The following is a 72,089-nucleotide window of genomic DNA, read 5'->3' on the forward strand; positions in this document are numbered from 1 at the left end:
AAAAATAAAAACGTAATCAGCTCAGTCCACACACCACAAAAACAAAAATACTGCGAAAAAACCCGAAAAAACCCGAAAAACACACACCAAATTCGCAATTTTTGACCGTTAATCATCAAATCTTTTACTTAAATCATGTTGAGAAGGATGCTATCAAGGAATTACTCAAGAAAAACGGTAAATTTCTACACCTAAACACCATTTAATCCGAAAATTAGTGTTCTTGAGCAATTTTATACCCAATTTGATTTTGATGCTTTTTAGTGTAATTATGTTTAAATTGCTTATGGATTATGCTTGTATAACCTAGATTGATGCTATTTAACATGATTAGATGCCTTAAACTTCAAATTTTGAGTAATCTAGGGTTTGTGTTCTTGAGCAAATTTGGGACTTTTTGATATAAACAGGTTATGGCCGATTTTTATCATGAATTGTTGCTAAATTAAGTAGTGTAACATGTTTAGGTAGTTAAATGATCCAAACTTTGAGCCTAAGCATGATTTTGAGAATTAAAGTGGACTTTTTCAAGTCTAAAATTCATGAACTTGATTTTTAAGAGATAATGCCATTTGAAACTTGTTTAATTGCTAGTATTGATTATTTTGACATGTTATTTGAGTTGAATGCTTATGAACTTGGTGAACATTTTCGTATATGCTTATTTGAAAAAGTGTAGATTTGATAAAAATGCGAAAATGAGCTTATGTTTGATATAAATTGAACATGTCATGGTAATTATTTTGATTGATGATTTTGCTGACACTAATGCATATTTGGATGCACAAAAATTGTGTTTGATGTGTTTTGCAGACTGAAAGGGGTGAATCTTCATCCCAAGCTCGCAATGCTCCTACTGAGAATACGGAACAACAGGAGGTGGATAACTACTACAAACAAGATATACCTCATCCAGTCATGATATTTTCTGATATGCACTTGGAAGATTTGCACCCGAACCTGAGATTTGACAGACTTTGGATAGATTATCCAAAATACCAAAGGGGTTTGCATACTCTTCATTCTAAAGCTGTTGAAGTACCTAGGGTCATAGAATGGGGACCATTAGAAGCTGTAGAATTGGCCGGGTCAATTAGGGAATTACTTACACAAAGGTATGGTAATTCTATTTTTAACGATTGGGTACGGTTATTCAACATGCGTAGACCTGTATATAAAGTATGGTGTGAAGAATTGTTGTGTAGTATAGAATTAAATGATCGGGTAGCTAGTTTAACCGATCGATCTTTTATTAGATTTTTGTTAGGAGGTTCGATGCGCCACATGTCTTTACTAGACATGGCTCAGGCTTTACGTATATATACGCCTGAGGAGCTCGCATCTGCCGATTGTAGAGGGTTGATACTAAATGGTAGAAAGATAGACGAAAATTTTGATACGCATGGTGTATGGAGTCAAATGACTAGCCATCACCGATTTAAAGGGGAAAATTACTCTTATTTGGATATAGATAGAGCTGAATTAAGAGTAATTCATAAGTTTTTAGCCAATTCAATTACACAACGAGGTAAGAACAAGGAAAAGGTAAATGAACAGGATTTGTTTTACCACATGTGTATTCGAGACCCACAAAGCGCTGTAAGTATACCTTATTGTGTGGGTTATTATTTATCAGCTATGGTTAGGGGGATGAGACCGCATAGCATAATAGTAGGTGGTATATTTATTACTTTGATTGCTGAATATCTCGGTGTGGATATAAGTCGGGGGGGATTACTAATCAAAGAACCAGAACCCCGAGATACAATAGGTTTAAATGTATACCATGGTGTGAAAGTTTTGAAGAGGCGAAATAACGCCGCAGTACGATATAATGGTAGACATCCACAGGTTGAGAGAAACCAACAGCAAGGTAATGTAGGAGGGGGAAATGAAATGGCAGAAATGCAAAGGTTTATAGCTTCACAAGAGTATGAAAATGCTAGACATAGAGCATTTGAAGATTGGCAAGTTCATCAAAACCAAATCATAGCTTATTGCCAACATATAGGTAGAAACTATATTCCTACTCCATCGCCCATATTCCCTCCCTGGTCTATAGAGATCCAACCACCGTATCCTAAGTATAACCCAGCCGAAGCATTTTATAGCACCTATGGTTATGCATGGAACCCCTACTGGTATCAATATCATCCCTAGTCTACTTAGTTTTATTTATTTTGTAATTTGTAATGTTGATACGTTTAATACTTATGTTAATATTGTAATAGTTTTTATAATTTTCTAACTTTTATTCTTAGATTTCAATAATTTTTGAATGTGGGGTAATATACCAAACTTCAAAAATATGTATATATGTTTGCAGTTTATCTTATGTACACAACAGGGTAAAACAACGCATTTTCAAAGACTGGCATTAAGTTCAGCAAAAGCAACTAATTTTGACGACAAGATGCAAAATAAATGTGATGTAACAACAGATGAAATGAACAAATGATATGCACCATTTATCATTCAGCAACCAAACGCCAATATGTTTGGAAACTTTGGTAAAATTTAATCATTTTTACGCTAATCACCCTCAATAATTTAAATTGTTACTGATTTCTTGCAAATGAGGGCATTGCAAGATCTTAAGTGTGGGAAGGGGTTAAATTCTTTCGGATTTTTAAAGTTTTTATCTTAAACACTTGGTTACCATTAAAAATACTAGTAACGTAGTAGTTGTATTAGAATCTAGTGCTCTCTGATAATAAAGAACAGCCCTAGTCTTATATACTGACTACCCAATTCTAGTAAAAATTTTCAAAATTTTCAATTAAATGAACTCAAAATCATGTTTATACATATTTATGAACGATAAAACTAGGTGTTAACACCGAAATTATTGTTACCTCAGAAAGGACATAAATTGAGAAACAAACCAAAATGTTAAAATTCATTTAAAATGGAATAGAGGACAATAAAAAGGAAAATAAAAGCTAAGTGTGGGAAAAATTACCAAGTTATCTTAAACATATGTCACATATTTCTGTAACAAATAACTGAAAATACTTTTGCTTTGGACTAAACTAAACTATTTTACCCAATGAAAGAAAAGAAGAGATGGATCTACACGATGAATCAATTCCATCATTAAAAAGAAGTAAAGTCTTCTGAAAAAGAAACGCGCTTCTTGATTTAGGTCATGAAGTTGTCGTCCAGACCAGCTGTAGGTTGATGAAAAACCTAGAAAAGTCATCACTAAAATCAGCAGAAAATCCACGGACCTCAGCATTAAACAGGGTTGCCAAGTGGTCAGATTTATCCTAACCATGAGAAGGATTTATCTCGTAAAATGGGGGGCACCGTGCAAATTAAGTGGATAAGACTAATGAATCAGATCCCCAGAAAAAATAATCTCCTTAAAGATTAAAAATCGGTTTTTAAGCCTGATATTACTCAATCCTAGAGATTGACCTTAAAGATTGAGAATTCAAACTCATGGAATTCAATGATATCTAAATTCGAGCTTGAACGAGAAAATATTTTGATCAAATTATAAACCGATTTGTTTTCTGAAAACCCATTTTCAATGCGTTCATTACCATTGAACGTAAAATCCTAGGAATTCACCTGGAATTCATTAGGTCATCTGAACCAAATCGGGTGTTAACCGTAAGAACGGTGGTTGCATAGCATGGTTAAAGACAGGACCTTGTGCCAGGCTGACAAATTAAAAGGGTGAGCTTTACTATTGCTCCTACAAAGGATAGTAATTGCGTCCGACACGTTATAGACCATAATTAAAAGCATGTCAGGGGACATTGCCTTAACAGTTGCTTGTTCAACGCTTTCCTTTACAACCGAACGGTAGTTTACCAAAAGGTAATATACGGGACAAGTAAACTGGACGTGTTGCTTTCCTAATACAAGGTTAGCAAGTGGGTGACACAAAACCATAAGTTTTGAGCTAAAATTTTCAAATATGAAACCCACCAAACCCACAAAAATAATTTGCAAACACCGGTGAAGGGTTATTCCGGAAAACTTATCTAGGGTAAAAACTAGATTTAATTTTCAAAAGATCAAATGTTTTCATAAAGATCCAATTTCCTTAATGGATCTAAATTTTTATAGTCATGTGGGACTGTAAACCATATCGTTACTACCATTGTTTATACCGCCGTAAAGAAATCACTGATGTACAAATATTACTTGTCTTGAAATCACCTCCATAGTCATAACTCATAATTTCCTTAGCCCTTTCCTACTCCTAAAACTTGTCTTGAAATGACCCGTTCATAACCTCGTCGTAATATTTTATGTATAATACTAATATTACTCCTAACCCTAATAATATTAATTTTATTAATAATAATAATAATAATAATAATAATAATAATAATAATAATAATAATAATATAATTAATAATATATAATAAGGAGCAATTGAAATGAAGAGATATGTGTGTATAATCAGTGTACCAAACTGACTCGATTTATAATGTGGCCAGCCATCAACCCCCATATGCGTTCACATGAGCAAAGAAACCAGCTCATATTCCACTAGTTTGAGACTGCCGACACCTTTTTTCATTCATAATATACATGATACGTAAATATGGTTTTATTTATATATTAATTAATATATAATATATTTAATCTTTAGAATTAATTAAATATTATATTATATTTACGCTCATGGTAAAAATATAATTTTTACAAAAATGACACGGTCGTGGTCTCACGACTCATGTACCACTTTCGGTTTTTCGAGCGCACTCTCGTACGTTTGGAAAACTAGCCTTTTATGTTACGTGACGTGTACCTTTTACAAAAATTAAACTTACATAACAATAAATTACCTTTATAAAAAATATAACTTATTAAGTTGAGCGTTGTGGTCATTTCCTTCTATAAATCAAAGTCTCGTTGTTTGTCAAAATATTTTATTTTTAAATCAAACGTTTTGTGACATATACCTTTATTAATAACTAGACCTAAATTAATTAAAACTAACCCACTCAAAGTGTAACTTAATCTTTTAAGTATTTTGATCATTTCCTTTTTATAAATCATAAACTCGTTATTTATCAAAGTCTAACTATTAATATTAGTTTAAAATCAAAACGTTCTATGATTAATTATAATCCATCACTTTATAAAATATATATGTATTTTCATTTAAAAATATAAACTCATACGCATCGTACTTAATGGAAATATAACTAATATAATATTTAGTTTTTCAAAGCTAATAATAGTTCAAAAATTTATTTTAAATCCGTTAGGAAATCTTCTAACATGTTATGTTTATACTTCAAACTTAATTTGATATAATTTCATATATGCGCCAACGTCTAGTTTAATTTCCTTAAACATTCTAAATAATATATCTTAATATCTAACGAATCAAATACAAATGTTACTATCATTTATATAACTAATTTGCAAACCTATATATATATATATATATATATATATATATATATATATATATATATATATATATATATATATATATATACCTAAACATGTTTTAAATACACGTTGCACATTATATATATATCTAGTAACCAATATTCCAACTTACGTTATTCAAACAAAGACATTTTAAATATCAATTTCTATTATCTCGGAAAATGTTTTCGCACGTTTGAAAATAGATCAATCAAGTTTTATGAAATTCAAATCTCCACTAACTTCTGTCTAATCCTCAATAATAACACTTTTATTCTTTCATGTAAATCACTTTATTAAATTTCCGAATATCGTTAAAGAATAAGGTTTTCCTAATTCAAAGTGGACCTCATAACGGAGACGCGTAATCATAATTCAATGTATCTGATAATTCAATCATTTGATATTATCTTTTAATCTCGTTGATAAACTTACATCGAACAAATACGTTCATGTAAAGTATTAGTCATTCAATACCTTGATAGCATTTCTAAGTTCATAAAATATATCTCATAGCTTATATTCATATTAAATATTCCGTTCAATGTTTTATTGATATATCTCAATTTAATAAGCACACATGTATATGCATATATATTTATTTACACATAATTGTTCGTGAATCGTTAGGCATGGTCAAAGGGTATTTGATTAAATGAATATAGTTTCAAAACTTTGGAGACTCAACATTACAGATTTTGCTTATCGTGTCGGATATATATAAAGATTAAAGTTTAAATTTGTTCGGAAATTTCCGGGTCATCACAGAATGAGCTGTAAAAACGAACTCCGCGACTTGCGAAGTTCGAAGGTTAAAAGTACCGCGACTCGCGGAGACCCCCTGAACTCAATTCCCTATAAAAGCAAACGAATTCTGATCATTTTATATCCAATATATCAATCTCTCTATATCTATACGTTATATTTATATTTATAATTTATATTTTAATTTTAATTTTAATCCTAATAATAAGGGTATGTTAGCGAATGTTGTAAGGGTGTAAGTCGAAATTCTGTCCGTGTAACGCTACGCTATTTTTAATCATTGTAAGTTATGTTCAACCTTTTTAATTTAATGTCTCGTAGCTAAGTTATTATTATGCTTATTTAATCCGAAGTAATCATGATGTTGGGCTAATTACTAAAATTGGGTAATTGGGCTTTGTACCATAATTGGGGTTTGGACAAAAGAACGACACTTGTGGAAATTAGACTATGGGCTATTAATGGGCTTTATATTTGTTTAAATAAATGATAGTTTGTTAATGTTAATATAAAGATTTACAATTGGGCGTCCCTATAAATAATCATTTACACTCGATCGGACACGATGGGCGGGGTATTTATATGTACGAATAATCGTTCATTTAACCGGACACGGGAATGGATTAATAGCCACTAGAATTATTAAAACAGGGGTGAAATTATGTACAAGGACACTTGGCATAATTGATAACAGAGCATTAAAACCTTGGGTTACACGCAGTCGATAACCTGGTGTAATTATTAAACAAAGTATTAAAATCTTGTTACAGTTTAAGTCCCCAATTAGTTGGAATATTTGACTTCGGGTATAAGGATAATTTGACGAGGACACTCGCACTTTATATTTATGACTGATGGACTGTTATGGACAAAAATCAGACGGACATATTAAATAATCCAGGACAAAGGACAATTAACCCATGGGCATAAAACTAAAATCAACACGTCAAACATCATGATTACGGAAGTTTAAATAAGCATAATTCTTTTATTTCATATTTAATTTCCTTTATTTCATATTTAATTGCACTTCTAATTATAGCACTTTTATTTATTGTTATTGTATTTAATTGCACTTTTAATTATCGTACTTTTTAATTATCGCAAGTTTATTTTATCGCACTTTTATTATTCGTAATTTCATTATCGTTATTTACTTTACGCTTTAAATTAAGTCTTTTATTTAATATTTTACATTTGGTTTTAACTGCGACTGAAGAATTAAAATCGACAAACCGGTCATTAAACGGTAAAAACCCCCCTTTATAATAATAATATTACTTATATATATATTTGTATTTTTATAAAAGTAAACTAATACAGCGTTAAGCTTTGTTTAAAGATTTTCCCTGTGGAACGAACCGGACTTACTAAAAACTACACTACTGTACGATTAGGTACACTGCCTATAAGTGTTGTAGCAAGGTTTAAGTATATCCATTCTCTAAATAAATAAATATCTTGTGTAAAATTGTATCGTATTTAATAGTATTTTCTGCTAAAATTTAATAGTATTTTATACCCCTTAGCTTTAACATCAATCCCCTATCATTCCGGGAAATCCATCGGACATGATAAAACAACATCGAAGTACTAAAGCATCCGTAACCATGGATGGGGTTCGTTAGGCCCAATAGATCTATCTTTAGGATTCACGTCAATTAGTAGATCGGTTTACTAATTCTTAGGTTACCAAGCAAAAAGGGGCATATTAGGCTTCGATCATTCACCCATATTATGTAGTTTCATTTACTTGTGTCTATTTCGTAAAACATTTATAAAACTGCATGTATTCTCATCCCAAAATATTAGATTTTAAAAGTGGGACTATAACTCACTTTCACAGATTTTTACTTCGTCGGGAAGTAAGACTTGGCCACTGGTCGATTCACGAACCTATCACAAATATGTACATATATATCAAAGTATGTTCAAAATATATTTACAACATTTTTAATACATTTTACTATTTTAAGTTTATTAAGTCAGCTGTCCTCGTTAGTAATCTACAACTAGTTGTCCACAGTTAGATGTACAGAAATAAATCGATATATATATTATCTTGAATCAATCCACGACCCAGTGTATACACGTCTCAGGCTAGATCACAACTCAAAGTATATATATTTTTGGAATCAACCTCAACCCTGTATAGCTAACTCCAACATTACTGCATATAGAGTGTCTATGGTTGTTCCAAATAATATATATATATATATACATGGGTCGATATGATATGTCAAAACATTTGCATACGTGTCTATGGTATCCCAAGATTACATAATATATTAGAATACATGTATAATACAATATGAGTTAGCTAGGATATGATTAATATAGATTTGTTACCAATTTTCACGTAGTTACAACAAGCAAAAATATCCAATTTTGTTTTACCCATAACTTCTTCGTTTTAAATCCGTTTTGAGTGATTCAAGTTGCTATGGTTTCATATTGAACTTAAGTTTATGAATCTAAACAGAAAAAGTATAAGTTTACAGTCAGAAATACAGGTTACAAGTCATTTTTGTAAATGTAGTCATTTCAGTCGAAAGAACGACGTCTAGATGACCATTTTGGAAAACATACTTCCACTTTGAGTTTAACCATGATTTTTGGATATAGTTTCATGTTCATAAGAAAAATTATTTTCCCAGAAGAAAAACTTTTAAATCAAAGTTTATCATAGTTTTTAATTAACTAACCCAAAACAGCCCGCAGTGTTACTACGACGGCGTATATCCGGTTTTACGGTGTTTTTCGTGTTTTCAGGTTTTAAATCATTAAGTTAGCATATCATATAGATATAGAACATGTGTTTAGTTGATTTTAAAAGTCAAGTTAGAAGGATTAACTTTTGTTTGTGAACAAGTTTAGAATTAACTAAACTATGTTCTAGTGATTACAAGTTTAAACCATCGAATAAGGTAGTTTTATATATATGAATCGAATGATGTTATGAACATAATTACTACCTCAAGTTTAGTAGGTAAACCTACTGGAAATGATGAAAAAATAACTTGAGCTTCAAAGGATCTTTGATGGCTTGGAAGTTCTTGAAATAGAATCGTGACACAAAAACAAGTTCAAGTAAGATTATTACTCGAATTAAGATAGTTATAGTTATAGAAATTGAATCAAAGCTTGAATATGAATATTACATTAATTTAGAAAGATAACCTACTGTAAATAACAAAGGTTTCTTGATCTTAGATGATTGCTTGGAATGAATTAGGAAACTTGGAAGTAAACTTGTAAACTTGGAAGTGTTCTTGATGTGTTCTTGAGTAATTATTTTTATGATGATTATAGGTAATAACCAAAGCTTGTATTTGATGATTTTTGCTGGAAAAATAGTAACTTAGACGTTCATGGAAGAGTGTGTGTGTTTTGAGAGAGAATTGGGAAGAAAATTGGAAGTGAAATGGAGTAGGTGGTGAGTGGTGAAGGTGAGTGGGGTTAAAAGGAGTTCTTGTTTTTGTTTCCTTGCTCATAAGTCATGCTAGTTGTCTAATTGTTGGTTCCACATGTTTGTTGACTATCTAGGGCTGCTAAGAGCTGAATTATTATGTGTATATACCAATAGTATATACGTCTAGGAGCTGGGTATTGTACGAGTACGAATACGGTTGCATACGAGTAGAATTGTTGATGAAAATGAATGAGAATGCAATTGTAAGCATTTTTGTTAAGTAGAAGTACTTTGATATGTGTCTTGAAGTCTTTCAAAAGTGTACTAATACATCTAAATACACTACATGTATATACATTTTAACTGAGTCGTTAAGTCATCGTTAGTCGTTACATGTAAGTGTTGTTTTGAAACCTTTAAGTTAACGATCTCATTTAATGTTGTTAACCCATTGTTTATTATATCTAATGAGATGTTAAATTATTACATTATCAAGATATTATGATGTATGAATATATCTTAATATGATATATATACATTAAAATGTCGTTACAACGATAATCGTTACATATATGCCTCGTTTCAAAATTCTTAAGTTAGTAGTCTTGTTTTACATATGTAGTTCATTTTTAACATACTTAATGATATATATAATTATCATTTTATCATGTTAAATATAGTGTAACAATATCTTAATATGATACATATGTATTTAGTAAGACGTTGTAATAACGATAATCGTTATATATATCGTTTCGAGTTTCTTAACTTGGTAGTCTCATTTTTATGTATATAACTCATTGTTAATATACTTATGGAGATACTTACTTATCATAATCTCATGTTAACTATATGTATATCCATATATATATCGTCATGTCGTTTTTACAAGTTTTAACGTTCGTGAATCGCCGGTCAACTTGGGTGGTCAATTGTCTACATGAAACTCATTTCAAATAATCAAGTCTTAACAAGTTTGATTGCTTAACATGTTGGAAACATTTAATCATGCAAATATAGTTTTCAATTAATATATAATCATGGAAAATTTCGGGTCACTACAGAAGACACTCGTAGGAGAAGTTCGGGGGAATTGTTATCCGGTTCTTTGTTAAGTACCGACAACCGTGGTAGGTAAATTGATCGCGGTGTGAAGAAGAGTAAAGGGAAGTTCAAGAAGAGGTATCCATCGAAAGACCGAAGTGATATTATTTGTTGGGGTTGCAATCAAAAGGGGCATTATCAAAGAAATTGTAAGAATGCTCCGGTTAAAGATGTTAACTTAACCGCGGAAGATACGGAGGATGCATTATTATGTAGTGTTGAAAGTTTAGTGGAGTCTTGGGTCTTGGATTCGGAAGCTTCGTTTCACGCTACACCCACTAAGAGCGTGATGAAGAATTTTCGGTCGTATCAAGGTAAAGTTAGATTGGCAAACAACAAAAGTCTCGAGATTAAAGGTATAGGAGATGTTGTATTGAAGACTACTCTTGGTTCTAATTGGACTTTGAAAAACGTGAGGTTTATTCCTAAGCTAAAAAGGAAGCTAATCTCGGTTGGTCAATTAGATGAAGAAGGTAATGAGGTTACTTTCAAGAATCTCCAATGAGAGGTGATTAAGGGTAGTAGTGTCGTGGCTCGTGGACATAAAAGGGGAACTCTCTATATGGTTGAGGTGTTTGAAGAAGACATGGTGATTGCAACGGTTGACGTTGGGGCTAGTTCTACTTTATGGCACCGAAGACTCGGGCATATGGGTGAGAAGGGTATTAAGGTTCTTAGTTCGAGTGGGAGGATTCCGGATTTGAAAAAGATAGAGCTATGTTTTGCGAACCATGCACTTATGGGAAGCAAAAGAAGGTGACTTTTGTTAAATCGGGGAATACACCAAAGTTAAAGAAATTGGAGCTAGTTCATACGGATGTTTTTGGGCCAACGAATGTAAAATCACATGGAGGTTCTCATTATTATATCACCTTCATTGATGACTCCACTCGAAAGGTATGGGTTTACTTTCTCAAAGCTAAATCCGAAGTATTTGGTACTTTTGTGAAGTGGAAAGCTATGGTTGAGAATGAGACAAATTTAAAGGTCAAGTTCTTAAGGTCGGACAATGGAGGAGAATATGGTAGTCTTGAGTTTAAAGACCATTGTGCAAAGCTCTGTATTAGAATGTTGAAAACGGTACTGGAGACACCGCAACACAACGGGGTCGCCGAACGTATGAATCATACGTTGAATGAAAGGGCTAGAAGTATGAGACTACATGCCGGTTTGCCTAAGATGTTTTGGGCGGATGCGGTTAATACGGCGGCTTATTTTATTAATAGGGGACCCTCAACACCATTGGGTTTTCAAATTCCCGAGTAAGAATGGCTAGGTAAAAGTTTTAGTTATGATCATCTTAGAATCTTTGGGTGTAATGTTTATGTGAAGACCAAAGATATTGATAAAGATAAACTGGAAGCTAAGTCAAAGAAGTGTACGTTCATTGGTTATGGTTCGAATGATATGGGCTATCATTGTTGGGATAATGAAGCTAGAAAATTTATTCGATCGCGTGATGTTACCTTTGATGAAGATTCAGTCTATGGCAAACCGGAAACGGGGAGTCAAAAACCGGATCAAGTTATTCTTGACGATATTTCTCTTGATAATCTTGCGGGTTCTAGTGGGAGTTCAGGGAACAATGAATTGCCGATTAATGATGATGGGTTGGATCTTGACAATGATGGGGATGGTTCGGATAGCGGTGATAATTCCGAACATAGTGCGAGTTCTAGTGATGAGGAGGCTACTAATGAAACCGGTCCAATCATACCGGTTGCTCCTATACTTAGACGCTCGACTAGAGTGCCTAAACCTAATCCTATATATTCTCCAACAACAAACTACTTGCTCTATACCGAGAATGGTGAACCCGAAAGTTACTTTGAAGCAAGAAAGTCCAAAGAATCCATACAATGGGAGCTTGCTATGAAAGAAGAGATGGGGTCACTTGAGAAGAACAAGACTTGGTCACTAGTGAAATTACCTCATGATAAAAAGGCGTTGCAAAACAAATGGGTGTATAGAATAAATAATGAGGTGGATGACAGGAAGAGGTACAAAGCACGGTTAGTGGTTAAAGGGTTTCAACAAAGGAAAGGGGTTGACTGCCAAGAGATATTTTCACCGGTGGTGAAGATGACTATTATTCGTTTGGTACTTTCGTTGGTCGCATCTGAGAACTTACATCTACAACAACTAGATGTGAAGACCCCATTCTTACACGGGGATCTTGATGAAGAGATCTATATGAGGCAACCCGGGGGCTTTGAGGTAAAAGGTAAAGAGAAGTGGGTTGTATGTTAAAGAAAAGTTTGTATGGATTGAAGCAAGCACCTCGGTAATGGTACTTGAGATTTGATGAGTTTATGAAGAAGGTTAGTTTTGTAAAATGTGAAGCGGACCATTGTTGTTACTTGAAGAAATTCAAGTCTTCTTACATAATCTTATTGTTTTACGTTAATGACATGTTGCTTGCGGGTTCTAACATGTTCGAGATCAATAAGTTGAAATATATGCTTTCAAAAGAGTTCGAGATGAAGGATCTTGGTAGTGCTAAGCAAATACTTGAAATGAGTATTGCGCATGATCATGCTAAAGGTGTTCTATACTTGTCTCAATTCAAATATATTGAGAAATTAGTATAAAAGTTTAATGTTGATAAAGCAAAAGCTCGTTCTATGCCTTTGGGTAGCGCGATGAAGTTATCGAAGAATCAATCACATAAAACGGAAGAAGGCAAAGCGGAGATGGAAAAGGTTCCGTATAGATCGGTCGTGGGAAGTATGATGTATGCCATGGTTTGTACGAGATCGGATATAGCTCATGCATTGGGAGTTGTAAGCCGTTATATGTCTAATCTGGGGAAAGAGCATTGAGAAGCGGTCAAATGGTTGCTTCGTTATTTGAAAGGTACTTCTAGTATGAGATTGTGTTTTACTAAAGGCAATGTTGTACTTAGAGGTTATGCGAATGCAAATTTGAGTGGATTTGGTGATTCGAGTAAGAGTACTACTGGATATGTGTTCATGGTTGGTAAGACGGCGGTTAGTTGGATGTATAGACTACAAAGGAGTGTTGTCTTGTCGACCACCGAGGCCGAATATATGGCTATTGCAGAAGCTTCTAAAGAGCTTGTTTGGTTGACGAACTTCTTGTGTGAGTTGGGTAAAAGACAAGAGAATTGCATCTTATATTGTGATAACCAAAGTGCAATCAATCTCGCGAAGAATCCGGTGTTTCATAATCGTACAAAACACATTGATTTGAGGTATCATTTTATTCAGAAACGTATTGAGAATGGTACTTTAATATTGGAGAAAGTCCTTAGTATGAAGAATCTCGCGGATATGTTTACTAAGGTGGTGTCAATGGATAAGTTGAGGTTTTGCATAGCCTCAACGGGTCTTCTCATGAACTAAGAGAAGAAATGACCGACTAGGGAGATAGAGAGATGATGATTCGATTCTAACAAGAAGTGTTGAAGACCTTATATCGAAAGTCCGCTTATCCGGTGTATGTGATAGGAGTGTGTGTGTCCCAAATGGAGTTTGGCGGTAAAGGGTGCTTTGGCGATCTTGGTTAGTTTGTTGATATGATGGGTTGACAAAGTAAGTCATGGTTTTGACTATCTTCAAGTGGGAGATTGTTGGATGTGAAGGATATCAAAACAAAAGGATAAAAAACGAGTTTTAGCATCAAGAGGTGCACCGCGGTCATGGATTGACGCGTCGCGATCAACAACACAAACAAGAGGATCTATTCGAGAAGCTTCTGTCCAGCATTTACACTAAATGGCGCAGCGGGCCCAATATAGGCGCGGTGCGGCTCGGCCTAACAGGGAGTTTCCATATTGACGTTTTTTCTTGTTCTCCAAGGTGTTTCCTTGTTGTTTTTTGCCTATATAAGCATCATATTGTAACCCTTATGTATACACACGAATTATATCAATAAAATCTCCTTAGTTGGTCTGTGGATTAAAGTAATCGACATTCGATTACATATAACCACGTTAAATCTCGCGTTCTTTATTTTTCATTATTGTTCTTTCGTTTGTCGATTGTGGAAGGGTAATTCTCTGGAATTACTCTATTGTTTGGGTCCTATAATCCTTACATTTGGGGGGCATGGCTTGTTGGTTGTTAGCGTTTTTAGTTTGGGTTCGAATCGTTTGTCAATTTTTTTCTTTTTGTTCTCTAGGTACGAGGCTTGCCGGTTTCCCTTTGTTTGCTGTTGTACCCAAGTTCTACAATACTTAAAATCACCATATGTTGTCCCCTTTGACCATGGAGGTTCACCATGTAAGACTCCGAATTGCCCGCAAAACGAGTTGTCGTTTCAAGATTAGTCGGCTCGCAGAGAAAGATAAAGCACTCGGATTCTGAAAGAACTTTTTAACTATCTTTGCAAAATCGAGAACAAGCTACTTGCCTTGAGCACAAGTTGCCCCTTCCTTTCTTATACACGTTAGTTTACTGTTCCACCCTCACTCCAAGTCTCCAACACAACTAAATCGCAGCTTAAATATTTAAAAACCCTACAAATGGCAATATTGTAATTAAACTCAAATCCAAGCCTATTCTCTGACACATATTCTAAGTTGTTAATCTCATTGGTTATCTCCTCATATAAATAAATAATTTCTTTCCTGCCCTACAACAACATTCACACACACTATCACTACAAATTGTTTCTAAACATGTGTATCGGCAGGGACATGTTAGCCCTGTGTTGATTTTGTCAACCCATCCAGCGGTCCCCGGTAGCCCACTGGAGCCTGGCGAAACATCATCACCCATTTCTCCACAGCATGCCAGGCCCGATAAACGAACCTGCATTGTCATTGTTTCAATCTTCGCATGCGTGGGACCAATGGATCATTTGGGCCCGGTAAGAATGGTTTTTGATCCAATTATTTGGAAAATCCCCACCTAGTGGGAATCGAACCCTTACCTCCCCTACGGGAGAGTGAGTTATTCGCCACTGGACTATTTGCACATTCTTCGGTATCACTACAAATGAAGCTTACTTGAAATGCAGATCTATTGCTTTATATATTTATAGCTATAAATACCACTACATACATGTCTATACATATATTCTATATCTACACACATGAAATGAACAAATTAGATTTGTTACACCCGTTTTCAAATTCGCTTGGTTCTGGTCGGGACCGCTTTGCCAGATTCATATATGTGAGTTGTGGTCCCGCCTTGTATCAACTGAATCTGAATCTAGTGTAAGTTATTGTTAGCAGCAGGTATTGTTGGAGGTCTTTGATTTGGATTCGAGAAAAGTTTGTGATGTTTAAAGTATTTGGATCTCAAGTTCTTGTATATGATAACTTGAGTTCAATGATATTTAATACACTTTGTTATTGAATATTGATTTGATTTTGATTGATAATTAAAGTATAATGTAGATATTGACTGATGATGATTGTTACAGGCTTGGTACCTTCTTGAGTTATATCTATTAGTTTGTGTATTGGTTCTTATTTTGAATGTAATAAGCACCATTTCATTTGATACTGTACTAATTATTAGGTTTTCCCAGACACACTCTTTTAAGTACTTGCAATTAGAATACCATTGGCATCTAATTTTGTAGCAAAGTTTTAGTAATGATTTTGCATTTGGTTTGATTTCCAAATATGTAAGTTAAACAAATGTTTTGGAAAGAAACAATTGTAAGTCACTGATATTGTTCTGTTTTGTCACTGCCTTATTGGCTATCATAAGACAAACAAGAATTGTAAGTCTGTTCTGTTGGCCGTGAAACTTCACCGGGGAAGATGATGCCATGGCTGCCACCTCATCGGGTTTGAGGATGTAGCGTCTAGGCTGACACATGGCAAATATTACCTTGATTGCAGATTTGCAAGCATTTCGAAAAAGGTATCATTTTCAAGCACTAAACTGAAATCAGAATTCTTTATGGTCAACGCCTCAACGTGAAAAATAACATTTCTTTTATTAAGAATCTTGTTTTTTTATATAACCTTTTTAAGCTATTTGTCTTTTCAATTATTGTAACAGAACTTAGTATGGGAAATGGTTCAAAATACACTTTTTTTTAAGGCTTCAAACAAAATACACTTTTTTAAAAAAAAATTGTCTTTTTACACCATTCGGTAGACGGGCTACCACCTTTGTCTGTCGTCTACTACCATTTTTAAAAAGTAGTCGACGGTGAGATAAAGGTGGTAGACAGAATTTACAAAGTAGTCGACCGTCTACTGCCTTGTTGTTGCTGTCTACTGCCTTGTTGTTGCTGTCTACTGTTTTGTAGACACTAACAAGGTAGTAGACAGCAACAACAAGGCAGTAGACAGTCGACTACTTTGTAATTGTCTGTCTACTGCTTTGTTCTCGCTGTCTACTAACCCTGCCAGTAGACGGGAATTCGTCTACCACCTTTATCTCACCGTCGACTACTTTGTAAAAATGGTAGTAGACGACAGATAAAGGTGGTAGACGGAAATCTCGTCTACCGAATGATGTAAAAAGACAATTTTTTTTTAAAAAAGTGTATTTTGTTTGAAACTTTAAAAAAAGTGTATTTTGATCAATTTCCCACTTAGTATTTGATTTGGTTGATTTTTAGGCTTTATATAAATGCTCTTATAATTATAATAAATTTAGCCCATTTGCACTAAATTTAGATTCATAGATCTATTGTTGATATTGAATAAACCTGTGGATCTGACAAACTTATGCACAACTTGTATTATTCTGTATAAGGAATCTTGTTATTGCTCTGGTGCTATTTTGTTTTCTACTATTTCTACTGTCTGGAAAAGAAATTGTTTTCTAGCGAATTGTAACTTATTTGGATTGTCAAATCTATAAAATGAGCTTTACTTTTACCCTTTTGGAGTTGTGAATAGTTGTGCACTTTTTAACCTTGATATGACATTTAGTTGAAACTAGTAGCAGGGGCGTTCGTTGCCGCGCGTTTTTTAGCAATTGGTTATGTACAAAAAGGTTCATACAATTTTATTATACGTTTTTTTTTACATATAAACCGCAGATAACTGCATCCAAGCCTTCGTTCCTACCGTTAGCAGCACCAGCCATTACGGCAGTAGCAACATAATCAACAATGAGTCCCAACTTTGTTTGCAGTAGCGTACGTTGACAAAATGTTATAGTATGCGTTTGATCTAAAGAGCAATTTATGTTTGGAAACACATAATTACATCTTATAAATTTGTATATGCGTTAAAGTTAGTAACCCAACTATATGTATTAGTATACGAAACGTTGTTGGCGAAAGTTTAGGAAAAATTGTAGGCAAAAAGAAGGATAAAAATAACGAAATAAGAATTAAACATAAAGTTTTTTTTGAGAAAAATTAGTTTTAAAAAAAAATTGGGGCAACGTTTGCTTTAGTAAAATTTGTAGGGAAGAATGAGTAGAGAATTTAAAAATTAAAAAATTAAAAGATTTACTGTAGCTACCCTTGTGGGTACAACGTTTTCTGCGCAACGTACAAGTTGATAAAGCTTAGAGAGGGGTACTATCCCCCAATAGTACCTCAACTATGGGAATTATTATATATAGTGAATGAATTAGGTGCATTAAAGAGTTCAAGAGTTACTCTTCAAACTACTCCGTATTTTTGAACTCACCCTTGTGTGGACTATGAACGATATGTATATATTCGTAAAAATAACTCTTTAAAATAGAAAAGAAATGATTCATTAGACTTATGTTTATTGGAATTTATTTGTGTTGCAAGGTGACATAACTTGCACGCAATTGCAAGTTGCACCAGCTGCAGTTGATGATCATGTGAGGTCCAATGCGCAGCTGCGTGTAAGATTCGTTGAACCAGCATTGCCTCACAGGTCATTAAACCTAAATTTATGTCATTTATAACTTGAAAGTTGACATGGTATGATAATCTAATTGTTTTAACTGTGCAAAGAATTGAATGCCTTTTATAAAATTGGTTACATTTATCGTATTGGCATATCAACTGCACTATTCACATTTATATAATCCATTGTTATTGGTTTTGGTCTTGAATACTATTGTATTATACTTAAATGTTATAATCACCTGCTGTTTAATTTATACCGTAAAGCTTGAATAGATGGTATAAGATGCATTCTTTAATCAGTTAATTTGTTGTATTTTCATTGTACTAATGGAATAACTGAATGTACGAATCAGTACTTGTATTCTTGTACACACTATTTCTATGTGGCTATTATTGTTGCATATACATTTTGATGCACAGTATAACAGGATACTGAAAATGTGCACTTAATCAGGATTGGTATCGGACCGGATCTACCGTGGAGAGCCTGATCTATGACACTATTTGAGTTCAAGTTTGTTTATGTCAATAATTCTATGTAGAGGTGGTAATTCCACTTCAATAACCTGTTAAAAGTCAATCTGAGTTTATAATTAAAAGTCAAAATAAAACAATCTTATGTCATTCTAGGTCACAACTTTTTCAAATGTCTACCTGAAGAAGGGCGTGCAGAATCACGTGTTTCTGATTTTACCAAGTGAAATGTTGATCTATTCACTTAGAGTCTTCAATCATGTTCAGTTATTGAAAATCAAGTCAAACAAACTTAAGTCCAAGCTATTTCAAGATACTTAATGAAGCAATTATGAGTTCAGCTTAGCAGATATTACTAACCCATAAGGCAGATAAGAACGTCCTCCAGTGCCCCTAATGTTCAGTTCGTCTTGGACCACACTAACCAGTCAAGACCACACTCATAATAATTACAAATATATCTACAACTTTGTCCAATTTTCCAAAAATGTATCATTGAATGTATCTACAACTATTGTATTATACATAAATGTTCTTATTGATCTTTAACTTAAATTTTGCTTTCTATTCTAATCAATGTTGTTATAAAGGGCACACTGATTCTCAAAAAATCAAAAGCAAGAACATCCTAACATCACATCCAGAAGTGAAAGAAACCCACAATACAGATTATAGAAGTTTTTTTCACAGTAAATTACAATTTTTTATACAGTAGTAATTACCATTTATTCTGTTCAACTGATTTAGGAAGTTTAATCCATATGACACATGTTTCCGTATTGAGTTAAAGATCTTATCTTAAACTCAATAGATATATATATAACCATGAACAAAATAAAGAGGTATTTAATTGCGAGTATGCCTTCTCTAATTATCTAACAGCAGAAAATTGCATCAGATATGGGATATGAGATCAGGATCAGCATGAATTCATTCTAATAACTCTGCAATAGAATCCGGATACGTACTCAAACCACTCAAAATATCAGCAAAAAAATCCAAGAAGAAATAACATTTATGGTGTTTTTATTGAACAAAAACAGAACAAGCACAGGGCACCCAAAATTTGATGCAGATTATCATAAATTAAACACCCTAATCATGGGTAACATGTTAGTCTCAAATAGCAAGTTTACAATAAAAGAAACTAACACCTTCATTCGGCTTTTGCATCTCCAGAGCAACAAGTGCCACCATGATGGTGATGATGGTGTTGGTGCTGATGTGGATTCTGCTTACCCTTTAATTGTTTCCTCATATCATATGCATCTTCTCCATCTGCATAATACTTTGCCTCTATATCATGGATCTTGTATCCCAGTGTCTCGGTGTACAGATGAAATGCTGCACGGTTACTCTTTCGCACGTGCAGTGATACATACTCAGCACTAAAAACCTGTTTTCATTTTCCAAATTATAATCTGCTTATTACTTTTAAATCGTAATCAAGGATTAGTACTTATAAGAACCATGTACATGTACATTAAAGTAAAAAACATGCATGTTTGTTTACATCTTTGTTCTACAACTGCAAAAACCCTAGTAACATTTGATAACATGCTATTGTGTAGATATCTGTATTCTTGTTACAAGAACAATAGTTTATACTAGTATCAGCAAGAAGACTTACAACGACTCTTTTGAACTAAATCCATCTTCCATGAAACCTTGAGTTTGAACTACCAATTTCAATATTGTATGATAATTTGGAAAAAGAATACCTATATAGTTGTATAACTTAAAATGGATGCTTGAATAACTATTTTATAATCGAACTGAATGCCTATGCAACAGAGCCTTACATACACTTCCTCGTACACACAAAATTCAAAATAGAAGGTCTATTGCATCTAGTTAAGCACCTACAATCACAATTCACAAATGATGAAGCGTGATCAAATCCATTTTTGCTTGTGAAACTATTGTGTAAATCTCTAAATATGGTTTGTCCTAATATAACACCACATTGTTAAACTTTGGTGACATTCAAAAGGGACCACTCTCATCTAGCTAAGTACAAAGGATTATGTGCTTTTTCATTTACCAAACTTTAACCAAAAATATGCATATAAGTTCTACAAAACCTGCTAATGTAAGTAACGAAATTTTAACTATTGCTATTGTATGTATGAGGTGACTCAAGTATTTAGCAGACAGTCAATAAGTCATGCAAGTATAAAACATCATCAAAATGTGTGTTACATTAACAAATTAAGACGTCATTAAGTCAGATGCACACAACAACAATAGCAACTTTTAGAGTATATACAACAGATTTTCAGGTAAAATTAGATAAACTAAAAACAGTTAGACCTAACTAAAATGACATTACCTTTACATTCCTAGAAAGGTATTGTATGTTATAAACTTTCCGTGAAATACTATTGTGTGTATCATACTTTAGAGCTTTTTATTCCATAAAGCCAGTTACATTCCAACCAAACCATACTTCTCAAAAGATAAAACTATCAAACTAAAAGTTGCATTCATCTCAGTCCTAATTCGGCTATTTCCCTCTTAAAGATTAACATTAAATTTTCCAAAAAGTATCGAACTTTACTTAATATGACATTGTATGTGCGCAACTACAACCGTATCCACACTATGCATCAAACTTTCAACTTCTGCTATTAATATTACATGTATCTTACTCCTTACAACTAGCAAACCAGTTATGTGTGACGCAGCTGATAACCCAGCCAAGATAGAGGGTCAAGGCCCGCCACCACAGCAAAATATACCGGTTAACTGACGAAAAAGTTAACATACACATACAATAACAATACTTGGATGTTTAATACGCAAGATAAAAAGTTATTTGACAAAAAAAGGAAACAAATACATATAACACAAGTAATTTAAATCTGATATACACATTATTACAACGGTGGTTGCTTGACAAATACTCCGTAAGACCATATGTATCGGTCATAAGCCATGGCGTTGGCAGCCTACGTGGCGAGCAACCGACGCCCCTTTGGGCTGTATCGGTGCGTGGGTTGGTCAAAAAATGGCCGCGTGCGTTGCCAAGCAACGGAACAAGCAACACACGTTGCTTTGTTTTATTATTTTAAATACTATTTTTATCCCTTTTTAATACTTAACCCAATTATATTCTAACACGTCATCACAATACTCCTAACCCACATCACCAACACTCCACACAAAAAACCCATACATCCTAGTCATCAAAAGAGTGCAAAAAGCAACCCACGCCCCTTACCACTAGAGTTGGTCTAATATAGTAATTAGTAATATGGAGTACAACTTAGATAACGGAAGGTTCGGTACATACAAAAACGGTTATAGTTGGATACTTTTATAACATTTGACCATAAAAACTACTCTACTGCTTTTATAGCAAGCAAGCAAACAAACTAAACTACAATCCCAAAAGAACATAAAATAAGAATTAAAATTATTTATATCTAAACAGGACAATTTTTTAAGAAATTCAGACATGAACAAATTGTTTATAGATTGATATAACCACCAATTCCTACAGATACTACTCTCAGGTCTCAACCAACTTTAAGTACAACATGTTTATGCATCAATTTAACTCAACCATAGCACTTGAAGCTACAAATAGAAGGAAAAAAATAAAAAAAATAAAAAGGGGACCTGTTCCATGGCGTTTTGAGCAGCGGTCATAAGTTTAGTAGCAAGCCCTAATTTGCGATGTGTACGGAGAACAGCGAGTGACGTAATATGACCGTGGCATTCAGTGGTTTCTTCTTCCATTTTAGCAAGCACATAACCGACGATTTTGCCGCCGTAATCATCGGCAACGTAAAGAAGGTGGGGCCATGAAAGAATGTGATAGAAATAGTATTTCATTTGGTAGTTTTCAGGGAGACAGAATAAATTACAAGCTTGCATTGCAAGCAAATCATCCATTGTTGCTTGACGTATGCACACCATGTTTCTGATTTTGACACTGGGGATTTGATCTGATTAGGGTTTTTGAGAAAGATGAGACTGAAAGAGGGGTTAGGGCTTTTATTTTGTAACAAGCGATTATTTTCTAGGATGACACCGTCAGTACTCGGTATCCATGGTTTAAAAATGGGATTAACACACACTTTTTTTATCCACACCCACCTATTTTAACCCACCTATTTTAACCTTTTACTTTTCTAATAATACTCAATTGGTGTGTGAGGATCGAAAAAGTGTGTGTGAGAATCATCCCCTTTAAAAAAGGATTTTTATTAAACAAGATAAATTGTTTAAAAAAGACTTTTTTCTCCGTTTGTCCCTCAATTATACACGAAATTGCAATCCGAGTCCCGCAAGTTTTCTTTGGATTTTCGAGTCCTTAAAATTGCAAAATTTTGCAATCCGAGTCCCTCCGTCAATTTGCAGTCTAAATTAGTCGTTAACCCTTGACATGTGCCATGCACGTGAGGGTAAAATCGTCTTTTTACTCTTTTCTTCGACTTTTTTGCTCCATTGGTCCTTCGTTTATAGATAAAATTGCAATCCGAGTACCTCAAGTTTTTTTTTTTTTTTTAAGGCCAAGCATAATCCATCACCACCAAATTGCAACTCGCTATTCCTGCTCGTTCGAACCAGCGAAACCACTTCCTTCATTAAACTAATCACCACCACCTGCTGTACTGCTCGTTCCTGCTGCTACTTGTCTTTCCCGTTTCATGTTCCTGTTCGAAAAATCCATCAACACACCAACAGAACTTGCTATCTTTTTTTCTGTTTTTATTCCAACCACCACGAACCCTTTTTACTACTCGTTCACTGCTATTAAACGTCACTTACTTCTGTTTTCTGTTCAATTTGTCGAACCCACTACCGCTGCTAGATTACTGCTGATATATCTGCTGTTTCTTTTTCTGTTTCTGGTGTAGTACAACTCGAATATCCATCTAAAACCACAACCACTTGTTGCTATTATTCTATCGAAGATTACTGCTGCGATGTAAGACCCCAAACCTGTTTGTACATATTATTCTATGAAAATGATGATGAATGATGTTAAGAAGATGATGATACTATTATGATAATGATGATGGATACCGTTTCAATGATGATGATGATGATAACGATCGATGATGATGATGATGTTATGAATATATTATGCTTGGCCTTAAAAAAAAATAAAAAATGAGGGACTCGGATTGCAATTTTGTCTAATAACGAAGGACCAATGGAGCAAAAAAGTCGAAGAAAAGAGTAAAAAGACGATTTTACCCTCACGTGCATGGCACATGTCAAGGGTTAACGGCTAATTTAGACGGCAAACTGACGGAGGGACTCGGATTGCAAAATTTTGCAATTTTAAGGACTCGAAAATCCAAAAAAAAAAACTTGAGGAACTCGGATTGCAATTTTGTGTATAATTGAAGGACCAACGGAGCAAAAAAGTCTCTTAAAAAATGCAATTTTACCACTAAATTTCTATTGTATAAAATCAAATTTAGATCTCCTATTGTATGTATGCATTCAGCTGTTAAATATGCATTTTTGTATGCAAACTGAGTTATATATCACGTATTCGGTTATTAACGTTAATTTTTTGATGCAGTTGATCCCTCGACATAACGACTATTAATTATCATCCCAACTTTTCTAAATTCAGTCATCTTCATCATCTTCTTTAAAAAACATAACTTTTTTTAGAATCAAAACAATACATCTTCATCTTCATCTTCATTTTCATCACTAAGAACCCTAACTAAAAAAAAAAAAAAAAAACTCTAGGCTTTGAATTGCAAACGACCGGGTTTTTAGTTGCAAATGTTTAAAGACCATTGAAATTAGAGAGTGTACGATTGAGGATTTAATTACACATAAAAACTCCCAGTCATAAAGAAAATTTTGAGATGTCTATTGTTTGTCTATACATCAACTGAGACATCGATAATTCTCAGTTCTCAATTAACATTAACAACTTAATCTAAAACGTGAAGAACTATGTCGGTTTCCTTTTGCGAACTTATTGAGATCTGGAATAAATTTCAAAATGAAATGATGAAAAGTAAGAATACATATTTTCAAGCATTAATTAGAATGTTAAATCCTCAAATCGAAAATCATACGATTACATATTCGCACACGTTCATCATTGTTTGAGTCGATTAAAAGTTGTTTTCAACAAATTAATGGTGCATAAACTTTGTACTCGTCATCAGGATTCGTTCAGTATTAACTTTGAACCCTAAGCTTCGTTTCGACTCCTTCCAAGTTACAAAGAACCGGATCTGGTCGATTTCGACAACAACCAGTCAAATCTGGTCATATTCGGCAACAACCGCTTAGATCTGGTCACCACCGAAATGATTTCTAACATGAACAAATGAATTAACTCATTATTGGGAAAGATGAAGCAAATCGATTCTTTAAAGATTTCATATATTTTTTAATCCTTTTTGTTGAATGGATATCATGGATGGTAGTAGCAGCATTAATGATGAAGGATGATGATGAATGAATGTTGATGAAGATGATGTCTAACAAGAGGGAATCATTTTCTCTGCACAATTTTGTTTTCCAAGCATTTCGTTTGTGATTTTTTGAAAAGACCTAAACCAGATAAATGTTTATTGTTGTTAATTTTTGTTATTTTCTCTCTCTCTCACAAAACTAATACTATTAATTTGCCTAAATATTGCACCGCATGCTCTTTCATGGAAGCTACTTTTAACAAAATCTACGAAGATGAAAGAAAAAAGATATATGTGAGGGACCAATAACGTAACATTGTCTAGAACGAACTAATGATGTAATTTCTGACAAATATGAGAGACCAACGATGTAATTTTGAAATTGAGGTGACTTGAAGTTTACCTGTTATAACAGGTTAAATACATACAACATAACAATTTAGATAATTGAATGCATATGATAGGAGATCTTAAAGTTGAATGCATACAATAGAAATTTAGTGAAAGTCAATGTATTTTTAAACAATTTTCCCTAAATTTATTTTGGGTAACCATTGTATGTTTGATTTAAATATATTGTATATTGTATATATCATCAATACGTGAAAATAGGTTTGGCACCCGAGCCTTAGCTCATGTGGCACATGTCAGCCTCCGATTGGCTGCTTAGGCTCGGGTTCACCATTACAAACGTCGCATCTATAAAATGAAAATGTACAATTTAGTCCCTCCACTTTCTTTTATCCGATTTTAGTCCTCGCCCATCTTTCATTTACACCCCTCCATTATGTACGATCTACCCCCTCCTTTCTTTTGACCGCTTTAATCCTCGCTTAATTTTTACTTTAAACCCTCATTTATCTTTCTAACGTATTTAATGGGTCGTCTCAAAATTTTTTAGGAACTTTTCAGGTGTTGGTTGATTCGGTTGAGTTCTGGACCATACACAGGTCGTCTCAGATTTTTTTTAGGAACTTTTCAGTATTTTAAGAACTGCTATTGCTTATGTACGAAAAAGCTTCACAACGAAACTGCTTTTTAACGAAACTTTTCCTACAATGATCTGTAACATGAAAATATGATTAAAATCACGCGAAAAATAAGACGAAGTAACAATGCGGCAAATTTGAAGGTCATTGAACTCCATAACCAAACAACCCCCTCCATTAAACATGACCACCCATAAAGGCAAATACAAAAGGGATAAGCTGAAGTACACCCAACGCCTTTCCTAAATTCGATGCACTAGCTAAATAATAAAATTGCACTTGTGACTTATACCGAGTTACTTATTTATTTTTTGAACATCATGTTAGGAGTCACTGACGGGGGCCAGAAGCCACTTCCCGATCATATTCGGACCGCGTGTCAGGAGGAAGCCCCAGGTAAACTGCCCAAAAGGCACAATTTAAAGAAAACCCCCTCAGTTCGAATTCGCACCCATTATGTTCTCATCCCATGAACCCGGATACCCCGAGGTACCACTGCTCTATTAATGCAAGTGGTTATAAGATATTCACATGCATAAGTGAACGGGTCGAACAGTCATCTCCAACGTTTTAGTATAAAGGCTTAAAAAACTTCACCGTTTACAACAAATCAAGTTTGCATTCTTTATATTTTTCCAATGACGATTTTTAGATTGCTTCCCTATCACTATTATATGAAGAAAGAATTACTTAAGGGTCAAAGACCCGTTAACATCATATTTGAATATCAAGAATTCAAAGAACATCACCATTTACAGCTTTGTATTGAACAAATTGACACTCATCTGGTCATTCCAGCAGCTTCTTGGTTCTTATCTTCAAAGTTGTTTGAATTTCCACTTCCATTTGCTGCCAAAATTAACCAAATGAGCAAGAAGATAAGAACAATTGCTGTTATTTAAGAACGTTGTTATGACAGCGAATAAAGAAAGTTGTTATGTAACAACTCGCAAAGAACAAATGCTGCTGATTTTCATAAGATTATTATGCACCTTCCAATTGATGATGTGGAACAGATAGAAATAAAATTACTCACTGATTAATTAGTTTTGTTTTAGCAATGAATCTGGATTGGAAACTAACCACAATGAAGTATATTTAACTTGTACTTCGACTTATATTGGATCCGATCCCAATTTGGGAACAATAGCAGAAGATAGCTCTATATGGGAGACGCGAACAGCACCTATTAGCCGCTCCGGCAACTCATCTGCAGTGTTTGCCTGATGAACACAAAACGAAATGAATGGGTTAATTGGGTCATATCTTAAACGACTCAAATGGAACTAGCTATAAACCTAAATATTGAATTGGTCGAAAATCATCGAGAGTCTTTTTAATGCCTAGAATCTCCCAAAATTGCTTTGTTCAGAAACGTATATTAACACCGTAGGAAAACATATTCTTAGTCCTATTTACACATAGATAAAGCACAAAATATGAAAGGGTCTGTTTGTCAATCTCTATACACAAGTACATAATCATTCAAATTCACCTTCATGTTTAGCTATTAAAATAAGTTAGATGTGTTTGGATTATTTGAATCTATGATTAATGAAGGAAATCAACACATAAAAACTATATCATATAATATATATGTCTCTTGCGGTCAGAATTAAGTCATACATCAAGTTAAAGCTTATTATTAACAATTAAATATATTTGAAGTCCTCGATACTGTTGAATTTAGGTAACATACCTGTACAAGGAAAGCCATGTCAACAACGAGACTAGTGATAGCACCAACTACAAGACCCAATACACCATTAGCTACAGTAGAAGAACCGATGTCAACATCAACCTGTCATTTAAATAAAATATATAGCAGGGAAAAGAAACAATGTTAAGACAAAGAAGCATAATGCTCAGATATGTAGGTGGCAGTTTCCACCAGTTCACTTATGAACGGGCCGATTTAGGTTATGTTTAATCTCCAACAGATAGATGGATTTTTTTTCTAGTATCTGATAAATAAGTAGCTTAAAAATGTCAAATAGAACAAAAGTTGCCAAAAGTTTTTACATTTACAGAAAAAAATCCTAAATCTTTTTATTTATAAAATAGTTTAACAGTTTAATACTGATAAATATCGTTATCATGATCTATATGATACACAGATCATTTAGATATAAAGAAACAGAACGTTTGACATGCCGTGTTTTGCGAAAATCCTGTGTTTTGAGTTTTGACCCCTAAAAATAGCCCGTATTGACCCGAATAAAATGGCCAGTTGGACCGAAAATAAAATGGCCCGCTTCGACCTGTTACCCAACCCCACATCTAGTCTAAACAAATGCAATCAATGAGCTATTTAAGAGAAAAGGGTGGCATTACTTCCAAATAATTGGCAGCTCGAATATAGTTGCAGTCAACTGCTTTTCCCAGTAAGCAAGGGGTGCTTCCAACGCTCTGGCGTACTATCCAGGACCCCTGCATGACCGATAGCATAATAATGTTGATAATAAATTACTAACATCATTGTCATATATGACATCAACAATTTAATAATTGCAACTTTGGACAAAATATGGTTTTATACAATCCAACTGACACGGTATGGCACATGCCAAAAAACTATCCACTTCGATCCGTGTTATCCCATTAGACCACCCCCAACCGGGCCCCCCTTCGCCTTTTGGCCACCTGAACCACTTCTACTGACATCCAACTTTAAAATGTCCCGTGACAAAATATAAACGAATTCATAAGCTACATGAGAATACTACCTTGGGAACTGATGGTATGAGCTTCATCCTACTATTACGGAACTCGTCATCACCATCAACAAAACGTTGCAGAAGAGACCCGGGTACTAATTCCGTTGTCACAAAATAAAAAACCATGCTGTAGTTTGTGGAACCAGGTACCTTCAAGAGTAGAATGTTATTTCTCCTCAAAAAAGTATGCCCGATATTTTAGAACATGATACTGGAAAAAACTTACTTGTAGATTGAACACCAAAGAAAAATGTCCTTTCTCAGAAGCAACCTAAATAAATACATCCATAAATAGCAAGCATTAAAGCACCAGTATAATAAAAACATTGCTAATGATAAGAACAGTTATAACTGTTTCTTTAACTGGAGAATCAGTAGATGAAAAGCGGACTAAAACCTAAACTAAAAGGGCAGGTAACAGCAGTTGCATTTTAGAGCATTCTTTGTCTATGTATGATTGGCTTTAACTTATATAATTAACTATTGGGTGGTCTTTTTTGACCAAGGTCAAAACTACAAAATATTGTACAAAACTCCAATGGCCCCTTTGGCTAATATTAGTATTAGTACTAATAATTATGACTTCTAGCACTACTACAAAATCATCAGAAAAACCAATGTTCTCGTTAGCAAATCTAATTTCGAATTATGTGGAATACAGAGATCTGCCACGAATGGACAGTGTGACACTCAATTTGTTTAAACTCTTGGCATATAATTTTTATCATTTCTAATCTACACAAAGCATTTTCCGGGAAATCATGATATTTTAATTGTATTTATCTAGAAACTTCAGAATCAACCATATGAAATAATTTCAGAGAATAACAACAATTGCAAGTTCAATGCAAAAACACTTACTTGTGCTGCACACCCTGGGCGTCTAGCGACATGATCCATTCGCTTGGTGTCTTTAAACCAGTCAACAGCAACAAGATCCATAAGATGTTTGCCTCCAGGCATCTTCATGCATAATTAGGAAGAGAGAAGTTAGAGGAAACACACGGAAAGAAAAAGTATACAGTAGTAACCGAGTTAAAATACACAATCATGATAGAAAAGTTGTAGTAAACCTTTGATTTATCGTAGCAAAAACGCTTGCTGCGCACTCTAAAGTTGTTCCCCTCAGATATTGTCCAACAATCACGGGCACTTTCCTTGTTATCCCGACGGAGGTTACCAGAAAAGCAGGATAAATCGACTTGAACAACAGGTTCTTCTTGAACGGCTATAAGAAACGGAATACGCTGTGAGTAAAATTCCTCTTTTGGATATTCAGGATTTCAATTGAATACACTAGAAGTTGCGAGTGGCAAAGTTCAGTAACAAGTCAAATAATGTTTGAAGAACACCCAGGTAACTCACTAAAAAACATCAATGTGCCTATAATTATTAAAAACCCATTTTATTACAACATGATCCGTATCTCGAGGAAAATATTTAGGTGGTTGTATGTTTTAAGAAAATATTTTAAACACTTTTCAACCCACTTGACAAATTCCCCTTTTAACCAACCATTTCGTTGACCAGATTGAGATAAAATAAGACCGAAATTAATCCATTCCTAAGTGGGTCAAAATTGCCATCACTAGCATAGATATTCATATTCTAAGAGAACAATCATGAATGCCTACCCGTTCGTTTCATCTCCTGCTCAACACGATATGTCTGAAAAGGTTTAATATAGAGATAAGAAAATGAATAACGAGATATTGCAGTAATAATCCCAATAATAGATAATAGAAAATGCCGCATTTGTTTGAGTAATGCTACAACATGCCCCCTTGTATATTCAGGTTATGGGGATTTAATATAGATAAAAACATTCCAACCTCTTCCTCCGGAATTGGGAAGTCTTCATCCTCATCTGAGTATTCATCCATCAGTTTTGCAGCATTATCAAGAGACTGTTCTCGATTATGATTGGAAGTTAACAGGTTTTTCTGTGTACTTTTTCGGGATGATTTCATATTAACCATCACTGGTATTCTTGGAGGAACATGCCTTTCGTCAGTCTGAGCAAAATATTCCCTTAGTCCTGTCATCGAATATTGAATTAAAATTCATGTTTGGGGAAAAAGCAGAACTCTATAATGATTTTCTTTTAGAAACAAATATATATGTTGTTCCTGCAAATCTTAAAATGGATGTATCATTTGAAATCTAGAATTGTCTTGAATTTTGAACTATTTACTAAAAAATATGGGGCAAAGGATAGTAATTATCCCATGGATGAGAAATATAGAAGCTCACCAGCAACACTATTTAACATTTGTAGCAAGCAATATTGCTGAAATGATGAAATATAACCCACACCCCATCCCTTGAGATCAATTTGCATGAGATGCTGAACTTGTGTTCTTGGCTTCCCATTTCGAGGTTTCAAAGGAGAAATATTAAACCCTCCACCTAAATTAGAACCATATAAAAATAATTGTAAGTTTACCTGAAATTTAACACAATCAAAAAACTTATTTTATGAGAAATGAAAAAGATGTACTCTCAATATGAGCCCGAACATATCCTGGTTGTGGACCACAGTTTTCATGCTCCCTTGAGCAAAATAGCACAACTGCCAAATGATGTGAAAAGATTAAATGCTAATATATCTATATATTAATAGAAACATGTGAAGGTAAAGTAACAACGATATATGTGTTCACTCACCATAACTCCCATCATCATTTCGGCGCCAATACCTCACATAACAAAGATCACGTGGCCATACAAACCTGCAATAGCAAGCAACAACATAAAAATTTTGAACTGGACCAGTTTAACAATGATCATAGGCTTTTGCGTTATGGTAGGAGTAGTGACTTCAGGTCAAAAGATGTCATTTTTATGGTTGGTGGTAACAGGCTAGGTGGGTAACCTGTCCATTCGGAGTCTTATAGATAATGTATTACATAAAATTACAAAGACCACTCTCAAACTAATAGCATAATTGTTTATATAAATCGATTTATGAATTTCAAATATCTGAATAATATTATGGGCAAGTTTCAACCCATTTGACCCGTTTCCATTGTAGGTAAATTATCACATATGATACGTTTAATACATTATATATAATAAATAACCCAATTAACCATTGTCAAATATTTTACCACCTCTAGCTTCTAGATTCCATAGCCTGTAGTTTGATGAAACGACAATGTAAAACATAAACAAAAATAAGAAATAATTTGTGACCTCCCATGTATAAAATGTGCTTGCAACCATTGAATGTCAATAATAGAAACAAATTTTTATTCTTGAAAATATTGTGCTAAAAAACAAGAAGCTTACGACTATAACTACAAAACGGTAACAGGAGTGTATAAATTAGAATAAAAAATCCTTGGAAATATTATAATAAGATCGTCAAAACAAAAAACATATATCAAGGAGAAGAAGCAATTACGTTGGGAACCAATCCAGCTGAAGTCTATGATAGAGAATAGCTGTATGACCATCCACTTCCTCAACTAGGCTACCATCCTGAAAACTACAGTCCCACCTGCATATGTTGAATAAATTCAGATATCATGCCACGTTGAGATCGTGAACATATAAAAAGTACTCTGTCCAGACCAAAATGATAGTCCCCAACATCAGTAGCATCTTAATGTGATTAAATGATTGAGAGTAATAAGTGGGGGTAAAATAGGGACTTTAATGGTTTTTAGTACTTCCTTTTAACAAGTAAAGAATCTTTTGGGAACTAACTAAAAAAGTAAGGTGGACAATTAAAATGGGACGAAGAAGTATCTGAAGGTTGATTTTTCAATCATTTCCTTGCTTCACACTATAATAATGTCAGACAATAATTTGGTTCCACCATATTTGCAGCCATTAGAAACCACAATCGTCAGCAGCATCTTCCCTGATTTGTTGTGAGCCACAACATGGAACCAATAATAAAGTAAAGGCCTCATTCAGGTTCTCTTAACACATAGTAATAACAGGATTTTAGGACTGGCAACCTAACATGAAAATAATGCACTAACAAGTAGGTACATCTTGATGTGATAAACCGCACTAGTAGTACACTGGTACATTATAACTTCGATAACTGATTAGAAATAAGCATCTTAAAATGAATAATAAGTACATAAAAATTTGTCAATAAGACTCACTCAGAGCGTGTTCCATCCATGCTCATTACAAGCTCAAATATTTCTTCACAACTGGCTTCCACAACACCAGTAGCCTTCATAGCCCTACTACAGCTCTTTGGCTGCATATTCAAAAACCATGAAAATGTCGGTGGATATAATGTCATAACTGTAAAACACTAAATACAATCCAATGATCCTTACAAGGAAATCAACTTCAAGAAGCTCTTCAAAGATACGAAGTCCTAGAAATATCAAGAGGAACAATGTCACTAATACAATAATATCCATTAGTTCTAGCAATCGAGTAGCAAATATTAGGAGGGGAATTTCAGCCCGTTTATATTTAAAGAGGTTGATTCGAGCTATGTTATAGTCAAAAGAGCAAAAAGTTCTCCAAGTGTATTCTTTATGAATACAGCCACCAACCACCTAAATAGCTATTGGACAAAATGCGTTTAGGATAAACCCGGCCTGTTAAACCCTGTAAAATAATTACCTCTCTTGACTCGAACCCGTTTAAAAAGTTAACCAATCTGCCCATTTTGCCCAATCTATCTAATTATTCCCACATCGTGTCCAAGCTGTCAGACTCTTGTGCTCAGTAGTGTGATTAAATAAGCTACTCTATGTTACCATTTTGGCATTGAAGAAGCCGCCAATGTTTCCTTGAAATTGCTTGATTACTGGTATTCTGACTTGCCAATGCTGAACTCTCTTGTGTCCAATCCAATATTGATTCAGGAAGACCTGCCAAAACAAAGAGATATAGGTAATAGCAAACAATTAAAAAATAGATCAGCGTATAGAACAAGGAAAAAAAAGAAGAAAACAATCACCATTCCCGATGGTTGTTCTTCGCAGCAAATTTGGATTTGAATCGTCTTCATCTTCGGCAGCACTGCATCTACAAAGCAGAAAATGGAGCAAGATTGATTAAGAAAACTAGTCGTGGCAATATGGGTGGGTCGGTAACGAGTCAAAACGGGCTATTTTTGTGCAGATTCACCTGAAACAATCTTTGTTAGAAATTTTAACTTTCTATAAATACTTATTTGTTGTCAATGATCAAAAAAAAAAGTTAATTATTACAAGCTAATGTTTTCTATTGGCTAAAGGGTTTATGTACTAAAGATACACTTTAACCAAACACAGACCCACTTCAACGGTGTCATTTTTATTTTTACTATGTTCTATAATTTAGCCCATTTGACCTGTTTAAGAAAAGAAAAAAAAAAAACCCCAAAAAGACCATGCACAAGTAAATGGGTCGAAATTTCCACCTGTATAAAAAACCCATGACGTCCAAAAAAAAATTTAATAGGACTTCCAAAGAACTCACCGATAGAACGTCAATCCTATTTTGTTTAATTACATTTTTACAATTTGTTCCAAGTTGATTCTTGCAATGAAGTGCTTATGCAAGAAGTTTGGGATAAAAAATCCACGCTATTGTGAAATTTACTTACTGACTTTCCTGATCTGATGAGGAAGCATTCCTTCCACTATCCATTCCAGATTTATATTCAAAAGACACATATTTATTCCCAGTAGCGACTAATGACTCCTGATGCTGCAAACCACATGCATGCACAACATATGCAGCAGTTAAAAATTAGATATGCCATAATATTTTCTTAACAAGGATGAATATAAAATATAATAAGATAAAGTAAATATGAAGCAACCATTATATCAAAATTGATCGTTCATGAATATAATCAAAGGGTAGGAACATTACATGACATCACCATTACATTACAGATTTTTAATATATAATGAAGGATTAAAAGCAACATGTCAACCCGCACCCCGCTATACCAGCCATATCAGTTTTCAAAGGTACCTGATCAATAATAGATTCAATTTTCTCTTTCCATATAAGCGCCTCTTGGATGTTAAAAGCCGCCATCTATATAACAGAAACAAAAAAATAAAAAATATATATATCCATTAACTCCAATAAGTCGTTGCTCTAACAACGTACTGTGAAATATTTTAAAATTGAAAAGAATGTAGCAGATCCTATTATGCATAAGTATTACCCACAAAACCACTTGATAGTAATTGCATTCGCATATTCTGATCAAAATCACTATTTCAGGCAAATGAACAAAATAATTAAAAAAACTTTATTTTCTATCCTAGATCGGATGAGCCATCCCTTCATGAGTTTGGCAGGGATCTAAATTATAGACATAAACATTAGGTAATCAACTTCTCATATTAATAAACATGATTAGCATACCTACACAAAATAAGACCAAACTACGAGCCGATAGTTGAGCCAAAGGTGTAGCATAACAGGATGCAAAAGAAAAAGAAACCCATATAATTATTCGATCTTACACAGTAGTGCAATTATATGATTTCCAAGGGTCTGTTCGCTAAATCCATCCGGCTTAAAAGTCCTTATGTATATCAGCTTTAAGCAGATTCAAAATCCAGATAGTATGCGGCCATATCATATCCAAAACATTGGATGCACATCATTCTAGTATATACGCTATACATATTTAGGACACCCGTTCTTTTAACCTCATTAAAAAATCGTAAATTACAATTACAATGTAAACTATAAAACAATATAATTCACATCATCTCTAACTCGTCAAAACGATCTTGCCTAGACTTCAACTCTTGGTCTAGCTCTCCCTTCTATAATTTTAATTTATAATGATAATGATAATAGAAATAATATAACTCTTTTATATTTTAACTGCTTGAAAGTATCCCTTATATAGTAGCTCTAATTATATGATTAGTCATCAACCCACTACTATATTAGATTTGCCCTTTTTCAATAGCTAATACGTATAAGTATGTGTCACTTGTATCTTAATCCTTATCACTAATTTATGCATATTCGACTTGCCACACTTCTAATCTAGTAAGTTAAGTGGTTACATGACCACTTTCTTATGTTTTATTTCCAGTTTTAGTAAACCAAATAAGTCATAACTACATTCTATTTTTCTCATGCATTTCTCAATAATTTGTACGCCAGGCCAACTTATATAAAACTAAGACATCATACAATTACTTCTAAACATTTCCACCATGTGTATATATTGATATTCTATTAGCTCATAACCACATAATAGTATAATACTTTCAATAAATTTTTAGGATGTTACAGTATTTGATTAACAAGGTGTATATTGAAATAAAGATGGCATACATATAAAAAGTAACGAGATATATGAAGTCATATACGGTATGTTTCTTCTGAGTCTTTAGAATGGGAATGTTTATAGTAATAGAAGGTATTTCATCTAATGATTAAAGGTTTGTGTTTTAAGATGTAATGATTGAAAGAATAAAAAATAAAAGGGTTTTCAAAAACCCACCTAAATTGGTAGGTATAAATGGGTATACAAATTTTGGTGGACCCTAACATAATCTTTCTCTGATACTCTCTTTCTCTTCATCTTTTTTCCTTCATTAATAAGTAAACTTTATTTCCTATCGAAATAATTATAAACTTAAATTAATAAAATAATCAGATATGTTCTTTTTCCTCATTTTCTTTCATACAATCATACCTATACCCATTTACAACACATAATATAAGTCACACTCACTGTTCATTGCAGAGCACTTACCGTAATCCGGTGGTATTTATCTTTCTTGTTGTAGATAGACAAAACGTACACCATCTGTTCCAAAAAAAGCGAAAATATCAGTACAATATGCCAAGAACATAAAACAAACTTCTTCATGTTCCATCATTCAAAAGACCAATCTACTACATGTCATAATCTTTGTGAAATGGTGGAAATGTTGTAGCATTCTGATAAGAATGGATGAACAGTGGAACCAAAACTAATCTGTTGAAAAGAACAGAAACTAATGCTAAGTAACACTATAGCAAAACTAATCTGGTGATAAGAAATCAAAATTCTTTCATAGTGTTTTAAAAAGTAGGGTTCAAAAGAGCAGAGTTGACCACATTTGTGATGAAAATGGTAATAGATTCAGTGGTGATCAAGTGGGCCAGCAACTTGTTAAACACTTTAAAGATTTTTTGGGTGAAAAAAGACAATGCAGCTCTGTGTATGATCTGGGTGACATTTTTAGTAGGTCTCTTACTTCAGAAGAAGCTCTAGCTATGGTGGTCCCCATCACTAATGAGGAAATCAAAAGTGCCATTTTTGATATAGATGATAACAAGGCTTCTGGGCCAGATGGATACTCTGCAGTCTTTTTCAAGAAAGCTTAGAACATTGTGGGCCCAGATGTATGTGCAGCAGTCCAAGAGTTCTTTCAAAATGGCAAGTTACTTAAGGAGGTTAATGCTACTCTCATTGCTTTAATTCCTAAAATTGATACCCCTAACAAGGTATCTGAGTTCAGACCTATTGCATGCTGCAATGTACTTTACAAGTGTATAAGTAAAATCTTAACCAATAGATTGAAAAGTGGTTTAGATAAGCTTGTTCATTGTAACCAAAGTGCATTCATCCCTGGTAGAGCTATCCATGACAATGTTTTAGTTGCTCAAGAAGTGTTAAAAGGGTATAATAGGTCAAAAGGACCTAAAAGATGTGCTCTTAAAATTTATCTGCAAAAGGCTTATGACACTATTGATTGGGGATTTCTTAAAGATATTCTGGTTTGTTTTGGTCTGCATGAAAAGATGGTGCAGTGGATTATGGAATGTGTTACAAATACAGCATTTTCTATTTGCATTAATGGAGATATTCAAGGATACTTCAAAGGGGGTAGAGGTCTTAGACAAGGAGAACCCATTTCTCCATATTTGTTTACTTTGGTGATGGAAGTGTTCAATTTGATTATGGCAGATCATATTTCTAGTTCTAGTACCTTCAAGTATCACTATAAGTGTAAAAGTATGCAACTTTCCCATATTTGCTTTGCTGATGACTTATTGGTATTGTGTCATGGTGATGAAAAGTCCATGAGGGTGATTAAAAAAGTGCTTGATGATTTTGGGAATACTTCTGGCTTGCACCCTAACTTTGCTAAGAGTACTATATTTTTTGGAAGTGTTCCAATAGATGTTCAAAGTAAAATTGTGCAGTTGTTGCCTTTTGAGGTTGGCCATCTCCCAATGAAGTATTTAGGAGTTCCTTTATTAGCTAAACGATTGGGGATAAAAGACTGCAAAAGTCTTGTTGACAAAGTCAACAAAAAAGTCAACAATTGGAAAATCAAAAAGTTATCATATGTTGGCAGATTGCAGTTGGTGGCTTCAGTGCTTAGTGCAATGCAGATCTATTGGGCTTCTATGTATATGTTACCTCAAGGTATTATTGAAGAGATTGAAAAATCATTGAAAGGTTTTCTTTGGAGTCAAGATAATAGCTCTAGAGGTAAGGCTAAAGTTGCTTGGAAGCATTTATGTTTTCCTAAAGATCAAGGGGGTTTAGGTTTGAAATCCTTGAAAGAATGGAATGCTACTTTGCTGGTCAAACAGATATGGAGAATTTTGACCCAAAAAAAGTCTCTTTGGGGAAAATGGGTCAATGTGGTCAAGTTAAATGGCAGAGATTTTTGGGATATACAGCCAAGGTATAATGACAGCTGGGGTTGGAAATTTTTTCTTGACATGAGAGAGAAGATTAAGCCTCATGTAGCTATTGAAAATGTTAATGGTAGTGAGGTATACAAATGGTTGACTAATGAAGGCAAGAAGGTGGCATTCTCTACCCAGCAGGTTTAGAAGGATTTAAGAACTAATAAACCAAAAGTTGCTTGGCATCATGTAGTCTGGTTTAAGTTCTTTGAACCTAAGCATGCTTTCATCTTATGGTTAGCTATTCTCAACAGATTATCAACTCAGGATAGAATGCAGAAGTGGCAGCCAAATACTGTGTTCAAATGTTCATTGTGTGGTACTTGTAGAGATTCTATAAGTCATCTATTTTTTTGGATGTTCTTATAGTAATGCTGTTTGGGAATCTATGAAAAAGAGAATTATTTTTAGAGGTTTGCCAAATCAACTGGATGGTATTGTTGATAAGCTTGCGCAGTATCCTTACACTAAAAGGTTATGGTGTACAGTGAATCGTATTGTTCTTGCAGCATGTGTTTACTTTATTTGGATTGAAAGAAATTGCAGAATGTTTAATCAGAAACAGAGGTCTGTGGATGTTCTATGTGATGTGATTTTTAGGCATATTCAATTAAAGTTGATGACTTTTAAAGTCAAAGGTTCGAGCAATGCTATGGAGGTGGCTAGTAAATGGAATATGCACTGGAGTAATAATCGTTTGTTCATTTGATGTTTGATGTATTAGATTAGCCTGTTTTGTATTTGATTGTATTGTTTGTTTCTTGTGGGCCTAGGAAGATCCAGCCCATTTGTATGCTCCATTGAAAATAATATATTTGTTCCTTTTGCCAAAAAAAAAAAAAAACACTATAGCAAAACAAAACCAACACTATCATGCAAACACATATATATAAAAGAGATAATCCATCTCATGTTCACTCAAGTTTAAGACGGGGACCAATCTCCCTACCACGGGAACATTGCCAAGGTACGATAATTATCCGCCCTCAAATTTACCACTCAACCTACACCTACGGGTTAAGCAGATGCTAAGTTGTGTAGTGGTTTAGTGCATACATGTTCAAGTTTCATCTCACATGTCAACTAAATACATTAAGAGCATACAAAATTTAAACAGACTTACAAGTCCTTGTTGAGTTTTTAAGCCTCTGTCCTCCACCCTACAGTTTCCATCAAGAACCAAAGTCTGGATTGGAACCTAATAAACATTGACCACAGTCAAAATCAAATCATAATTTGATAGAATGCCAATAAACATTCATTATTACAAATCAAATTACATACATTCACTAATCCAATTCAATTTCACAACTGATTCTTACCACATTATCTTGAGGCTTCCTCTTGTAGTAAGCAAGCAACCTTGACTCAAGAACAAAATACCTCATGTGTATGAATGATCTCCCAATCTTCCTCCTTCCATACCTCACCATCCATCCTTCATACACTACCTTCGAATTCGACATCTTAATGTTCACTTAAAATCCTAGATCATTCAACTATCACTACACATTTCCTTCAATCCTTCACGAAACTCATACAATCAATCAATCAAAACCCTAAAACCAAAACCTAAACCTCTAATTCAAATCTTAAACCGAATTCCTTCAAATTCAAATCAATTCAGCGATCTAGTGAACTTGATGACTAATCAGTCATGCGATCAATCAAATATCGTAAACCTAAACCTCACACTACAAAATTTTAGAGATAAAATTCTTTAGAATGAAATCAATAGCAGCGATCTGACGAAATCCGGTGAAACTAAGAGTCAAAATCGGGCTGCAACGCAGAGTGAAATTGACAGCATAAATGAGTGGCCAAATGTATAGATATAAGTAATTTGTATTTATGTGTGTGTGTGTGTGTGTGTGTGTGTGTGTGTGGGTGTTTGTAACTTGAAGAAAAGACGAAAACACGATTGATGACGTAATACAGTTGGTGATGTTGGCCTGCAAGAAATATGGAGTGTGGGGATGAGAGATTGATGGAATGGGGATTATCAATAAAATCAGTTTGATTAATTTGATTTTTGGCTGAAAATATCCAAATTAAATTAATTATTAGTAATTCTCTATTCCTCCTTTTAGAAACCCAAAAAACTTTTTTTCAATTTATTTCCTTTCATAGACTAGAATATCTCATAGAATTAAAAATAAAATATCAGAGTGCATACGACACACTATATAATATAGTACTTATATAATATAATATAAAATAAAATATAAAATGTATGATTCCAGCGGTAGTACTTGCTACCAGCAAAATACACGATGCATTTAAAATTTTGTTGGACTTGCATCGAGTTACACCACTGAATAGTGTAAATATTTTTTAAGTAACACTATTAATCCGTATAATTTTTTTTTGAATTTTTAATTAGTGACACTCATGACTATTCTAAATACGTCACTTACTCTACCCCTATTTATCTACCAGTTAAATTATTAAATAATTTATTTTATCAAACACTTAAAAAAACTGATTATTAAACTATTATATAAACAAACTTAATAGTCAAATCAAATTATTAGACTATTGTCTTGTCAAAGCATGATCAAATCAAAATTCTTTTAATATATAACATGTAAACAATTCACAACTGATTATATAGATTATAATTATCAAAAAGCGTGTATTCATTTTTTTAAAATGTATATTTAATAGATTGATAATATGCGGTGTAATGAGATATAATCGAGAAGTTTATGTATCGAATCTAATTAATAGACATTGTAATTTGTTCAAGTAAATCCTAAGGCCTACTCAAATAGATCGTGGTATTTGCATCACTTATAACTCATTAGATAATATGTTATGTTTTGATTTAATTTATGTTTTTCGAAAAAGAAAAAAAAAAGAGATTCGTTACATCTACATATTTTACACAAAAAGATTGAAATTAAAGTAAATGGACTAATTAAAATAGTTTTTGTTTCTATGTTTCTAGCTCATGGTATGATTGACATACATTATCGTATGAACGTTTTTATGTAAAGTTGTGTGGAATTAATATTAATATTTCTCTAAAATAAAAGAAAACTTTCTTGTAGATATCTTCAGTCCACGCACATGAAGGTAACCCTGCAATATCCAAACATACAATTCGTTCCTGAACAACAAAGCAATCGTCATACCTTTTCCATTCTGTGAGATAAGATAAGATGGCTAGATTCTTGGAAAAGAGTTCCAATGTTTTCACCTCTTTCAAATTTACAAAGACCGAAAAGTCTTTAACTTTGAATTTACAAGAAGTGTTCTTTGCATTTAGTAGGTAGAACCAAAACAGAACTATCAATAAATTTAAGCCAGATCTGTGAAAAGCGACGCCGTGCGACGCCGTCCCACACAGCCTGATGGCTACATCCCATACCCAAAACAACCACGGCAAGATGCAATTAACCTACTACATCACCAATTTCCCCCATCACTTTGTTGCTTCCGACCTCCGCGAGCTTTTTTCTTGTTATGGCACGATTTCCAATGTCTACATTGCACGTAAACTCTCGAAACTCCAAAAGAGGTTTGCCTTTATTCGATTCCTCTCTTTTTCATCTAATTGTGATCTGAATAGTGAAACAGGGACCTTATGGGTGGGAAATTTTCACGTTTTTGTCTCGCCTGCTAGATTTGAAAGAGGTGCCAACAGACTCCCTAAAGGAGCTAATGCTAAAAATACCCCTAACCCTAATTTCCAGCGTACAAATCTGCTTGGAATTCCCATTGTGCCTGAAAACTCATACTTATCTACTCTAAATGGTTCTGGTAAAGATGGGATGGGTAAAACACCATTGAAACGCATTACGATTGTTGAGGACGAACTCCTTCGTATGGAAAACTCTGATCTAATCCTCATAGGAAGAGCGAAGAACCCAACACAGACTCCTTACCTCAAACGTGTTTGGTATGAAGAAGGTTTTGAATCCATCATGGTTCAATACATTGGTGGGGACTGGATCTGGATTGAATTTCAAAACATTGAAACTGTAAGGAATTTTAAGAAATGTCTGGCTATTCACAACACCCTTACTGACATCATCCCTTTCTCAGAAGCCTTCTCTGTGAAGGACAGAGCAATATGGATCGAGATCTCAGGTCTTCCTACTCGTGCTTGGACAGCTGAGGCGTTTAAAAAAATTGCTTTTCGGTTTGGACGTGTGTTATTCCAAGACACTGAGATTGATGATAAAAAAGGCACTGGAAAAGTCTGTATCTTAACTACATCTTTGAACCTCATTCACGAAAGAACACTAGTTGAGGTTGATGAAAAGGAGTACTCAGTTCTCGTAAAAGAAGTGGGTGACTGGAATCCTGTTATTCTTAATGTTATTCCAGAATCTACTGCAGGAGGCACAAATGATGATGAGCTCTCTATGCACAATGGGAATAATACAGACTCTGATCAGGAGGATTTAGAGGAAGGTGAGTTTGTTCAGGATTCGTTCTGCCATTTGGACCCCAAACAGAATAACCTAAATTGTAATGACGATCAGCAGCTTAATTTGCCTAAACCTGATCCTACTCCGAACCTAAATCAGGAGTGTAATGACTTGAATAATGTAAACGACTCTCAAAGAAAAGATGCAGAAACGAAATCCTCACCCAATGTGTCAACCTCGCTTTCTAAACCACCCGGTTATCATGAACCCATAGTCCCACATGGTGATGCCGCCCCATCTACAGATTCCACAGGCAATAACAACAAAGCTACTTCTGCTTCTTCCATACGATCTGATGTTGTGTTACTAGAAAATTTAGACAAATTTATCTCGTTCGGGAACTCATTGGGATATGACATGAAAGGATGCCAAAATGACCTAAAATGTATGCTATCGAGCATGGGTGTTGCCAACACCGTGTAATGAATACATTATCAATAAATATTGGAGGAGGAGTGAGATCTATACAAAAGCAGAAATGGGTGAAAAATCTTTGTCAAGAACATGAAATAACTGTACTGGGAATTCAAGAAACAAAACTTACACAACTTGACCTGTTCGTGGTTAAAGCTTTTTGGGGAAACTCTCAATTCGGAGTAGCGTGCTCTAGTTCTCGTGGTAGATCAGGAGGTATTCTTACCATTTGGGATAACACAAGTTTCTTTATGAAAAGAATTTTGTCTTTTGAAAATGTTCTTATTGTTGAAGGCCAGAGAATAGGTAGAGAGGCGAATTGTTACCTTATTAATATTTATGCACCTCAACAACGTTTAAAAAAGAACCGTCTCTGGGACTACCTCTCTACGTATATGAGCAACAACAGTGGAGAGTTCATTCTTTTTGGTGATTTTAACGTTGTCCGGGCTGCTCATGAACGTGAGGGCTCTATCTTTTGTCCTCTTACGGCAGGAGATTTTAACAATTTTATTTCTAATTCGAACCTGGTGGAAGTCCCTCTTTGTGGTAGAAGGTTTACTCGATCAAACAAGTTCTGCAATAAAAGAGCAAAGTTGGATCGCTTTCTTATGTCTAACAACACCCTTGATTCATGGCCGAACATGGTGGGAAGAATTCTTCCAAACTTGTGGTCCGATCATTGTCCGATAACGCTTTTAGTTGATAAATCGGATTATGGTCCCACTCCCTTTAAACTTTTCAACTCGTGGTTTAACAGAGATGGCTTTGATTCGGTCGTTAAGGATGCATGTATTGTCTTTGACAATGCTAATTCATTAACCGGAATACACCCTCTCATTCGCTTTAAAGAGAAGCTTAAGTTCATCAAGGCTAATCTGAAAGCATGGAATCATGGGTACAAAAGGGCCTACAAAATTGAAACTGATACTCTCACTTCTCGTATCAATGATTTGGATGCTCAACTAGATAACGGTGGTAACTCCCTTTCCATCTCAGCTGATCGAATTCAATGTGTCAAGAGGCTGGCCGATTTGATGAAACTGGAAACGATGGATGTAGCTCAAAAAATCAAAAAACAATGGGTTCTTCTTGGCGATGAAAACTCATCCTTTTTTCATTCTTCGCTCAAGCGTAAAAGAAGGAAACTTGCTGTCCCGGGCATTATGTCGAATGGTATATGGGAGACCGCTGCAGACTCTGTTAAAAACGCCTTCCTCCACTCCTTCAAAGAAAAGTTCAAACGTGTTGGGAGTGTAAAGATCGTTAGACCTAGTCCCCACCTCAAGAAATTACAGCCTGAGCAATTATTTTGCCTGGAAGTTCCCTTCTCAGCCTCTGAAATTAAAAAAGCCGTATGGGACTGCGGTGATGATAAGTCTCCAGGACCGGACGGCTTCTCTTTCCGATTTATAAAATATTTTTGGGAGCTCTTAAATATGGATATAGCTAGCTGCATTGAGAACTTTTATAACTCTGGCTACATCCCAAAAGGGTGTAACTCCTCCTTTTTCACTTTAGCCCCGAAGATGGATTCTCCCTTGTTCGTTAAAGATTACCGTCCAATTAGCTTAATTGGGATTCAATATAAAATTATTGCAAAATTACTTGCCAACCGGCTAGCTTCTGTGATTGACACCATCATTAGCCCGGAACAAACGGGTTTCATTAGAGGTCGTCAGATTTTGGACGGTCCTTTAGTTATTAACGAGACGGTAGATTGGTGTAAGCGTAAAAAGAAAAAAGCTATGCTTCTTAAGGTAGACTTTGAAAAAGCTTTTGATTCTATTAGTTGGGACTATATCCTGTCTATGCTCTCATTTCTTGGTTTTGGTAATAGATGGATTATGTGGATAAAAGGTTGCCTCTCTACTTCATATGCCTCGATCCTTGTAAACGGGTCTCCTACAGAAGAATTTCTTATTGGTCGTGGTCTAAGACAAGGAGATCCGCTTTCTTCTTTCCTATTTATTATAGGTATGGAAGGTCTTCATGTCGCCATCCAAGATGCGATTGATGCCAACCTTTATTCAGGCATTTTTATAGGAAAACGAGATGTGGGCAGCTACCTTTCTCATTATTTTTTTGCTGACGACGCTTTATTTGTGGGAGAGTGGAACGATGCAAACATTAATAACCTTATAACTTTGCTTGGTTGCTTTTATTTTGTTTCAGGTTTGCGTATAAACTTGCAAAAATCAAATTTATTTGGAATCGGTATCCCAGCCGCTGAGCTTGATCGTGTCTCTTCGAATATTGGTTGCTCCCAAGCTTCGTTCCCTTTTAAATTCTTGGGCATCCCGGTTTGGTGCTAACATGAGTCTCATAAAAAATTGGAACCCGATCATTGAAAAGGTGGAGAAGCGTCTTGCTTCATGGAAGGTCAATCTTCTATCTTTTGGAGGTCGCCTTACTTTAGTTAATTCCGTTTTAGGGGCCCTTGGCACTTACTACTTTTCACTCTTTATAGCTCCTAAAAGTGTGATAAATCGGCTAGAATCTATCCGTTCAAATTTCTTCTGGGGTGGTAATTTAAATGAGAGAAAAATCCACTGGGTAAAATGGGACGATATCTTAAAATCAAAGGAAAAAGGTGGTCTTGGAGTTATTAGCTTGGAATCTCAAAATAAGGCCCTTCTTTACAAGTGGAGATGGAGATATGTGCATGAAAAAAAGCGTATATGGGTGAAAATAATTGAAGCAATCCATGGTAGACAGACCGATGGTCTCCACCCGATCATCACAAGACAGAGCACTGGATGTTGGAGTAAAATTAATAACTGCTTGGTTTCTCTTCATGTGAATCAGATTGTTAAAGAAGATATTATGGCTATCAAAATCGGGAATGGGAAACTCACTAGTTTTTGGAATGATCGATTGCATAATGGGGTTATCTTACGTGATACCTTCCCTCGTCTATTTGTTCTCGACACAAACAACTCCTGTTCTGTTTCCGAAAGATGGAATGGTAGTGGTTGGTCTTGGTATTGGAGGCGAGAGGTTCGTGGTGGCATAGAGATGTCTCAATTAAACTTGCTCTCTGATATGTTATCCCTTATAAAATGTTCTAACGAAGACGATAAGTGGTGTTGGTCTTCATCTTGCAGCAGCTATTTTACTGTTCGTTCGGTTCGAAACATTCTGAAAAGCTCGACGGATGTAGCTCGTCCCACGTTCTGGAATAAGGTGATTCCAAAAAAAGTCCTTATTTTCTTTTGGCGCTTTTTACTAAATCGTCTTCCTCTTAAAGCAAGTCTTTTGACCCGTGGGGTGGATTTACCGAACCAAACTTGTGCCCATTGTGACCACGCGACTGAAGAAGCAGATCATTTATTCTTCAAGTGCCATATTGCTGTCGACGTGTGGAATTATATCTCTTCGTGGACTGGTCTTTCGTTACCAAGATGGTCGAACGGGTTAGAACTTCGAAACTGGTTAGCTTCAAATTTTCCTAATCCTCTACACAAGCTTGTCATGGAATGTATTTGTATTGCTACCCTTTGGACTCTATGGAAGTTCAGGAACGACTCCGTGTTTAACACATCCAAGCTTAAGAAAAGTCACATCCTAGACCATATTGTTTTATATGCTTTTGATTGGTTGTATTCTAGATATAAGAAAAAGATGGTTAATTGGAACGTGTGGCTCCAAAATCCCACGAACTGTTTGTAATGTTTTTCTAGCGTCTTGCTAGTTCTATTTATTTTTTCTGCCGTTCTAAAAAAAAAAGAAAACTTTCCTTAATAACAATGAAATTTGTTTTATTTATACTCTTTGGTGATTTTTTTTTTTTTAATGCGGTTTTGTTTATCAAGTTAACTTATAAACATCACTTTATCAAGTTAACTTATAAACATCATTTTTTGTTTACAATACAAAATTACGAGCTTTAAGGAGGCAATTATGGATTAATATGAAGACTACTTTATAATGGAAAGCAATTTTCCTTGTACGCACTACTTAAATAATAAATAATTTTATTAAATATATGCTTCACGATTTCGAATTAACAGACCCCATTATTGAGATATGGCGATTCTTTTTGTAAGTCATACTAATAAGAAATATATTATTTATAATATATAATATAACTTTACAACAATAACGGAGTAATTACTAATTCCATTGGATTCTTTGTAATTTTTTTTTTCTTTTGTTTTCCTAGCGTCTCGCTAGTTTTTTAATAAAATTCTTTTGCCGTTAAAAAAAAAAAAGAGTAATTACTAATTACTCTAGTTACTATATACGAGTACAATAGTTTGATCCAACGGTACCCCATGTTTAGAAGCTGGTGAAATAAGGCGCTAGTTGGAATCCCCGGAGTGCAAGATTTTACCTGTATTATGGTAGCCTCTGGCTTCACATGTTTGGTTATGCTGAACACTTTGGTCTGGCTTCCCTTGTCGATACGATGATCGTTGGGCCACCCTTGTGATACGATGATCCCCTAGATCAAGTACTATCCCATTGCCTTTGCAGTAAGCCTTTGGGATAGATTCGAACTTGCCACTCATGGGGTATTCGGGGTAGGTGTTTTACAGGCATCCGACTCTTACGAGATGGGTTTGGTGGATTGCCAAAGGCAATACATGATTTGTGTGTCCTACCGAGATACACGTTTTGAGATATACCGAGTACAAAGCAATAGAGAAAATTATATAATTGTATAAATTCTATATTGGACAAAACCTAATACCACAAACAATAAGACCAGCCATAGTTCCTTCAAAACATATCAGTTTCAAATCCATAGGAATAGTCTCAGCATTATACTTTTCAGTAACAGTTTCCCACACTACAACCTCCATCCACCCATCTTCCCTTTGTTCAGGAACCCATTTTATATTGTCCAAATTCACAAAACTTTGACAAGTCAAAGAAATAATTTTGGTCCTTTCCTTCTTATAAGGTAGTAGCTCTCGTGCCTTTATCGGACACTTGAGCCCGCGACATTTGTCTGAAAGTTTGAACACGAGGAAACAAGCATAGGCCGTATCCGATGATAGCATTTGTGTTTCGATATCACATTTGATATGAAGCTCGTGATGAGCAAGAATCTCAACTGACTCTGCAAATATGCACCTATATGAAATATTATGATATCATGCATATTATTACATTTATTAGAGTTATGATATCTATTGCATCAAGGTTGTAAAAATCGTTGAAATGAATCATCCCTAACTTTGTAGGGATCTATCGGTCAAATTTGGGATTAATCTCACTGGACCTTTTATACATTTTTAATCATAATTTAAAAACCAATATGTGTAAATATAGATAAACATAATCAAACATCTAACTTTAACTTCTCTAGAGACATACACATAATCATTCATTTGTTCAAAATTCTAAACTAAATGCATATTAAAATGTCGACCAACTTTGACATTGACCAATATGACCGATTAAATCCAACTTTGACCCACTGACCAACGTTGACCGATTCATTAAACGAATTTTAAAAAATCTAATCGACCTTCATCTAAAAAAGACGTAATCGGGAATTTTTCACCAGATTACAAAACCATAACGTTGCAAACCTGTCGTTGGCATGGGTTTTGTTGTACAACTTCACATGTGAAGTGTCATATATAACTGCTTTTGCTGATAGCATAAGACATTTCTTCCCATTCACTTCGCTTAGTGAAAAAAACTGCTCATCATAAAGGTATAATTTTTTCATTATCAAAACACAAAGAAGAAAACATAGGGTTCATTTCTCACGCTATCTGTAAACACAACCAAACCTTCTCAATAACTGAAGAAGAAGAAGAAGAAAAAAATGATACCTTTTCACCATTGTCAACATGAACTCCATTGAAAAGAAGGAAGTAAAGCTCCTCTTTAGAGGCATTGCGGTTACTGATTTTCGACCTCTTGATTATTTCTCGACACTCGATCGCCATCTGATCTACCGTGTCGTTATCCGCATCAAATTTCAAGAGTTCTCGTTCACTGTTGTCGTAATTAAGCCCCTTATCTTCTTTACAATCTCTCTGTAGACAATTGCATGATAATGTTTATAGAGTATTCGTGCATTATTTCATTTCATTGTTACAGAAAACAAAAAACAAATACTCCGTATATGATAATTTTTCAACTTACATTAGCAATGGGATTAAACTCTAAGCCTTCAACAAAAATGCCACCACTGCCACAGTAATAACGCGAAAAGCTCTTTAGCGAAACATCAAAATCGATACTTTCCTTGTTATTCCAAAACCGAAACAATTCAATCATCAACCAGTCACTTTCAGCTTTCCACTTTGCGAAATACGCGTTTAAAGTTTCACCTGACTTCTTGTATTTTAGATTTACATATACGGGTCTACTAGAAATCTTTCTTCGATCACAAAATTTGAACACTAGGTAAGCTCCATACAGAGTTTCAGGGGTTAAAAACTGAGTTTTAAGTTGGATTTCGACATTCAGTTTTGAATTATCTGATATCTTTGCCGCCTTTGAAAACCTACACATACATATATGAAAACATAATAAAAAAAACAAAACTAATAAAAAATAAAAAATAAAAAAAAATCTCAATATTAGTGAAACTATGAAAAGGTGCAGTGATAGCATTATTAGTTCCTCATACTTGTTATGTTAATATAAGAGTATGAAGAACTTTTAGTTTCAATCCATTATAAAATAAGTGAGCTTTTAGACCTTGAACTTCGTATGGGTCTCCACTTAACATTTACGTAAGAAAACTTTGTTGCCGATACCATTCCGCTGTTCAATCCATCTTTGTTTATCGAGAACCACTGTTTAAAGTAAAAGGCCACAGAATTCAGAAGCAACAAATGTAGGAGAGAATGTACTTTAATTTTATTGTGCAACACATGGTATGTATGTATATATAAAACCAGTATACAGAAAACATCTAATAGTTAAATAGATTTAATCACCAATCTTTCTTTGTTTAGTACGATTCCTGAAGAGAGGAGAGTATAGAGATCCTTTTTGGTTCGTATATTTGACAAACGATACTTTGACAATTGGATTATTGCCTGATAATCTCTAGGCAACTTTTGCTCCCATTCCCACTCGTCCTGTGCACAAATAAAACATTAACCATTTTAAATCACATATATTTACTTCCTAATGTTCTGAAACTTATTCAACGCTATATTTTCTTGCAGTATCCAACAACGCTGACCGGCCTACACGTCATGCCCCGAGCATGGTCGCAAACGGCGGTTGCGGCGGTTTGTTGACTAATGCGTCTCGTTTCGCCCAAAAACGTCTAATTAGTCGATCTTCGAGGGAAAGCCAGGTCAAAGTTGGTCAACGTTAGTCAAAAGTTGGTTTTTTGTTTGGCCTTGTTCTAGTATAAACGAAATCCCAAGCCCATTTAACAATTAGCTAGGAAAAACACCGACTTACGTAGTATCCTTAAAGATAAAAATTCACTATAATAATAATAATAAAAAAAAAAAAACATTATAGAGATCCATTGAAATTAGGCTTTCGTAATGAATATATATGTTGCAACTTACTTGACATTCGAAGGCTTTCTCGAGTTCTTTTACAACCTCAACCATTGTTGGACGGTTCTCGGGCTCTTCTTGCAAACATTGAAAGGCAACCGTTGAAAAAATAGTCAAACATTTCTCATCAATTTGGCCCTTGAAGCCATAAAAGATAATTTCCTCAAATCTTTTGTTTTTGAAGCATTGAGTAGCCAAGTGTGAAAGAAATATCACTCGGCCATCTTTGTCGCTCGTTTCAATAGCCAATCTCCCGGATAAAATCTCAAATAAGACCACACCGAACGAATATATATCAGAATTTTGTGTCAAAATGCCGACGGTCTCATATAGCGGATCATAATAGCCTAAAGTTCCTAGACCTTTTAATATGATGTAATTCGAAATTACAGCTTTCCAGTCATGACTTAGTAAAATGCTACTGCTTTTTATATCGCCATGAACAGAATGTTGTGCATCAGCAGCACTATGAATATGCGCTAGCCCACGCGCAACATCTATGCATATATTTAGCCGTTGTTTCCATGTTAAACTAATATTTTTAACTTGATTTTTCAGACTTCCATTAGCCAGGTTCTGAAAAATAACGATCCTCTCACTCGCCTCTTCACAAAATCCTAGTATAGGTATGATATTACTATGGCTATAACTATAAAGCATTGCAATATCTTTATAAAATTCATCCTCATATGATCCTACTAAACGATCTAGTTTCTTTACAATAACAGCATTTTGTCCCTTGGAATCAGAAAGTTCTCCTAAGTACACCATTCCATATCCTTCGTGCTCGAAAACGTTACTAAAGTTATTTGTAGCAAATTTAATTGCGTCAAGGGATGTTCTTAGCGTTTCTACGCCTTTTACCTGCATTATCGTAGATCAAATTAGATAGTGATAAATAGACATTGTCGGTCCTCTTGTGTTCAATAATCTTAATTTCATCCCATATAGTTGTGTTACTGTTACAACTGGTCATGTTAATTTATCATCATTATTGTTACAACTGTCATGTTTGAAAGATAGTAGAAACCCCGTGAGGGATTATGTTTCATTGATCGATATATAGAGAGCACAAGTTACATTCTAAACCTTAATGGACCAAGCCCACTAATATAATTGGGTCAGACCATACAAACCTAATCTAATATACACATTCTAATACTCCTCGCAGTTTGAGTGGGAGGATATTACACATGCTCAAACTGAAACATAAATACAAAATTACATGATACAAACATAAACATTAATAACACTAAAAATATGCCTTTTGTCTTTATACTTATAGAATAGAAAGTCTCGACATTGCCGCCTTGAATTTTTGTTTTTGTTTTTTTTTTTTTTTTTTTTTTTTTTTTTTTTTTTTTTTTGGAGTAGCTAAAGAAGCAAGAAAGAATAAAGGGAGTTTATGTATGAAAAAAGATTTAGAGAATTGAAAAGGAAATTAGAAAAGGAAAGATGATTTGAGGAAAATAAGATTTAGAAATAAATTAGATTTTTAAGAAAGGAAAGATTGAGAATTTTAAGAAATTGAAAGGGGATTTGGGAAATAATTTGGTTTCTTTTTTAGAAAGAAATAATAGGAAGATTTTGAAGGAAAAGTTTTTTTTTTTTTTTTTTCTTTTTTCTTTTTAGGAAAGAACGTGAGAAATAAGAAACAAATACTGAAAAGATGAAATATAAAGATTTTTTTTTTTTTTTTTTTTTTTTTTAATAAGGAATGGATCGGGGATGATCTAAAAGAAAGTTTAGAAACAAATAGAAGGAAAAGATATGCAGGCACGATAATTCGATATCAATCAAGAAAGGTTTTTTTTTCTTTCTTTTTTTTTTTTTTTCCTTTTTTTGACCAAACACGTGATATACGAAGTTGGTTCAACAAAGAGAAATATTATTAGTAGCTGAAGAAGAAACGTGTGTTTCACCCCGATGTAAAACAATAATATTAGGAAAGTATTATGAGATACTTATTGGAGAAGAGTTGAACAAAAGAAAACGGCCAAGAACTGGCATGTGGAGGTCGACAAGAAGAGAATGAAAATTGATAGGAAAGAAAAGACTCGCGGACGGGGAGCGCGAAAAGAAAGAAGAAAGAAAAGCGGCGGCAAACTGTTTCGGTAGTGGCGGCGGCAGACCATTTTGGTGACGGCGGCGGCAGACCGTTTGGTGACGGCGGCAAGAAGGAAATATAGAATGGTTGAAAACCTAAGCATCTGATACCATGAAAGAATATTATAAACCCCGTGAGGGATTATGTTTCATTGATCGATATATATATATATAGTACAAGTTACATTCTAAACCCTAATGGACCAAGCCCACTAATATAATTGGGTCAGACCATACAAACCTAAACTAATATACACATTCTAATACTACATAGTATTAGAATGTGTATATTAGATTAGGTTTGTATGGTCTGACCCAATTATATTAGTGGGCTTGGTCCATTAGAGTTTAGAATGTAACTTGTACTCTATATATATATCGATCAATGAAACATAATCCCTCACGGGGTTTCTACTATCTTTCAATGTTAATTTATCATCATACGGAATCAGTGGCGAATCTAGGATGAAAGCTCAAAGGAAGGGGTCCTGATTTTTTTTTTTCAAAGCTAATTATATTTGAACGGGTACTTTAGTGGATGCTTACCTCAAGAAAACTATGATCCCACGAGTATATGGGGTCCTATACTTAAAATTTAGTTGTCCTGTGCAATTTGAAGAGTAGTTTTAAAAATTTTAAACTAGTACTGTCACGAGACCGCCCGGGTTATAAGCTAGATTTGCCCATGTACGGAATACGACCCATAAGATAGAAACGAGAAACTAATTAATACATGTGTTTCAATTGAGACGTGTGTGTACCAGAAGATGCATAATAGGTATGTGATCCTTTATTGTTCAATGAAAAACCACCAAAGTTGATAATTGTTCTCATAGGTGTAATAGAAGTAACACTTACATGGGATCTTAATGCGTTTTCAAGTTCTTCTACGACCTCAGCCATTGTCGGGCGGTCATCCCTATTTTTTTGCAAGCATTTATAAGCAATTCCTGCAAAAATACTTACGGAATCGGGAAAAGTTTCATCATCGGATGTGGATGAGCTTTTTTCAAACTCTTTCTTCAATTTAGGATCGATAATCTCATCGAGCTTCTTTTGCTTGATGCAACGTTTGGCCATATGGGGTAAAAATTCTTGGCCATCTTTGGTCCTCGGAAAGTACGCTAACCTTCCACTCAATACTTCAAACAAAACCACTCCAAATGAGTACACATCGGACTCTTTTGTCAACATACCAGTCTGGCGATACTGCGGATCAACGTATTCAAGTGTGCCCGCAACTTGAGTCATGACAAATGTAGCTTGAAGATTTGCAGGGCCGATCCTCGACAACCCAAAATCGCTAATCTTTCCTACCCAATTATGACCCAACAAAATGTTTGAGCTTTTTATATCGCGATGTATGATCCTATGATGAAGTCCAACACCGTCATGAAGAAATTCGATCCCACGTGCTGCATCAAGACAAATTTGTAAACGTAGGGCCCACTTGTCATTACTCCTGATACTAACACTCGAAATGTACCGATCAAGGCTTCCATTTGAAGCATACTCATATACAAGAATACGCTCGTGGTTTTCATCACAAAATCCAACAAGTGTGACAAGGTTTTGGTGCCTAAAATAAGGAAGAACAGATATTTCTTGCAAAAACTCTGCAGGTCCTTGTCCGTATCTACGATCTAAACGCTTAATGGCAACCACGCCTTTTCTTCTTTGGGATCCCATTAGTTCATCTACAGATACTCCTTGATATATATTCTTGTTGACATATTTTTGAACATCGAAGTGAAAAAGATCAGCTTTGTACACTTTCCCGTATCCACCACTTCCAATTTTAAAATCATCATGAAAATCATTAGTTGCTAACTTAATGTGTTCTAATGGAATTTTCATGTGTTCAAGGTTTTTCACCTACACCATCAAACATTAATGAAATTTTTTAGTTACAAATTTTTAGCTATTGAAAATGCTAGCATACACAAACTGTACTACAGTATATAACTCACACACTTATAGACAGGGGCCTCATAGAGGGTGTGCAAGATAGGCCATCGAACAGGGCCTGAAATTTAGAAAGGGCTTGGAATTTTGAAAAACCTTTTATATATAGTTGTTTTGACATAGGTACAAGTAGATCAAAAATAACTCTCAGCAAAAAAGAAGATTTGTTTTCTTCTTTTGACACAAAATACCACTAGTCACACCTCAATTTCATTTTGATTGAAATATCTCGAGAACTATGATAACTTGTTTTGCTATATATAATAATAGCTTTTAGGAGTATTAGTTTTTAATATGTGCTGAAGAATTTAATGTTTATAGGGACCCATTTTTATAGTCGAACATAGATATGAAAATCAATGAGACGACCTGCCGATCTTTTAAATCCTTGTACTTACTATTTTCGCTACACACACTTACCTACTGGATTTAAAAGGATGGAGGTTCAAATGACCTCTTTGAAATAAAAATATTTATGTGTTTCTTGTAGTATGAGAAAATAAGCACAAACTGTCGTGTTATTCCTCAATGATATGTAAGCACGAACAGTCTACTTCATAGTGTGAAAGTAAGTAAAAAAAAAACTCAATTATAGAACAATTACTTCCAATATTACCTTGTAGGATGCAGCTGCATCTTGGTTTTTTCCTTTTAAATCATGATCATCCTTTTTCTTGAAAAGCTGGAAAATCAAGAGCAACCTAGTATTCAGTATTCGCACAGCCATTCATAATATGAGTGAGTTTACATGTAGATATAATTTCAGATGGTATAATTTTATCTACTTTGACTTTAGTCTATAGGAAATCATCAATGTGGTTTCTTATTGGTACTAAAGATTAACTCATGAAGTATCTTTGCCTCTTTGGATCATATACCTAATCTATCTATCTCATAATAAAGCTGCATATTTATTGATGGAAATTTGATTAAACTCTGTTTATGTTGAGAGATGTAATGTGTGTGTAGACATAAAGTAACTTACTTGTTGAACCTTTTCAAATTCCTGTTGAAGTCTCAAGACTTGCACAAGTTTTTCCACAATTTGATCCATATTTGGGCGATCGGATTGTTGTTTTTCAAGGCAGTGATATGCAATAGCTGAAAAAGCCTCCAAAGATTCCGGGCTCATTTGTTCTCTTAAAAATGGATCTATGATCTCATTCAACCTCCCCTCTTCATAATGAAGGCGCGCAAATGGACCAAGAAATTGTTGGTTATTTTCGTTCCTTTCATAAGCTAACCTTCCACATAATACTTCAAATAACACCACCCCGAATGAGTATACATCCGATTCTTTCGTTACAACTCCAGTTTGCATGTATGTTGGATCAACATACCCCGGCGCACCAATAATATTGTTTACAAAAACGGTACGCTCCATTGGACCTCTTATAGCCACTCCAAAACCACCTATCTTTGCGTCCCAATTTTCTCCTAATAAAATCATTCTACTTCTAATATCACGATGCAAGACACTACTATTGTGTAGATAGTTTAAACCACGAGATGCACCAACGCAAATTCTAACCCGTTTCAACCACGTGAGTTTAGTACTAGTTATATACGTGTCAAGAGTTCCGTACGGCACAAACTCCTCTACAAGAATCTTCTCATTATACTCATCACAAAAACCAATAAGGGAGACGATATTTACATGTTTATTGTAAGAAGATCGAACAGTGATTTCGTTTATGAAATGGTTTTCGGCTCGACTAAATCGTCCATCAATTCGCTTGACTACGATTTTGGTGAGTGATCCAGATAGTAAAAGCTCACCTTTATACACTGTCCCATAACCGCCCTCTGCGATTACATTTTCGTCACTGAAGTTATTGGTGGCCTTTTTTATATCTGCATATGGGATTTTAAGGTGATTAAAATCTTGAAGTATCGACATGATTTTTAACTATACTTGGTTGAAGAAAATTATGGGTTACAACTTGCAGATGAAAATGAACTGAAGGTGTTGACGATGTTCACAATTACACTCCAATTATTGGTTTTTGGATCATACATACAAGTCTTCTAAATATCATCAGATAAAATCCACCTAACCCTATTGAATTTGTCAACGGAATAGGCCAATAGCCAACTTTAAATAAGAAAAAAATTAAGTGGTTGGCCACGTGTTATGGTATACATACTACAATATTGCACATTTGTCATTTTACTTTTTTCGACATGGTTGGTCCCTTTAGTTTTTCAGTAATTATGCGTTTGGTCCATTTCACTAACCAGCGTTAGTAAAATCTCGTTAAGTATTGACACGTGTCAGGCACGTGTATCACCCCACCTGTGAACTTTTTCTTGCAAGGATGTTCAAAAAAATTCATTCTTCTTCCTCCTTAAACCAAATCAAAATGCAAAATCACAACATGAATCAAAAAATTCAAATTCAATCTAAAAATTAAATCCAGATCAAAATAAAAACCCTAATTGGTAGTCTGCTTGGCACCAAATCGAAAATTAAAAATCCGATTCCATACCCAAACCTGTCAGCAGCCTTCAAGATTTCAGACAATAGAGGAAAAATCTGTTTGGATTGAATTTCACGAAGCGATGGGTGAAGAAGAAAACAACGACGAAGTTTCAATCGATGGCGGCACAAGCGAGGTTGTTTCAGGTGGCAATCGAGTCCCCATCGATTGAGTGGAAGCATTAAACCGAGGGTGTTTCGGACTTTCGGGTGAGAGAGCAATGACGAAAGATGAAATGTTGTTTAATAGGATTTTGTTAAAAAAGATTCAAGAAGAATGGTTAGATCTAGATTTATTTGCTGTTGGAGTACTTTGTTAGATTGAGGTTTTAGATGGTTTGATTGTTTGCGATGGGGGCAAAAAAATCCGTACTCGATGGAAACCCGAAACTCGATATTTTTGGGCCGGGTTCGGGCCGGGAATGAGTCTAGGGTCAGGTATGAGGATAGTTTTTAATTTTTTCATGGGTCCGAGTATGGTTTCAGACACAAACCCGATTACCCGGCCCGTATACTCGAAAAAAGACCCGAGTCCATATACCCGACCCGTATACCGGATTACCTGGCCCATATACTCGATTACCCGGTCCGTATACTCGAAAAAAGACTTGAATACCCGTGGGATAACCCATTTATCCAATTGTTCGTAAGTAAATAGGGACCTGAATACCTGTGAAAAAACCCGTTTATCCGCTAGTTAGTAATTAAATGGGGACTCGACTGGTTTGGATCCGGATTTGGGAAGAGGTTTTCTAATCGGGTTCGGGTCTGGGATTACCTAAGCTAGGCCCCAACCTGACCCGATGTCATCCCTAAAGTTTGACGGTATAAAATTGATTTATGTAAAGTGTTAGAATATTGGAAATTTTTATAACTCTCTTTTCGATAGATCCACTCAATATTATTAAAATACTCTTAGGCTCTAATGGAAGAAAGAGAATTTAAACTGACTGGTGTTACTGAATTTTGATAGTAAAAAAAGGAAAGTAGATGTATGATTTTGGTGTAATTTGCATTATACACTTCCTTCTAAATTTGAAGGATTCATGTTCCCTCTCTTTCATTCCCTTTTATTTCATTTCATTTCACTTTTGTTATGAAATAATTTTGGAACAGACCCTTAAATCATGTCTTGCACAAACTTTTTGATATGATATATTTGAGGGTATTTCTGGAAGAAAGCATCATATTAGTGTAGATATATCATTTACAAGTTTGAAAATATCACCACCCTTGATTATTAGAAACTAGGAGATGATCAGCTATAACTGGAAAAACCGAACTACCCTCACGTGCCAACCACATGTTTACATATAAGACCTGAGCCAACGGGAGTGCCATTTGCTATGTCATTTCTTAGAATCAAAAGACATCGTTGATATTTATTCTCATTTGAAGTCTTTTAGAAGAAGGAACTTCAATTTGTCTTTCTGACGTACTAAAATCACTTGCCAACCACATGTTTACATGTAAAACCTGAGCCAAAAGGAGTGTCATTGGCTTCTTAGAATCAAAACACGATGTTTGTATTTACTCGCCATTTTAAGTCTTTTAGAAGAAGGAACTTCAATTTGTCTTTCTGGCGAACTAAAAAGACGGAAACGTAGGGCCCACATAAATAAAATTATTGAAAAGACGAACTAATGTATTAAATATAATAAGTGAGTCTCAAATCTTTTTAAGGGGGTGATCCTCACACACCACTTTTTGATCCATATACACATAATTACTCGTTTTACCCCTATTTATACTTACAATAATAATATAAGTTCATATTCCTAGGAGCATGACAGGAAGTTTATGAAACAAAAGTGTACATGGATCAATAAGTAGTGTGTGAGAATCACCTCCCATCTTTTTATAGAAGTATGTAATGATTGATATCATTTAGTGTTTTTCAGTAATTTTGAATAAGTGTTGAAGTGACGCTAATGTGACACTTAATCTTTTGAAATAAGCATTAGAGTGGTCTAAGTAGATTTTTTTTTTTTTTTTGAAAAGCAAGATAGATTATAAAACAACGAAAATACAATACGAGGCCCCGGTCAAAACAAGAATGACCGACCCTAAAACAAGAGCATGAGATTACAACCTGCGAATCACGAAGAAAACTAGAACAAGAACATGACTATAAATCTAAAAAAACTTGAGGATTTACAAGCCAATTCGACCAATCGATAGATTTTCCTTTAATTCTACTCGAGATCCACTCGAACGATTTAACTTGGATCTCACTCACTAGAACCGAAGCACTCCAAGATTCATTACGAAAGACCTTCAAATTACGATTTTTCCACAAATAGTAGGCGCACACCCAAACCACGGCTTGCCATATTTTTTGACCAATAGCGGTTGAGGAGTGACCACATTTTCCTTCGATAACCTCCACATTTAAGCCGGAAGATGAACTAAAATTCCACCACTTATGAACACGATGTAGTGACCCGAACTTTTCCATGTTTATATATATTAATTGAGATTGATGTTTACATGATTAAATGTTTCCAACATGTTAAGCAATCAAACTTGTTAAGACTTGATTAATTGAAATAGGTTTCATATAGACAATTGACCACCCAAGTTGACCGGTGATTCACGAACGTTAAAATTTGTAAAAAAAACTATATGATGACATATATATGGTTATATATATAGTTAACATGATATTATGATAAGTAAACATATCATTAATTATATTAACAATGAACTACATATGTAAAAACAAGACTACTAACTTAATGATTTTGAAACGAGACATATATGTAACGTTTATCGTTGTAACGACATTTAATGTATATATATCATATTAAGAAATATTCGTACATCATAATATGATGATAATATAATAATTTAAAATCTCTTTTGTTATTATAAACATTGGGTTAACAACATTTAACAAGATCGTTAACCTAAAGGTTTCAAAACAACACTTACATGTAACGACTAACGATGACTTAACGACTCAGTTAAAATGTATATACATGTAGTGTTTTAATATGTATTTATACACTTTTGAAAGACTTCAATACACTTATCAAAATACTTCTACTTAACAAAAATGCTTACAATTACATCCTCGTTCAGTTTCATCAACAATTCTACTCGTATGCACCCGTATTCGTACTCGTACAATACACAGCTTTTAGATGTATGTACTATTGGTATATACACTCCAATGATCAGCTCTTAGCAGCCCATGTGAGTCACCTAACACATGTGGGAACCATCATTTGGCAACTAGCATGAAATATCTCATAAGATTACAAAAATATGAGTAATCATTCATGACTTATTTACATGAAAACAAAATTACATATCCTTTATATCTAATCCATACACCAACGACCAAAAACACCTACAAACACTTTCATTCTTCAATTTTCTTCATCTAATTGAACTCTCTCAAGTTCTATCTTCAAGTTCTAAGTGTTCTTCATAAATTCCAAAAGTTCTAGTTTCATAAAATCAAGAATACTTTCAAGTTTGCTAGCTCACTTCCAATCTTGTAAGGTGATCATCCAACCTCAAGAAATCTTTGTTTCTTACAGTAGGTTATCATTCTAATACAAGGTAATAATCATATTCAAACTTTGGTTCAATTTCTATAACTATAACAATCTTATTTCAAGTGATGATCTTACTTGAACTTATTTTCGTGTCATGATTCTGCTTCAAGAACTTCGAGCCATCCAAGGATCCATTGAAGCTAGATCCATTTTTCTCTTTTCCAGTAGGTTTATCCAAGGAACTTAAGGTAGTAATGATGTTCATAACATCATTTCGATTCATATATATAAAGCTATCTTATTCGAAGGTTTAAACTTGTAATCACTAGAACATAGTTTAGTTAATTCTAAACTTGTTCGCAAACAAAAGTTAATCCTTCTAACTTGAATTTTAAAATCAACTAAACACATGTTCTATATCTTTATGATATGCTAACTTAATGATTTAAAACCTGGAAACACGAAAAACACCGTAAAACCGGATTTACGCCGTCGTAGTAACACCGCGGGCTGTTTTGGGTTAGTTAATTAAAAACTATGATAAACTTTGATTTAAAAGTTGTTATTCTGAGAAAATGATTTTTATTATGAACATGAAACTATATCCAAAAATTATGGTTAAACTCAAAGTGGAAGTATGTTTTCTAAAATGGTCATCTAGACGTCGTTCTTTCGACTGAAATGACTACCTTTACAAAAACGACTTGTAACTTATTTTTCCGAATAGAAACCTATACTGTTTTTGTTTAGATTCATAAAATAGAGTTCAATATGAAACCATAGCAATTTGATTCACTCAAAACGGATTTAAAATGAAGAAGTTATGGGTAAAACAAGATTGGATAATTTTTCTCATTTTAGCTACGTGAAAATTGGTAACAAATCTATTCCAACCAAAACTTAATCAACTTGTATTATATATTATGTAATCTTGAGATACCATAGACACGTATACAATGTTTCGACCTATCATGTCGACACATCTATATATATTTCGGAACAACCATAGACACTCTATATGTGAATGTTGGAGTTAGCTATACAGGGTTGAGGTTGATTCCAAAATATATATAGTTTGAGTTGTGATCAATACTGAGATACGTATACACTGGGTCGTGGATTGATTCAAGATAATATTTATCGATTTATTTCTGTACATCTAACTGTGGACAACTAGTTGTAGGTTACTAACGAGGACAGCTGACTTAATAAAATTAAAACATCAAAATATATTAAAAGTGTTGTAAATATATTTTGAACATACTTTAATATATATGTATATATTGTTATAGGTTCGTGAATCAACAGTGGCCAAGTCTTACTTCCCGACGAAGTAAAAATCTGTGAAAGTGAGTTATAGTCCCACTTTTAAAATCTAATATTTTTGGGATGAGAATACATGCAGGTTTTATAAATGATTTACAAAATAGACACAAGTACGTGAAACTACATTCTATGGTTGAATTATCGAAATCGAATATGCCCCTTTTTATTAAGTCTGGTAATCTAAGAATTAGGGAACAGACACCCTAATTGACGCGAATCCTAAAGATAGATCTATTGGGCCTAACAAACCCCATCCAAAGTACCGGATGCTTTAGTACTTCGAAATTTATATCATATCCGAAGGGTGTCCCGGAATGATGGGGATATTCTTATATATGCATCTTGTTATTGTCGGTTACCAGGTGTTCACCATATGAATGATTTTTATCTCTATGTATGGGATGTGTATTGAAATATGAAATCTTGTGGTCTATTGTTACGATTTGATATATATAGGTTAAACCTATAACTCACCAACATTTTTGTTGACGTTTTAAGCATGTTTATTCTCAGGTGATTATTAAGAGCTTCCGCTGTCGCATACTTAAATAAGGACAAGATTTGGAGTCCATGCTTGTATGATATTATGTAAAAACTGCATTCAAGAAACTTATTTTGTTGTAACATATTTGTATTGTAAACCATTATGTAATGGTCGTGTGTAAACAGGATATTTTAGATTATCATTATTTGATAATCTACGTAAAGCTTTTTAAACCTTTATTGATGAAATAAAGGTTATGGTTTGTTTAAAAATGAATGCAGTCTTTGAAAAACGTCTCATATAGAGGTCAAAACCTCGCAACGAAATCAATTAATATGGAACGTTTTTAATCAATAAGAACGGGACATTTCAGTTGGTATCCGAGCGTTGGTCTTAGAGAACCAGAAAATTTGCATTAGTGTGTCTTATCGAGTTTGTTAGGATGCATTAGTGAGTCTGGACTTCGACCGTGTTTTCTTTAAAAATGATTGCTTAACATTTTTGTTGGAAACTATATATTTTTAACATATGAATATTATGTGATATATTAATCTCTTAACGTGTTTGATATTATGTGATAGATGTCTACCTCTAGAACAAGTCCCATTGACTCACCTAATAATAATGAAGAGTCAAATGTAAATTGGAATGATTTGTGGACTGATTCACAAGTTCCCGAAGAGGAACCGGAAGAAGAGTCGGAACCGGAAGAAGAATCGGAACCGGAAGAAAAATCGGAACCGGATGAAGAAATAGAACCGGTGGGGGAAATAATAAAACGGTTAAGTAAAAGAAAATCCTCAACCAACCGACCAAAGTTAATTATGGTCAATGGTGTTTCCGCCAAGGAAGCAAAATATTTGGGAGGATTACCAATTCTCCGATGAATCGGATTTCGACGAGAATTCCGATGATGTTATAGAAATTACCCCAACTGAATTTAAAAAGGCAAAAGAAAATAATAAGAGAAAGGGCATAAAAATAGAGAAATCTAATTCCAACCCCGATGAACTTTATATGTATCGTCAACCCCCGAAGTCCTTAAGTTGTAACAATGACCCGGGAACCTCTAAACCACCAGGTTTTTCTAAACCAATGTGGACAACGACGGCTCGTATTAGGGGAACATCATATATCCCTAGAAACTTGGCAAAACGAACCAAAACCGAAGAAGAAGAAACGAGCGAGTCGGAATAAGATAGTTGTATTCGTGTGGTGTAATATATGGAATATAGTGTTCTTATGCTTTATGATATATGTAAAAAAATTGCTTGTATTAATAAGTATTTTTTTTTTATGAATCTAACTCTTGTCTATTTTACAGTTTAAAAAACACAAAATGGATAGACAACCCAATATTTTAAGAGACCTACCCGGAGACATGATTGATGAAATCTTGTCTAGAGTCGGCCAGAATTCTTCGGCACAACTATTTAAGGCGAGATCAGTTTGTAAGACATTCGAAGAACGTTCCAAGAATGTCTTGGTTTATAAGAGACTTTCGTTTGAAAGATGGGGGATATCACATTGGGAAACCCATAAGTTACGATGTGTTTACTTTGACGCATATATTGCGGGGAACCCAAATGCTATTTTACGCAACGGGTTAAGAAATTATTTTGACTCAATATATCCGAATATTGGACTTCGTGATTTAGAAAAAGCAGCTAACATGCAACATAAAGAAGCATGTTATGCTTACGGATTAGTAATGTTCGCTTCTCACCAAAGTGAGAACAAGAACATCGGGCTACAACTATTAAACAAAACGTTTCCACAAGTGACGGAGTCGGTAATTGGGGTAAGAAATGAGGTTTTTAGATTATTACGGGACTGTTGGACATTACGTAACCCTCGTCCCTTTGATGACGTTACAACACGCTGTCTTATCAACGGCCATAACGGTTATGTTGCACAAGACCAAGGATGGGAAGTAGTCCTAGTAAAACCAGAATGCATGACTTGTTTCTGGACGTATGAATTACGTGTCTTTATTGCCTTTGCCGAACGACTTGTGTACTAGCTAGAATTTTCTTCACAACTATCTTGTATCAAAGTTATTGGGTGCTATATTTCATGCTTTATGTAAAATAAGCGGTATTGTAAGTTTGTAAAATATTGTATAAAAGTTTGAACGCGAAATATTATTACAATCAGTTTTTCATATAGAATTGTAGTAGTTGAATTGTATATTAGCTACTAAGTATGAACTTAACGGGTAGGTACTACCCGAATTTAAACTTATAAAACGCTAATATGAAGAAAAAGCTTTTATAAATGAGTTCATATTATGCTACGAAATACTATTAACTACTCTTAATATTCTGTATGATTAACTTGTTCCATTTAACTATTTTGAAGGAAATGGCACCGACTACTCGACACACCGTGAATATGAATGAAGAGGAATTCCGTACTTTTCTAGCTTCAAACATAGCCGCAGTACAGGCTGCGCTACATACCAACAATAACCTTGGATCTAGCAGTACAGGAAATCGTGTAGGATGCACCTACAAAGAATTCACTGCCTGCAAACCTTTGGAATTTGATGGAACCGAAGGACCGATCGGATTGAAACGGTGGACCGAGAAGGTTGAATCGGTGTTTGCCATAAGTAAGTGTACTGAAGAGGACAAAGTGAAGTACGCTACGCATACCTTCACAGGTTCTGCGTTAACATGGTGGAATACCTATCTAGAACAAGTGGGACAAGATGATGCGTATGCACTACCGTGGTCAGCATTCAAGCACTTGATGAACGAGAAGTACCGTCCCAGAACCGAGGTCAATAAGCTCAAGACAGAACTTAGAGGGTTACGAACCCAAGGATTTGATATTACCACGTACGAAAGACGATTCACAGAATTGTGCCTATTGTGTCCGGGAGCATTCGAAGATGAGGAAGAGAAGATCGACGCGTTTGTGAAAGGATTACCGGAAAGAATCCAAGAAGATATAAGTTCACACGAGCCCGCCTCCATACAACAGGCATGTAGAATGGCTCACAAACTAGTGAACCAGATTGAAGAAAGAATTAAAGAACAGACTGCTGAAGAGGCCAATGTGAAGCAAGTCAAAAGAAAGTGGGAGGAAAACGGTGATAAGAATCACCAATACAACAACAACAGCAATTACAACAATAATCGTAACAATTATCCCAACAATCGCAACATCAATCGCAACTACAACAAACGGCCCAACAACAACAACAACAACAACAACAGCAACTACAACAATCATCCCAACAACAATAATAACCGCAACAACAACAACAATCAGAAGCAACTATGCCAAAGGTGTGAAAAGAATCACTCGGGGTTCTGCACCAAATTTTGCAACAAGTGTAAAAGAAATGGTCATAGCGCGGCGAAGTGTGAGGTCTACGGACCAGGGGTTAATAGAACGAAAGGAACAAATGGTGTCGGAACGAGTAATGGCGGAGCAAGTAGTGTCGGAGCAAGTTATGCCAATGTAGTTTGTTATAAATGTGGAAAACCAGGCCACATTATTAGAAATTGCCCGAACCAGGAGAACACGAATGGACAAGGCCGTGGAAGAGTTTTCAATATTAATGCGGTAGAGGCACAGGAAGACCCGGAGCTTGTTACGGGTACGTTTCTTATTGACAATAAATCTGCTTACGTTTTATTTGATTCGGGTGCGGATAGAAGCTATATGAGTAGAGATTTTTGTGCTAAATTAAGTTGTCCATTGACGCCTTTGGATAGTAAATTTTTACTCGAATTAGCAAATGGTAAATTAATTTCAGCAGATAATATATGTCGGAATCGAGAAATTAAACTGGTTAGCGAAACATTTAAGATTGATTTGATACCAGTAGAGTTAGGGAGTTTTGATGTGATAATCGGTATGGACTGGTTGAAAGAAGTGAAAGCGGAGATCGTTTGTTACAAAAATGCAATTCACATTATACGAGAAAAAGGAAAACCCTTAATGGTGTACGGAGAAAAGGGCAACACGAAGCTACATCTTATTAGTAATTTGAAGGCACAAAAACTAATAAGAAAAGGTTGCTATGCTGTTCTAGCACACGTCGAGAAAGTACAAACTGAAGAAAAGAGCATCAATGATGTTCCCATTGCAAAAGAATTTCCCGATGTATTTCCGAAAGAATTACCGGGATTACCCCCACATCGATCCGTTGAATTTCAAATAGATCTTGTACCAGGAGCTGCACCAATAGCTCGTGCTCCTTACAGACTCGCACCCAGCGAGATGAAAGAACTGCAAAGCCAATTACAAGAACTTTTAGAGCGTGGTTTCATTCGACCAAGCACATCACCGTGGGGAGCTCCTGTTTTGTTTGTCAAGAAGAAAGATGGTACATTCAGGTTGTGTATCGACTACCGAGAGTTGAACAAACTTACCATCAAGAACCGCTACCCACTACCGAGAATCGACGACTTATTTGATCAACTACAAGGCTCGTCTGTTTATTCAAAGATTGACTTACGTTCCGGGTATCATCAAATGCGGGTGAAAGAAGATGATATTCCAAAGACTGCTTTCAGAACACGTTACGGTCATTACGAGTTTATGGTCATGCCGTTTGGTTTAACTAATGCACCAGCTGTGTTCATGGACCTTATGAACCGAGTGTGTGGACCATACCTTGACAAGTTTGTCATTGTTTTCATTGATGACATACTTATTTACTCAAAGAATGACCAAGAACACGGTGAACATTTGAGAAAGGTGTTAGAAGTATTGAGGAAGGAAGAATTGTACGCTAAGTTTTCAAAGTGTGCATTTTGGTTGGAAGAAGTTCAATTCCTCGGTCACATAGTGAACAAAGAAGGTATTAAGGTGGATCCGGCAAAGATAGAAACTGTTGAAAAGTGGGAAACCCCGAAAACTCCGAAACACATACGCCAGTTTTTAGGACTAGCTGGTTACTACAGAAGGTTCATCCAAGACTTTTCCAGAATAGCAAAACCCTTGACTGCATTAACGCATAAAGGGAAGAAATTTGAATGGAATGATGAACAAGAGAAAGCATTTCAGTTATTGAAGAAAAAGCTAACTACGGCACCTATATTGTCATTGCCTGAAGGGAATGATGATTTTGTGATTTATTGTGACGCATCAAAGCAAGGTCTCGGTTGTGTATTAATGCAACGAACGAAGGTGATTGCTTATGCGTCTAGACAATTGAAGATTCACGAACAAAATTATACGACGCATGATTTGGAATTAGGCGCGGTTGTTTTTGCATTAAAGACTTGGAGGCACTACTTATATGGGGTCAAAAGTATTATATATACCGACCACAAAAGTCTTCAACACATATTTAATCAGAAACAACTGAATATGAGGCAGCGTAGGTGGATTGAATTGTTGAATGATTACGACTTTGAGATTCGTTACCACCCGGGGAAGGCAAATGTGGTAGCCGATGCCTTGAGCAGGAAGGACAGAGAACCCATTCGAGTAAAATCTATGAATATAATGATTCATAATAACCTTACTACTCAAATAAAGGAGGCGCAACAAGGAGTTTTAAAAGAGGGAAATTTAAAGGATGAAATACCCAAAGGATCGGAGAAGCATCTTAATATTCGGGAAGACGGAACCCGGTATAGGGCTGAAAGGATTTGGGTACCAAAATTTGGAGATATGAGAGAAATGGTACTTAGAGAAGCTCATAAAACCAGATACTCAATACATCCTGGAACGGGGAAGATGTACAAGGATCTCAAGAAACATTTTTGGTGGCCGGGTATGAAAGCCGATGTTGCTAAATACGTAGGAGAATGTTTGACGTGTTCTAAGGTCAAAGCTGAGCATCAGAAACCATCAGGTCTACTTCAACAACCCGAAATCCCGGAATGGAAATGGGAAAACATTACCATGGATCTCATCACTAAATTGCCAAGGACTGCAAGTGGTTTTGATACTATTTGGGTAATAGTTGATCGTCTCACCAAATCAGCACACTTCCTACCAATAAGAGAAGATGACAAGATGGAGAAGTTAGCACGACTGTATTTGAAGGAAGTCGTCTCCAGACATGGAATACCAATCTCTATTATCTCTGATAGGGATGGCAGATTTATTTCAAGATTCTGGCAGACATTACAGCAAGCATTAGGAACTCGTCTAGACATGAGTACTGCCTATCATCCACAAACTGATGGGCAAATCGAAAGGACAATACAAACGCTTGAAGACATGCTACGAGCATGTGTTATTGATTTCGGAAACAGTTGGGATCGACATCTACCGTTAGCAGAATTTTCCTACAACAACAGCTACCATTCAAGCATTGAGATGGCGCCGTTTGAAGCACTTTATGGTAGAAAGTGCAGGTCTCCGATTTGTTGGAGTGAGGTGGGGGATAGACAGATTACGGGTCCGGAGATTATACAAGAAACTACCGAGAAGATCATCCAAATTCAACAACGGTTGAAAACCGCCCAAAGTCGACAAAAGAGCTACGCTGACATTAAAAGAAAAGATATAGAATTTGAAATTGGAGAGATGGTCATGCTTAAAGTTTCACCTTGGAAAGGCGTTGTTCGATTTGGTAAACGAGGGAAATTAAATCCAAGGTATATTGGACCATTCAAGATTATTGATCGTGTCGGACCAGTAGCTTACCGACTTGAGTTACCTCAACAACTCGCGGCTGTACATAACACTTTCCACGTCTCGAATTTGAAGAAATGTTTTGCTAAAGAAGATCTCACTATTCCGTTAGATGAAATCGAAATCAACGAAAAACTCCAATTCATCGAAGAACCCGTCGAAATAATGGATCGTGAGGTTAAAAGACTTAAGCAAAACAAGATACCAATTGTTAAGGTTCGATGGAATGCTCGTAGAGGACCCGAGTTCACCTGGGAGCGTGAAGATCAGATGAAGAAGAAATACCCGCATCTATTTCCAGAAGATTCGTCAACACCTTCAACAGCTTAAAATTTCGGGACGAAATTTATTTAACGGGTAGGTACTGTAGTGACCCGAACTTTTCCATGTTTATATATATTAATTGAGATTGATGTTTACATGATTAAATGTTTCCAACATGTTAAGCAATCAAACTTGTTAAGACTTGATTAATTGAAATAGGTTTCATATAGACAATTGACCACCCAAGTTGACCGGTGATTCACGAACGTTAAAATTTGTAAAAAAAACTATATGATGACATATATATGGTTATATATATAGTTAACATGATATTATGATAAGTAAACATATCATTAATTATATTAACAATGAACTACATATGTAAAAACAAGACTACTAACTTAATGATTTTGAAACGAGACATATATGTAACGTTTATCGTTGTAACGACATTTAATGTATATATATCATATTAAGAAATATTCGTACATCATAATATGATGATAATATAATAATTTAAAATCTCTTTTGTTATTATAAACATTGGGTTAACAACATTTAACAAGATCGTTAACCTAAAGGTTTCAAAACAACACTTACATGTAACGACTAACGATGACTTAACGACTCAGTTAAAATGTATATACATGTAGTGTTTTAATATGTATTTATACACTTTTGAAAGACTTCAATACACTTATCAAAATACTTCTACTTAACAAAAATGCTTACAATTACATCCTCGTTCAGTTTCATCAACAATTCTACTCGTATGCACCCGTATTCGTACTCGTACAATACACAGCTTTTAGATGTATGTACTATTGGTATATACACTCCAATGATCAGCTCTTAGCAGCCCATGTGAGTCACCTAACACATGTGGGAACCATCATTTGGCAACTAGCATGAAATATCTCATAAGATTACAAAAATATGAGTAATCATTCATGACTTATTTACATGAAAACAAAATTACATATCCTTTATATCTAATCCATACACCAACGACCAAAAACACCTACAAACACTTTCATTCTTCAATTTTCTTCATCTAATTGAACTCTCTCAAGTTCTATCTTCAAGTTCTAAGTGTTCTTCATAAATTCCAAAAGTTCTAGTTTCATAAAATCAAGAATACTTTCAAGTTTGCTAGCTCACTTCCAATCTTGTAAGGTGATCATCCAACCTCAAGAAATCTTTGTTTCTTACAGTAGGTTATCATTCTAATACAAGGTAATAATCATATTCAAACTTTGGTTCAATTTCTATAACTATAACAATCTTATTTCAAGTGATGATCTTACTTGAACTTATTTTCGTGTCATGATTCTGCTTCAAGAACTTCGAGCCATCCAAGGATCCATTGAAGCTAGATCCATTTTTCTCTTTTCCAGTAGGTTTATCCAAGGAACTTAAGGTAGTAATGATGTTCATAACATCATTTCGATTCATATATATAAAGCTATCTTATTCGAAGGTTTAAACTTGTAATCACTAGAACATAGTTTAGTTAATTCTAAACTTGTTCGCAAACAAAAGTTAATCCTTCTAACTTGAATTTTAAAATCAACTAAACACATGTTCTATATCTTTATGATATGCTAACTTAATGATTTAAAACCTGGAAACACGAAAAACACCGTAAAACCGGATTTACGCCGTCGTAGTAACACCGCGGGCTGTTTTGGGTTAGTTAATTAAAAACTATGATAAACTTTGATTTAAAAGTTGTTATTCTGAGAAAATGATTTTTATTATGAACATGAAACTATATCCAAAAATTATGGTTAAACTCAAAGTGGAAGTATGTTTTCTAAAATGGTCATCTAGACGTCGTTCTTTCGACTGAAATGACTACCTTTACAAAAACGACTTGTAACTTATTTTTCCGAATAGAAACCTATACTGTTTTTGTTTAGATTCATAAAATAGAGTTCAATATGAAACCATAGCAATTTGATTCACTCAAAACGGATTTAAAATGAAGAAGTTATGGGTAAAACAAGATTGGATAATTTTTCTCATTTTAGCTACGTGAAAATTGGTAACAAATCTATTCCAACCAAAACTTAATCAACTTGTATTATATATTATGTAATCTTGAGATACCATAGACACGTATACAATGTTTCGACCTATCATGTCGACACATCTATATATATTTCGGAACAACCATAGACACTCTATATGTGAATGTTGGAGTTAGCTATACAGGGTTGAGGTTGATTCCAAAATATATATAGTTTGAGTTGTGATCAATACTGAGATACGTATACACTGGGTCGTGGATTGATTCAAGATAATATTTATCGATTTATTTC

General features: G+C 34.6%; 3 protein-coding genes across 6 annotated transcripts; all 3 read right to left on the reverse strand.

Moving 5' to 3' along the window:
* Positions 1–19,935: 19,935 nt before the first annotated feature.
* Positions 19,936–22,983, reverse strand: LOC139855395 (N-terminal acetyltransferase A complex catalytic subunit NAA10-like). The gene is made up of 2 exons (XM_071844610.1): positions 22,556–22,983; positions 19,936–20,327 (listed from the first exon to the last, which is right to left on the reverse strand). Exons 1-2 carry the CDS (start codon positions 22,853–22,855, stop codon positions 20,088–20,090), a joined length of 540 nt encoding a protein of 179 aa, XP_071700711.1. The 5' UTR covers positions 22,856–22,983; the 3' UTR covers positions 19,936–20,087.
* Positions 22,984–26,886: 3,903 nt separating this feature from the next.
* LOC139855893 (protein ENHANCED DISEASE RESISTANCE 2-like) lies at positions 26,887–40,672 on the reverse strand. 2 transcript variants are annotated; one of them, XM_071845134.1, is made up of 24 exons: positions 40,617–40,632; positions 40,003–40,462; positions 39,804–39,878; positions 36,747–36,800; positions 34,988–35,053; positions 34,611–34,714; positions 33,981–34,048; positions 33,778–33,891; positions 33,346–33,386; positions 33,163–33,263; positions 32,448–32,543; positions 31,709–31,773; positions 31,542–31,613; positions 31,295–31,450; positions 30,874–31,079; positions 30,676–30,709; positions 30,115–30,269; positions 29,903–30,004; positions 29,268–29,312; positions 29,051–29,191; positions 28,659–28,754; positions 28,024–28,125; positions 27,408–27,547; positions 26,887–27,173 (listed from the first exon to the last, which is right to left on the reverse strand). In XM_071845134.1, exons 2-23 carry the CDS (start codon positions 40,144–40,146, stop codon positions 27,440–27,442), a joined length of 2,145 nt encoding a protein of 714 aa, XP_071701235.1. In that variant the 5' UTR covers positions 40,147–40,462; positions 40,617–40,632; the 3' UTR covers positions 26,887–27,173; positions 27,408–27,439. The 2 variants fall into 2 exon arrangements, with proteins under 2 accessions (XP_071701235.1, XP_071701234.1); XM_071845133.1 differs by having other exon boundaries at positions 40,003–40,672.
* A 7,274-nt stretch (positions 40,673–47,946) lies between these two features.
* On the reverse strand, positions 47,947–57,074 carry LOC139851737 (uncharacterized). 3 transcript variants are annotated; one of them, XM_071840895.1, is made up of 10 exons: positions 56,083–57,074; positions 55,714–55,779; positions 53,991–55,007; positions 51,036–51,890; positions 50,445–50,588; positions 50,203–50,300; positions 49,642–50,005; positions 49,326–49,532; positions 49,077–49,189; positions 47,947–48,615 (listed from the first exon to the last, which is right to left on the reverse strand). In XM_071840895.1, exons 1-10 carry the CDS (start codon positions 56,995–56,997, stop codon positions 48,207–48,209), a joined length of 4,188 nt encoding a protein of 1,395 aa, XP_071696996.1. In that variant the 5' UTR covers positions 56,998–57,074; the 3' UTR covers positions 47,947–48,206. The 3 variants fall into 3 exon arrangements, with proteins under 3 accessions (XP_071696996.1, XP_071696995.1, XP_071696997.1); XM_071840894.1 differs by having other exon boundaries at positions 50,203–50,339; XM_071840896.1 differs by having other exon boundaries at positions 48,477–48,601; positions 50,203–50,339.
* Between the last annotated feature and the right edge of the window lie 15,015 nt (positions 57,075–72,089).

Source organism: Rutidosis leptorrhynchoides, chromosome 6 (genome assembly GCF_046630445.1).
Source record: "Rutidosis leptorrhynchoides isolate AG116_Rl617_1_P2 chromosome 6, CSIRO_AGI_Rlap_v1, whole genome shotgun sequence".
NCBI classification, from domain to species: domain Eukaryota; kingdom Viridiplantae; phylum Streptophyta; class Magnoliopsida; order Asterales; family Asteraceae; genus Rutidosis; species Rutidosis leptorrhynchoides.

What these genes read in the sequence shown, in the direction of transcription:
- LOC139855395 (XM_071844610.1), bottom strand. Translation starts at nt 22,855, where the DNA reads ATGGTGTGCATACGTCAAGCAACAATGGATGATTTGCTTGCAATGCAA. An exon ending in CTCAAAACGCCATGGAACAG is followed by an intron (nt 20,328 to 22,555) that starts GTCCCCTTTTTA and finishes AAATGAAAACAG; the next exon opens with GTTTTTAGTGCTGAGTATGT.
- LOC139855893 (XM_071845133.1), bottom strand. Translation starts at nt 40,146, where the DNA reads ATGTCGAATTCGAAGGTAGTGTATGAAGGATGGATGGTGAGGTATGGA. An exon ending in GGAAGCCTCAAGATAATGTG is followed by an intron (nt 39,879 to 40,002) that starts GTAAGAATCAGT and finishes AATGTTTATTAG; the next exon opens with GTTCCAATCCAGACTTTGGT. An exon ending in TGTTCGGGCTCATATTGAGA is followed by an intron (nt 31,451 to 31,541) that starts GTACATCTTTTT and finishes GTTCTAATTTAG; the next exon opens with GTGGAGGGTTTAATATTTCT.
- LOC139851737 (XM_071840894.1), bottom strand. Translation starts at nt 56,997, where the DNA reads ATGTCGATACTTCAAGATTTTAATCACCTTAAAATCCCATATGCAGAT. An exon ending in AGTTTAATCCCATTGCTAAT is followed by an intron (nt 49,533 to 49,641) that starts GTAAGTTGAAAA and finishes AATTGTCTACAG; the next exon opens with AGAGATTGTAAAGAAGATAA. An exon ending in AAAACCCATGCCAACGACAG is followed by an intron (nt 48,616 to 49,076) that starts GTTTGCAACGTT and finishes TATTTCATATAG; the next exon opens with GTGCATATTTGCAGAGTCAG.